General features: G+C 41.6%; 3 protein-coding genes and 1 long non-coding RNA gene across 4 annotated transcripts; 2 read left to right on the top strand and 2 right to left on the bottom strand.

Annotated features, from left to right (window-relative positions):
* Positions 1-2,183: 2,183 nt before the first annotated feature.
* LOC111232366 (protein NLRC3-like) lies at positions 2,184-13,077 on the bottom strand. Its single transcript, XM_022759856.1, has 9 exons — positions 13,071-13,077; positions 12,874-12,963; positions 12,161-12,237; positions 11,774-12,002; positions 9,821-11,621; positions 9,533-9,706; positions 3,354-3,527; positions 2,888-2,934; positions 2,184-2,722 (listed from the first exon to the last, which is right to left on the bottom strand). Exons 1-9 carry the CDS (start codon positions 13,075-13,077, stop codon positions 2,184-2,186), a joined length of 3,138 nt encoding a protein of 1,045 aa, XP_022615577.1.
* Positions 13,078-24,260: 11,183 nt separating this feature from the next.
* LOC111233134 (NLR family CARD domain-containing protein 3-like) lies at positions 24,261-31,114 on the top strand. Its single transcript, XM_022760896.1, has 7 exons — positions 24,261-24,338; positions 24,501-24,729; positions 26,899-28,699; positions 28,814-28,987; positions 29,304-29,477; positions 30,388-30,434; positions 30,591-31,114. Exons 1-7 carry the CDS (start codon positions 24,336-24,338, stop codon positions 31,112-31,114), a joined length of 2,952 nt encoding a protein of 983 aa, XP_022616617.1. The 5' UTR covers positions 24,261-24,335.
* A 5,289-nt stretch (positions 31,115-36,403) lies between these two features.
* Positions 36,404-45,391, top strand: LOC111233125 (NLR family CARD domain-containing protein 3-like). The gene is made up of 9 exons (XM_022760885.1): positions 36,404-36,409; positions 37,250-37,328; positions 37,487-37,694; positions 37,850-39,653; positions 41,882-42,055; positions 42,661-42,834; positions 43,433-43,606; positions 44,286-44,332; positions 44,467-45,391. The coding sequence occupies exons 2-9, from the start codon at positions 37,326-37,328 to the stop codon at positions 45,015-45,017; spliced, it is 3,135 nt and encodes a 1,044-aa protein (XP_022616606.1). The 5' UTR covers positions 36,404-36,409; positions 37,250-37,325; the 3' UTR covers positions 45,018-45,391.
* An 89-nt stretch (positions 45,392-45,480) lies between these two features.
* On the bottom strand, positions 45,481-46,751 carry LOC111233145. Its single transcript, XR_002665585.1, has 3 exons — positions 46,519-46,751; positions 46,198-46,234; positions 45,481-45,709 (listed from the first exon to the last, which is right to left on the bottom strand). It is a non-coding gene; the product is annotated as an uncharacterized LOC111233145 (long non-coding RNA).
* Between the last annotated feature and the right edge of the window lie 4,809 nt (positions 46,752-51,560).

Raw genomic sequence — 51,560 nt, 5'->3', positions numbered from 1 at the left:
ATGTGATTGTAGTTTCTACAACGAAATTCAGTTTGGCACTCTCATAAAAGCAGCATGCCCAAGATTGAAAATACAGACTGACACAAGACAAAAACTAGATCATCAAAATTCATCATCATCATCTGCCTCCTTATCACTTCCTGCCTCTGTCCTTCTTTCTGAATCTTCATCCCTCACATTCATTTCTTCTTTTTCCTCTTCTCTTTCACTTATTTCTTCATCTCTTCATTCTGTGGCCTTCTCCTGCTCTGACTCTCCTGCTCTCTCCAGCATACTGTCTTCTCCTTTTTCATTTCTCTCCTTCTCTTCCTCCTGTTCAGTCCTCAGCATTTTCTTGCTAAAAAACTGGCAATATCCCCACTTTTACATTTCCTTTTGATTTTTAATCACTCCAGCTACTCTGGACTGCAAGAGTCAAGATGTGAAAAGCTCTGGTTAAAATTCTTGTATGCAATTACACTGTAGGGCCATGTAGCTAATAAGTATAATAAATATAAAATCAGAAAAGATTTATCATGTGCACACAAGCAGCTATGTTTAGACTACTTAATCCCATTGTATTTGTTATTTCCCCAGTTTGACAGTGAAGGATGGTTCACTTTGTGCAGCCTCATTGCTGTAATATGTGAGAGTAAGTGGATTCTATAGTACTGCTTAGCTATTCAAATAAAAATTATTGATCTCCTAGAACTGTCACTGTCAGTTGTAATTTATCGCCCCCGAAACGGCGACCCTCTGTTAAACACTGTGGATTCAAACATGCCAGTTTTTATTATTTTGTATCAAGCTCTTCTTGTTTTTACTAAAATCGAAACTAATCAGAGGGCAAAAATTGTTGCTACGAGTTGCATGTTGGGCAGTTTGTGTAAGTATCATAATTAGGTAATTATCAGATAAAATAAAGATGGAATCATATGCTATGGCCTTTGCCGTCCCTTGATCTCATCCAGATATTCGAAAGGTTGGAGAGAGGCAAGACACAAGGACGACTCTGGGGACACATAAAATACTACATACTGTATATATCTTTTCTACAATAATAAACAATAACAAGGAAAGTGAACGACCCACAAAAGTTAATTTAGCAGTTTAATGTTGCTAACATAAGCTTGGGCAATGTTAAGTTCCTGCAGTAGCCTACACAAGGCTGCAGTTTCAGGACCGTTGTGTATTATACATGGTGATATATAATTTTACTATTATAAATATGGTAGACAGCTAAAATAGTAAAGTAACTAATTTACTACTCTTAATATATTTTTTAGAGCTGTCATACTCACACTACGATTGTTGTCCACTCCCTTAGGTGGTAGTGTGGCGAAAAACTACGGTCCTGAAACTGTGGTTTGAACATTGAATAATATTCCGTATATCATTATTTCCATCTTTTCTGTAATTGGTTAAACATGTCAAACTACGGATACACTGTAATAAATGACAACCAAAGGATGTACTGTAAAATAAAATATGAAATGTGAAGATATTCAGGTGACAACCAAAGCATACACAGTTAAAGAAAATCCTTCCTGTCTCTCTCTCACTGCTACTTTAATAAAGGCACAAAAAAGTGGCAGGAAGGAGATGTACCATAAAAAAATAACAATGATTACATACATACATGAACAACAGCAACATACATGAAGTCGCATCCATTAAAAGGTCAGACAGCAGAATGTGTAGAATCTTATAAATACCTTATACCAAATATTGACACAAAACTGAACTTTGAGGCAACACCGTGCTTTTGTTGAATTGATTTCATCTATCCATCCTAGTAAAGAGATACACTGTAGATAATTAATTAAGGGTATGTATTTTACAAAATGACAACAAAGCTGACAGAAAATATATAATAAAAAATGATAATCATAGAGACACTCTTAACTAATTAATGATTAGCAGAGGCAGTGTATGTATACTATGACGATAGTGTAACGTACTTGTAAAAATAAAAGAAGATAGGAAGGGTAATGACCAGGGTATATAGGAGGCCAAAACTCTTCAGGGTAACTCAATGGACCATTGAAAGACAGTTTTACAAGTTTCTTTCCTCTGGGTGTTGGACTTTCTGAGATGCTCAGGATTAAACAAACAAACTGAAATCATGTATGTGAGTGAAAGAGACAGACATGTACAGACTGTTCAACAGTGAGAAAGTTTGTCTAACAGGAGGAGACTCTCTGCTACACTAAACACAGAGACACTGAGGAACCAGGCCAGGACCAGAACTCAAACCCAGGATACAGAGGTTCAGTGAATGTGGTGTTGAAGGTGTGGAAGTGGATCAGTGAGTCAGAGGAGACTCTGTAGAAGGACAGAGTGCCAGCAGGACAGTCCACATACACTGCTACTCTGTTAGAGTCAGAGGGGGAGGAGGAGGAGATGGATGTTCCTCTCTTATCGTGCCAGACATAGTAACCACCATCAGAGCAGAACAGACTCCAGGACTGATCGTTCCTTCCAAACCTGCAGTCGTCTGTGTTTCCTCTCCTTCTAATTCCTTTGTAACTCACTGATATGTAAACCCCTCCTCTACATTCGACCTCCCAGTAACAGCGACCAGTCAGACCAGTTCTACACAACAGCTGAGTAGACTGGTCAAATCTGTCTGGATGTTCAGGATATGACTGATCCTCCTCCACATGTGTCATCGTCCTGTTGTTGTCAGACAGTTTGATCTTTGTGTTCACTGTGTTGGTGTCAAGTGTGAGTTCACATGAATCTGATGGAGAGAACAAGACACAGCTGCAGTTATTGATCAACTGATCATATATTGACAGTTTGATGATGATTCATGACATCACTGATCTGAATGAGTGAAGTGACAGTTTGAAGATGGTTGAATGTGCTGCTTTGTTTTCATGACTCAAATGAAAAACACACTTACACTTCTTCAGACCTGGTGTTAACCATCGGACTCCATCAGGCTCCACCCTGAAAAGAGGAGGGTCAGACCAGCACAATATCTTTCAGCATGCAGACATGGACATTACATGGCTCTGATACACAGACTTTTATTATTCAGTTTTATTATTCTATTCAAATGTAGGCTTGTATGTATGGATGTACATTCAAGAGGATCTGGAGTCCTCATCAAAGTCACTGTGTTCATTCAGAAGCAGCTGAAATGTTCCAGCCAGAAATAAAGTATAAAATTTTTTTTAAAAAACATCTGTAGGGACAATGACGCTGAAATTTCTGCTTAGCTAACAGAATACAGCTGACAACAGCTGATTTCATAACTGTGAGATCTTTTCTCCTAAATATGACAGCAATAATGTGACACTGAAAATATTTCCAGCTCTTCCTCCTCTATCAAACATTATCTGTGGCTGGAGCAGGCCTCTACATACCTCAGAGTCTTCAGTCTCCAGTGTGGATCCTCCAGTCCAGGAGACAGCAGCTTCACTCCAGATTCTCCTGGATGATTGAAGCTCAGGTCCAGCTCTCTCAGATGGGAAGGGTTGGAAGTCAGAGCTGAGGCCAGAGAAGCACAGCCTTGCTCTGTGACCAGACAGCCTGACAGACTGAAGACACACAAAACAACACACATACACTCTGATGATACTGCTGTGTCCTGTCAAATACAGGAAGAAAATGTCTCCAGAAAAATAAATAAAAAATAAAAAAACCCCAAAAAACATACAATGACAAAATCAGGTAGTTAACAGTAACTTCTGTGGGGCTTTACTTAGAGTGGTGCTTTGAATTAAATAGTAAGGCGAGGAAGAATATACACAATCTTCAGTGTATTCAGTGTAGACTTGCTGACACCTATGAACAACTCTATAACCCTACTGAGTTGGCCCCTTGATCCTTTCATTAAGGAGAACACCACTTCTTCCTTCTTACATTACCAACGCTTCATTGTCTTAACAACATCCTACCTGTGCATATGTTGATTCAGTCTAGGGGCCCCGCCTGCCCTATCCATGCATATGCTGATTCAGTCTAAGGGCCCTTCCTGCCCTACCTGCGGATATGCCAATCCAGCCTAAGAGCCCCTCCTACCCCCTGATAACTTGAACCTAGGTGCTACACTACAAGACCTCTTGATAAACATTACCTTTTGTTTCTAACCTCCTTTCCTGTCTGACCAAATGTCTGTAACCCCAGGTCTATGTAAATACAGTTGTCCATCCCTTTGTCTGCATCTGTATAACTGTCCCCCTGCCCTACACTCTGGGTCAGTCTACTGCCTCAGACCCGCTCTGTGTCAGTTGGCTCACCGTATCCTGGGATACCAATAAACTTGAATCTAAGGACTTGAGTGAATTTTCTTCAACAAAGGCTAACATGCATGCACAAAGTCCCACCAATGAAAATTAGTCACTACTGCTAGGTAGTTGCACTTGTAGTTGAAAGCAGTTGAAACCCCTCTGAACATTTTGTAGTTTTTTTTTCTAATTTTTTGTACTGGTCCTTTAGCAGAAGCATCACCACAACTACCTGTTCTCTCTACTGCAGAGCAGCTGAGACTTCAGGAACTGATTCATTAAAATCCTGTTCACTCTCAGGGTTTATCTCATGAGGAGAAGTTAAAACGTGGGATAACGTAGTGATATTTCATTAGTGAACGTAAAAATCAAAGTTTCATGACATAAATTTGTCAAATGACACGGTGACATGCCAAATCGAAGATCTGGCCACCAATCTCAAAGAGCAATCGGGCCAACATGTGGCGGGACTGTGCAAGGGGGCTTTTCTGTAGACTTGGATTAAAGTACAGACATTTCAGATACTGTGCAACTGCTGAATTTCATTTGAACGGTAACGGATGACTTTGAAATAGGCGAGGAGCTGCTAAGCATGGAGAGTATCAATGACAGGACAAGGGGAATCGTCATTTGTGATGCTGTGTGTTATAGTCCTGATGCATACAATGTGAAGCTGTCATTCATGGTCGGTGTTTCAACAGATGGCGGACATGTGATGATCAGGAGGAAGGCAGGTGCTGTCTTGTTGCTCTGTGAAAAAGTGGCCAACAACCGAGGAGAGAACCTAATCTAATCAAATATCACTGCATTATTCAGAAAGAGGCCCTTGCAGCTCATATGCTTGAAATGAAACATGTCATGGACATTGTTATCAAGGCAGTGAATTTCCTCAAGTCAAGAGGTCTGAATCACCGCCAATTCAAATCTTTTCTGGAGCAATCAGAGGCTGAATTTGGTGATGTCATATACTTCACTGCTGTCCAGTGGCTGAGCAAAGGTGCCACGCTCAAGTGCTTTTTTCATTTGAGAAAAGAAATCACTGACTTCATGCAGTTGAAAGGACAAGATCTACCACAGTTAAGTGACACTATGTGGCTGTGTGACCTGGCACTGCTTGTTCACCTGAATACTGTTCTCAACAATCTCAATGTGAAGCTGCAGGGCTATGGGAAGCTCATTACCACGATGTTTGACAGTGTTACATAAGTAGTAACAAATTCATAATCAATGTGACTCAATGAATAGCCTATTGATAACACGCAATAATAGGCTCATAATAATAATTACAACTACAGTAATAATGTTTCGGTATTTGGCAAGCTTTCTGTCTCTCTCTCTGTCTGTGTGTCTGTCTTTTTTAGGTTTTCCTGTGGTGCTTGGACAGCTGGAATTTGTTCTCAATTAAGGCTCATGGCTTTCTCTGTGTGTGCCTTTGCAAGGCACTTTTGAGACAACAGAATGAACTGACATGAATCAAAAGACATGGAGTAATATATTGCAATGACTGCACACAGGATTGTGACATTTCCCACTTGTGATTGTAGAGGGCAGAAAGGTTCAAGGTTTCTCATACTGGTGGTTTTGCATGATTTAGCCTCAGTAACTACAAATTGTTTATTTTACATTACTGGCTGCAAACCATTTCCAAAGCATAAATTGTAGACTTGCAGCTTTGTCATTCAAGCTAGTGTGTGTCAGCGTGCTGCCTGCATGTTGTCGTAGTTTCTCTTAGCTGTTTTGCTGCTGCTTCTTGTCTAATTTGTAAGTTTGACTATTTCTACATAGCCAGTGTTAGCATTGACAGAGGTTTTTTTTTTTTACCAGTCTTACTGATAGCTTCAGCCATCATTGTGTTTACAGCACAATAGGCTATAGTATGTCCTCTGAACAGCTAAATCTTCAGGGCAGACTGGAGGATACATTGACTCAGTATTGTAAAGTATTTGGTCAGTAGAGGAAAAGAAGTGATCGAAATAGAAGCAAGACAAGGGGGCTGCTTTCCACCTATGGACAGCTCCTGGTGAGTAGTTTCTTGTAGACTTGTAGTAAAGATTCCTATTTTCTTTTATTCTGACACTTCTTTTCTCCTTTATCTCACTTCCTTTACCTCACTTCCTTTTTTCTCCTTTCCTCAGCACTGTTTGGCTCTTTTCAACCTTTGTTCACTCCTCATTTACTTGATTGAGTTCACCTGTTCACTCCCTATTTAAACCCTGCACACCCTTTCACTCACCGTTTTCCTGATCATCACATGGGGCAGCAGTGCTGGTAAGCTGATTTTTTTTCTCTCTTTAGTTTTTATCCTATGTGCATGAGTAGTTGAGTATTATTTATCCTTATTTCCTCAAGATGGATTTGATTAGTTTTGACTTAACTTCTAATTTTTATGTTTGTTTCTTTCAGTTTCACAACCCATGTGTGTTTGCCCCCCCCCCCCTCCGAAGCAAAGTTTCAAGGCCGATGCAGTCTGACCGATGCCCATGACTGTACACCTCTCCTTCTGAATGTCCTCCTTAACAAGACAACTATTAATGCTAAGCCTATTGTCATGGATTCTCAACCACCAGATGGGACTCTTCGACGTTCTGGTAGTGAGATTAGACGCCATGCTCATCTATAAGATTATGAGGTCCAATATCCTGGAGCTAAAGGTGCTGCATGTCAAACAGAATGTGAATGCACAAAACATCCAACACACACACACACACACACACATGGGTTGCAAGATGATACTCAAGAGGAACAAAGACATGAGCCTGACAACAGAAGAGAAGAGGGTGATGATGATGATGATGATGATGATCCTGTGCCTACTGATCAAGCTGAAATCATGAGAGAACTTTCAGTGACACTGAGAGTCATTCAGCATTTCATGGATAGATCATCTACCTCTCATTCTGGGTCATCTACTGGAAGCAGACGCCCTGTGCACAGCTTACCAGTAGTTTCCAAAGTAGAAGATCAAGCTGTTCAATTTACAAGCATTAAAGTTAAACAACACCAGTCGTTCTCCTGTCCACCAGAGGTCAGCCATCATCCTGTTGCTGTCTCCTCTGCTATACCCCATTTTCCCAACTTATCAAGCCTTGATGCTACAGTTCCTTCAGCTGGTCTATCTAAACCAATCCTGTCTTCACCTACTAGTCTTACTGCAGCACCACCAGAGGGCCACCTACAAAGTTCATGTGTCTGGCCTTTGAATCCTCCAGTTGTAAACCCTGCCCAGCCTCTAGTTTCCTTTTCCTCCCAACAGAGGCAATGTTCCCCTTTAATGTCCCAGTCCTCTACATCTCATGGCCACCACGAACAGAGGCCCTTGGCACACCCTACTGGCAGAACACATGTTTACAAGCTTGAGGGCCCTTCTTTCCCAGACCTTACACGTGAAGATGAAATGCAGTGCAGAATGCTTCATATGGCACTCAATAATCTACTTGATCCCAATGAGTCATAGCATTTTAAATATCATGTGCTCCTTGATCATCTAAAAGTGGACCAAGCTAAGCGACAGACTCTTGCTTTCTCCTATGCTTCTGACCCTTACACCCAAGCCATCAAAGCCCTTAATGAATGTTATGGGCAACCCAGACAGCTAGCCTTGAAGGAGCTCAGGAACATCATGGATCTCCCTCCTACCAGAGCAGGTGATGGTCATGCTCTTGATAACTTTGCCCTTTGTGTACAAGTGCTTGTTGGCTTGTTTGGCACCATGGAAGATCAAGGAGAGGCCGAATTTCTGTGTGACTCTCATGGATCGTCTCCTTGAAAAGTTGCCTGCAGAACACTCTCTTGAAGCAACATGTCTACAGGAAAGAAGGTGAAATGAAGTAGGACTTGCTTGTGTTTTCATCTTGGTTGCAAACCAAAGCTCTGTGTCAAGCAAGAAATCAGATTTCCATCTCATCTTCCAATCCTTATGGGTCACCTGCAGCTGTCAAAACCCATCTAAGATGGACTTCCAATCTAAGAATTCTCCGGTGCCAGTTCAGTGCCTCTTCACATCCTTCAGTTCCCCTGCTGATGAACTGCGCTACCATGTTGAAAAACTTTGGAAACTTGACACTCTACCTGCACGCAGTGAGAAAGCATTCATCAGATCAAGGCAAGAACAACAAGCAATGGAGCTTCTTGAACAAGCCACAAAGAGAGTTCAAGTCAATGGTGTTAATCGCTATGCCACTCCCTTTCTTAGGCTAGCAAACTCCTCTCCTGAACATTCCTCAGTCTTCAGTGATGCCACAACTTTGCAACACTGAATCTCGATTATCTAAGGATCCCGACAAAGCCATCTCATACAGCGATCAGATTGCAAAACTGGAGCAGGATGGTTACGTGGCCAAGTTGACCCCTGAAGAGGTTCACAGTACGACAGAAGCCTGGAACATTCCTCATCATATGGTAACTCATAACAACAAAGCTTGCATAGTGTCTTCTGAGGACAATGCCTCAACAAGTACCTCTTACCAGGACCAATCCTTGGGCCGTCACTCTTTGGCATGCTTCAGGTGCTTCAGGTGCTTTGTGCTTCACTTCAGGCAACATGCTGTGCCAATAAGTGATGACAGTAAAGGCATGTTTCACCAAATCTGTCACCTGCCTCAAGATCTGCCCCTTCTTCAATTCCTATGGTGTGACATGAACCAAGCTATTCCCCCTTCAGTGTACCAATGGCAGGTCCTTCCTTTCGGTACTACTTGTAGTCCTTGCTGTGCGATTTATGCCCTTCAAACGCATGTGAAGGACAACCAACCTGATGAAGATGTACAGTACTCCGTAACCCAATGCTTCTAGACAACTGCTTGCAAAGCTTCCCCTCACCAGCAGCAGCTGAAACACTCCTTGACAAACTGAGAGCTACACTTTCAGAAGGGGGCTTTGACCTCCGTCAATGGGCAAGCAACGACCCCTTTGTTATCAACCACCTACCCGCTGACACAAGGTCTGAGAGCAGTGAACTTTGGCTCTCTGGAGACCGGGCTGATCCTCAAAGAGCACACACCGTGGGACTGCTGTGGAGCTGCAAACCTAACCTTCTTGTTAAAAGATATGTAACAAGATGGTAAGTAAACAACTATTAATGCTAACATTACCTATGTAGCAATACCAAAAGAAATAGCTCCTTTAAAAACTGACATGGAACCATCTAAACCACATTATAACAGAGCATTAATGACTTTCTATATCTGAGCTAGAGTTCAAAAGCTACAGAATGTGAACCTGGAAAAAAAATTGAAGATTTAATATTTTGTGAAAACTCATTAAAGAGGCTGTTTAAACTGTTCTTAAACTCATTTAAAACAGGAACTTGATCTGACCTGAGAGTTTCCAGTGTACAGTTTGGACTCTCCAGCCCAGCTGACAACAACTTCACTCCTGAATCCTGCAGGTTGTTGTTACTCAGGTCCAGGTCTCTCAGACTAGAGGACTGGGAGCTGAGAACTGATGACAGAGCTTCACAGCTTCTCTCTGAGAGGTTACAGCCACTCAGTCTGAAGAGATGACAATAAGGAATTAAAGAAGAAAGGGATTTATTTCCTCTCTTGTTTAAAAGAGGAAAGTGTCTTTATATAATGATGAATAAATCCAACTATCTATACACTTACAGAGCTTTCTTGGAGGCTTTGACCACTGGCAACAGCCTCAGAAGAGCCTCCTCTGAAGCAGAGTATTTCTTCAAGTCAAACACATCCAACTCTTTTTCTGATGACAGTAAGATGAAGACCAGAGCTGACCATTGAGCAGGAGACAGTTTATTTGTGGAGAGATGTCCTGATCTCAGGGACTGTTGGATCTGCTTCACTAGAGAACGATCATTCAGTTCACTCAGACAATGGAACAGGTTGATGCTTTTCTCTACAGAGGGAGTCTCTTCAATCTTCTTCCTGATGTACTGAACTGTTAACTGATTGGTCTGTGAACTATTTCCTGTCTGTGTCAGGAGACCTTTTAGGAGAGTCTGATTGGTCTGTAGTGAAAGACCCAGGAGGAAACGCAGGAACAAGTCCAGTTGTCCATTTGGACTCTTTAAGGCCTTGTCCACAGCACTCTGGTAGAAACATCTCTCTGCAGATTTGTGCTTTCTTGATTCAGACTCAGAGGTTGATTTATTTTCTGACAGCAGATTGACTCCAGAGTTGATGAAGGTCAGATGGGCATGAAGAGCAGCCAGAAACTCCTGAACACTCAGATGGACAAAGCAGAACACCTTGTCCTGGTACAGCCCACTCTCCTCTTTAAAGATCTGTGTGAACACTCCTGAGTACACTGAGGCTGCTCTGATATCGATGCCACACTCTGTCAGGTCTGATTCATAGAAGATCAGGTTTCCTTTCTGCAGCTGCTCAAAAGCCAGTTTTCCCAGAGACTCAATCATCTTCCTGGTCTCTGGACTCCAGTGTGGATCTGTCTCAGCTCCTCCATCATACTTGACGTTCTTCAGTTTGGACTGAACCACCAGGAAGTGGATGTACATCTCAGTCAGGGTCTTGGGCAGCTCTCCTCTCCTTCTGGTTTTCAACACCTCCTCCAGAACTGTAGCAGTGATCCAGCAGAAGACTGGGATGTGGCACATGATGTGGAGGCTTCGTGATGTCTTGATATGGGAGATGATCCTGCTGGTCTGCTTCTTCTCACTGAACCTCTTCCTGAAGTATTCCTTTTTCTGTGGGTCAGTGAACCCTCTTACCTCTGTCACCATGTCAATACACTCAGGAGGGATCTGATTGGCTGCTGCAGGTCGTGTGGTTATCCAGAGGCAAGCAGAAGGAAGCAGGTTTCCCCTGATGAGGTTTGTCAGCAGTACGTCCACTGAGGTGGACTCTGTAACATCAGTCAGGATCTCAGTGTTGTGGAAGTCCAGAGGAAGTCGACACTCATCCAGACCGTCAAAGATGAACACAACCTGGAACTGTTCAAACCTGCAGATTCCTGCTTCTTTGGTTTCAGTAAAGAAGTGATGAACAAGTTCCACCAAGCTGAACTTTTTCTCTTTCAGTATATTCAGCTCTCTGAAGGTGAATGGAAATGTGAACTGTATGTCCTGGTTGGCTTTGTCTTCAGCCCAGTCCAGAGTGAACTTCTGTGTTAAGACTGTTTTCCCAATGCCAGCCACTCCCTTTGTCATCACTGTTCTGACTGATTCATCTCTTCCAGGTGAGGCTTTAAAGATGTCTTCTTGTCTAATGGTTGTTTCTGGTCTGACTGGTTTCCTGGATGCTGTTTCAATCTGTCTAACCTCATGTTCATAATTCACCTCTCCAGTCCCTCCCTCTGTTATGTCGAGCTCTGTGTAGATCTGATTCAGAAGGGTTGGGTTTCCTGCTTTAGCGATCCCCTCAAACACACGCTGGAACTTCTTCTTCAGGTTAGATTTGAGTTTATGTCTGCAAACTGCTGCAGTATGTCCTGAATGAACACAAGAAATAAGATCTATGACTGATAGGGATAATGACGTTTTAATTCCCCTAAAGAATGCTTATATGAACATATTTCCCTACATGTGTTCAAATGTTAGTGTATCATTTCTCCATATTGAATCTTTAGAGAAATCCTCTTACTGCTCTGCAGACAGTCAGCCAGCTCCTCCTGCTTCATTCTCCTCAGAACGTTCACTGTGATCTTCATAAATGCCTCTCTGCTGCTCCTCTTCTGCTCTTCATCCTCACCAGCCAACTTCTCCCCATCCGCTATCTGACTTTCTGAGCATTCTGGGAAATCTGGACTCAGAAACTTCTGGATCTTCTTCAGCTCGTTCTTTACATAAGTGACCATGTTCTCCTCCAGCAGCTGGAACAGAAAACTATATGAATGACACCATCAAACTAAAACCATGGACCCAAACATCAGATCCATGTTGGACAGACTGATAATCCACTGATCTAAAAGTGCAGCATGGAGGTTATTGTGAACAGCACAGATGTAACAGTAGTTGTACATGTACAGACCATAAATATGGAGTCCAGGCGTGTTTTATGCTGCTGGGCAGACTGACCACTGGGAACCTCTGAGCTCTCCTGGTCCACTCTGTGGAGGAATCATGAACAATGAGCTCACATTATGTCTGTCCATGCAGAGACAGACATGAGCTAAAGGTCCATGAAATCATGTTTGGATGTGAACAGTGAATCAGACAACTCCCTGTAGTGGTAAAGGTTTACTAGTCCTGCTGATCCCACTGAGAGTCACCAGCTCAGTCTGCAGCTCTTTGTAGCTTTCAGCTCAGTGTTTCACCAACCCTCCATATAGCTCTCCCTCCCTCACTGAACACTGCTGAAGTGCCCTGGAGCAAGGCACCTAGAACCTCCAGCTACTCCAGTGGAGCTGCTCTGTGTCTGCTTAAATCAGACTGGTTGTACTGGGCAGCCCCCATTATGAATACAGATAATTAACCAGTTAAGTTTCACTGAGTAAATGACAGTTCAAACTTGAATCGGGAACATTTTAAGGATCATTTTACTCCATCAGAGGTGTTTGTCAGATGGTCAAACAGCATCTGAAACACCCACCTCCCTCAGTCATTGGTCAGCTGTGTGCAGGTGAGAAAGTAGGTAGGATCTGAACTGCTTTCTCAGCTCTTTCACAACACATCGTACAAACTAGTTATTTTCTAAAATAACCTTACTGTTAATTACAGCTTACATCTAATCAGACGATGGACATTGTCCTTTAAAATCAATAGACCAGCCCTTCGACTTGTCGCTCTTTAAAGACAGACAGCTGGGTTCTGAGTTTGGTCTGCTGCTGAATACTGAAAAAAAGAAACCTACATGTTGGATAAACCATGATGAAAAATATGTTCAATCTTTTAATAAACACAACAACCAACTTGCCTTTCTGACAGTTTGAAATTCTCACCTTTCATCAAGAGATTGTCTGAAAGTAAGAGGAGGAGACATTGATCGGTTGCTCTTCTTGGACACATAGCTGGTTTTGGATCCAGGTGCAGGTCCAGGTCCAGGTCCAACAGAGTTTAGTGTGTGCTGCTGCTCTGGGCTTCAATACAACACAAATTTTGAGTGAATAAAGATGGTGCACTGATCTGTGTGCTGAGCTCTGACAGGGAGAAGAGCCATGGATAGTAGAGATCCACATCAAAGAATTTTAGCAGGACAACCATTGGGCCTAATTCAGCGAGTGTTTTAGAAGCTCCTATAAAGCCTTTTCACTTTAAAAATCAGTAATTCTGGGTGCCGGGGTGGCTCACCTAGTAGAGCGCGTAGCACAAACTTAGTCCTACCCGCAGCGGCCCAGGTTCCAGCCCAACCCACAGCCTGCATGTCATCCCCTCTCTCTCTCTCCCTGACTTTGTTGTCTCTCTTATGTAGCTATCTGAATGAAGGCAGAAAACTAAGTGAAATGAGTGTTTCACCAATGCTTTTAGGCAAACACATGATGTCTGGAAACGGACTGTTTACCTTTGTTTCTTTAATAACTTATGGACCAGACGTTCAGGAGGTTTTTATCGGCGGCTGAATTATCGACAGAGGTGTCCTCCTCTCCATGACGAACAAACCGGGGGATTAAAAACAAGAGATTGGAAGAGACCTAGGTCCGAAGTCTAGTAAGCCTCTGCTGGTACAGTCTGCCTGTTTATTATTGTAACCATGACAACCAAGGCTGGGTACACCTGCCGCTGTAGGGGTGCTATTTCAGGAGACACTCTTATGTATGGGTTGTACCAGAGGGTTGACAAAAACAACCCATATGGTTGTTCAGGTTGGAGGATTGGTTAGACTGGAGGCACTAACTAATAGTATTCAGTTTTAACACATCATAGATCAGTAAAGTATAAAGTATGAAGGTCTTCATACTGAAGGACAAGTTGTAAACATGCCAGTAAACTGAGATGCAACACAGCTATAAACATATGTGGCCACTAGGGGGAGCCCACCTACTGTTTTCTGAAATCATCAGAACAAACTCACATGCAACAATATTAAAATGAAGGACGTCATGTGATCAAATTCCTCACAACCTTATTCTGCTTTATCATTTCATTACAAATAATCAAGGAGGAGGAAGACTCTGTCGGCTGTGTGTTAAACAAACCTTTCCATGATGGAAGAAATCAGGAAGAAATCAGTGGCACACTGATACCAGGAAACCAACTGTAGAGAGAGACATTTTAAAGCAGTGTTAAAACAAATCGTTGACAATAGACATGCATTTCTTTACACCAATAAACATCCACATACTTAGTGTTGTTTTCCTCTGTTACAGAACACATCATACAACTCAAGTTATTACAACAATCTGCCTCATCACACGTCATTCAAATCAACTCATCTGGACTTCAGCATTTCCACAAACACTAGAGCTTTTCTTTCCCTGCTCACACAGAGACTCATGTTCTCCTGTCAGGTTAAGAATTTTACAAGCTGAGAGTTAAAGTAACAGATTCCAACATGAAATGAATAAACCAAATCATCAAAATCAGTTTGCAAACTCTTCAAAACAATAGAAAACCATTTTCTCTGGTGAAGTTCATTCAAAGCAAAGCAAAAGTTCTACTTTACCAAAGTCTTCCTCAAGAGTGTGCATCAGCTCACTTCAGCACTGAACAGGTCTGTACAGAAAAGGAGTTTCATGCTGGGATAGCAGCTGCTGACACACCCCAGAATCCAGTCTGGTCGGTTGGACTGAAAACAGTTCAGATGGTGAAGTGTCAAACTACATTGCAACATCAGAAAGAAGAGGTAAAACAGATTCAGTCAGAATCCAACACTCATTCATTTCATTTTGAACATCTCTCAGGTCAAGGCCTGTAGGACCTTTCAGCATTGGGTTAGACACATTTCTAAACTGTACAGACTGAGAGGCCAAAGTCAGCTTCTACTTTCCTTTCATCACTTTGTAGATTTAATTTTTAAAAGAATAAAATTTCCATTTTTGCACATAAATCTAGACTGAATAAACCATAATGACAAGGTGAAAATGTGTTTTTGGAATATTTTGAAAACTTATTAAAAATAAGTGCTGTGGCTAACTCTATATATGCACTCACAGTGAATAAAGGCCGGAGTAATCCTACATTCAAATTTTGAAGGAGTTTGAATATGTTTTGAAAGCTGAGTCAGGCTGTCTGCTGCTCTTAAAGGAATTAAAAGTTTTCAGTTTTATTTACAAAAGTGTTAAATATGTTCTTTTCCCCACCACATGCAGTGTTGAGTAAATCGTTATTCATTCATCCATTTTCTGCTGCTTATTGGGGTCCAATTTCTATTAATTTAAAGAATTATATCATTAGATTATTGTTGTACACTGCTGGAAAGTATACAGTATGAAAATATGAGCTATAATAATAAATAATGTGGGGTAATATCATCTTGACTGGTTTTACATCACACAGGTTTTAAGTTACATTCTCTGTGGTATTCAAAAGTCAGAGCCTGATGAACACTGTAGAAGCCCTGCGACATTACATTACAATCACAATAAACAGGTGACCATCATAAATTATGTTTTCCATTAGATAGACTTGTCTGAGGTGGGTGGTTGGTTTTGTAACCAGCAAAAATAATATTTTGTTCACAATTAAACTCTTAAACTCTGCTGGACCAATAGATAGTTTAAACAGAACCAAAACCAAAGTGTCGCCTTGGTTGGACATCTTCTGTATTCACGATCACTTCATACCTAGCACACTTCCTCTTTCCTTCACAGAATATGGATATATGCCAAAATTCCTGGCAATTGAATCACCTCATTGGTCTTGGTATAATTTCTCTGCTCTCTAAAAGAGCTTCGCTTTCACTTTTTTGCTCTAATTGTACGCATACAATATGAAATAACAGTGACTTAATTAATAAATATATTCAAATAAAACTGTAAACTCAGTAAAACTGAAAAGTGGTAAGACGATAAAACCAAATCATCATGGACAATATCTCAGTGTAAAAAATGACCAAAATCAACACATTTTATTTGATATGCTCCACTATAAATAAGTAGTAGGCCTATAAGAATAGATAGAAGACGTGCTATATGAATATGCCTTATTACAAAAAGGTAAGAAAGTAAAGCCCTCCTGATAACTTTATCTAACAAGTTGTAATATCTGTCATATGCAGCATCAATTTCTTATTAAAAATGCTCCAAAAACAGGTCAAACTAAATATTTTTGTCCGATTATGATTTATTGTGTTGAATCCAAAGTGATTTTAAGCTCTAAAGCTAAAGCAAACTGAATGACTTGTTTTCCCTTTAACATCACAACTAACTGTCAACATGAATTTTCTGTGAAATCAACGTTTGTAGGTATAAAACAATTTTACTTTTCAGAACATTATCTTCATTGTTTGTTGCTGTTGTCATTTGTATAAATTGATGATTTCAAGCCCCGAGCAAGTCCTGTAGTAGTCTTATTACTCCTCCATTAAGTGTACTAGCATAGCCCAGAGGCATGATGGGAGTGACACTACTTCACATATTCAATGGGCGGCTTAATATGAAAGTAACCCGGAAGCCACTTCCCTCTGCTCGCCTCTGAATAATCACACAATCTGCAGCAGCCAATCAGATCCCTCCTGATTGTTTTGGCATGGTGACAGAGGTCAGAGGGTTCACTGGCCCACAGAAGGAGGAGTACTAAGTCCAAGACCAGAAGAAGTTTTGTTTTAAGTCAACCACCAGGGGAAAACACTGAAGAGGTCTAACAAATTAAGGTTCCAGTGTCTCTGCCCTGATGAATCTCGGTGTTTCAACACCAACGGGAAGCTGAACTTTCCCAAAAAGGGAATGGTTTTGCATGTGGTGGTCGCAGACAGTTGCTCTCTCCTGATCCTTCCTGGCTGATTCATCTCTAGTTTTGAGTTTTGCTAGTGTCCTTGTCACTACTGGTAGCATGAGGTGGTACCTGCAGCCCAATCAGGTTGCACAGGTAGTCCAGCTCCTCCAGGATGGCACATCCATACATGCGGTCGCAAGAAGGTTTGCTGTGTCTTTGCAAGCTGGTGCCTGCTCCAGTTTGCGAGGAGGAACAGGAGGAGCACTAACCAAGCCCTACAAAGTAACCTCCAGCAGGCTACTGGTGTGCATGTTTGTGCCCAAACTATCACAAACTCAATGAGGGTGGCATGAGGGCCCGACGTCCTCTAGTGCCACCAAGTGGCAACCCACCATGACATCACCCATTGGTTTGTGAACAAGCTTCTTGAAGCCAGGAGTTTGCATTTTTTAGCCATCTTGGTTTTTTGAAACCAAAAGAAACCATATTTGCTTGAGAGGGTGGAGCTGAGGAGTGCAGGTTGGATCCGACCTGAGAACCGAGGACACTATGCATGCTCACAGTTAGCATTCCACAACAGGCAAGTTGATGCTAACAGTTAGCATTCATAAGTCGAAGTAAACTTTATAGCTTAGTATTGAAATAACTTAGTAGCTAATTGCATACATGTCCACATTTGGTAAATATCACATATATGAGGAGAAACCTTGTAATGTTATTGTAGCTGATGTTACTGTGTGTAAGCTAACTGTGTGGTGTAACCACTTGTATTAAAACCATAGACCAAGGGAAAAAAGTGTTATAACGTGTTTTAAAATTAGTTGTGCAAAGCTAAGGTTACGTTACGGATCTTAGTGTTAACAGTGACAGCGTTGAAGAGCAGATTAATGGAAGTGTGTATTGTGTGTATGTTAATATGAAGTTTAGCTCAGTGTTTGTCGGCTAGTTTTGCAGCTCCAGTTCATTTCATTGTTAATGACAGGAGTCAAAACATCTGTTGGAATGATTCTGTCTCTGTTTCAGAATAAACAACATCACTGAGAGCAACTTGCAGCAATGATGGAAGACCTGCACCACCTCCGCCTGCAGTGTCCACACATGAAGATCTTCTCTTCCAAAATATAGACACAATGTCTTATATGATAATATGGTATTTTTTTATGTAACACTTGTGGCCATGACATTGTTCAGTCTTATCAGCTATGCTTTCTTGTTTGCTTCAGTCTCACTGTTCCTTTACCACACCATGGTCTTTGACAATCTCTGCCCCATGTCAGACATACAGTTGATGACTCCTTTCGTATTTCATAGTCCTCAGCCATTAGAGTTAATATTAGAGTGCTGTTCCAACAGGATCACTTATTAAGAGGGAGATTGTTACTGGAGCAAATATATATTAACTGTCTCACACATCAGGACTCATGATGAATAATGATTGTTGCTAAAGATTCTGTTTCACTGGAGATTCAACTACCTCTTTTTTTTATTATTCAAACTTAACTTATTACAGTGAAGTTCAGCTTTAACTTCATACTCAACTGTATTTTTTTTTTTAATTAGCTACAGTTGACTGTAAATTGCACACTCAGTATATAATTCATCCACTCTTACATTATTTTGTACATTTCCAGTGTTGTCAATTGTTGAAATTAATGTAGTTTTCAATGTGCAATAAAGTTATTTGTGAACCTTTTGCTTTAACTTCATGTTCATGGTTTTTATAGAATATATCTGGTATGAATTTTCACAATAATAACACGTACAGCATTGTGTTTCTATTTCTATGTTAGCTTCAATCAACAACATACATACTAGAGATGTTTAAATGTTGCTGTCCAACAACACTGACAATGAAGGATCAAATAACATGCTGATGTTAATTGGTAAATACTTTCATCTGTGGAAGTGGTGACAGTGCTAGAGTTGATCCATCACTTAATCACAGTTTAATATTTATAAATTCTATTCTTAAAAGTGTTGCTACCATTGCCTGTCAGCAACAGCAGAAATGAAGTTGCAGGTAAGAAACTGAACCTGTGAATACTAAAGACAGAGAATAATAAACAAACCAATCAACAGTTAGTCTGTCATTTCATCAGAGGAAGCTGAACTGGGAGTGGTTTTCTAGCATCATCATCACAACATTTGAAAACTAAGGATGTCCATGCAGTCTCCTTTCTCCATAACCAGATGAATGGAAACATATGGGCTGCTTCATAAACGATGTCCTCCTTCTGTTGGCACCGGTCACTCAGTTTTCACAGTGTGGAAACCTTTCAAATGACAGTAAAAGACAAACACTTTACACAACAATTTAAGATGTGGTGGACCATACTTAATCACAAACATCTATCAGCTGTCATAATAGGTGGATGGATGTCTACTTCAGTTGAGGACTGTTTTGAGTATTAAATGAACAATCTGCTATGTTACAAATATTTTTCTACACATTTTGTATATGTAATGTTATCTTAACTTGAACTATCACAAGGTCTTGACGGACAATGTATTAACTAACATTAACTCTGTGCATTACACTAACGCAAATCACTTAGACATTGGTCACATGTGCAAGGAACAAAAATCAAATGTTGTTAGATTAAAGTTGATTAAATTCACCTTTTTATTGGGCTTTGACTGAACACCTCCAGGGCCTAACCCAAGTTGACATAGGTTACCAGCCCACCGGGACCAGGTACTGTTAGCATAGCAATCGGTTAGCAAGGTGCATCTGCAATTCACCTGAACTGTGATATTAACAGGGATGCTAATTTTAGCTAGCAAAAAACGAAATGTACTTACCAGAAAAAATTGAATCGCCGACCCCTCTGAGTGTCTTTTAGAACAACTGAATGCTGAACAAGAAATTTTCAGGCAAAAAAAAAGTTAAATGTCCAAGCCATCGCTCTGGCCTCTATTCAGAATAATAGGCAGGTCACTCTGTGCGTCAATCATGTGGTAGCCACGCCCTAGAACCACTCTGCTTCATGGCTATTTTCTTTTAAATGGGACATTATTTGGAAAATGAACATCATGTTGTACTGAAGTTTCAAACTAGCAATTCAGACTACAAACATATAATGAAAACATTTGCCCATAGACTCCAATACAATCTGACTTTTTGCAGCCAGTGGAGTCGCCCCCTGATGGTCATTCCATAGAATGCAGGTTTAAGGAACTTCCACATTGGCTTCATTTTCCAGAGTCAACGTCCATTTTTATATACAGTCTGTAAGAACCACAGAGTTTGAACCAACATGATCCCACACATATCACCCTCTGAGCTTCCATCAAAGGATTATACTTTTTTATTTCTTTACAGTGTATCTTGTTTTAAATTTGTAGTTTTTTTCATGTCTATTTTTACAGTGTATACCCTAGTTCACATTTTTTAACAATGTATCCATTGGTTTTCATTTTACAGTGCAGCCTGTAGTTTAATTATTTGCTATCATTTTTTTTTTTTTTTACAGTGCATTAACTCTCGATATTATATCATAAATAATAAGTACGCTACACATTGATCCTAATAATAAATGTGAATCCTATAGGATACATCAGTGTAAGATGTTGTAGTGACTCAGAGTCAGTTTACAATGAACAGCATCACTACCACTTGATGTCATCTGTCTTCATCCAACTGATATCATGCAGTTTGTCTTTTCACCACCAGAGGGAGCCACGTCATCATCGCTGAAGAGTCACAGTCCTTTACAGTTAATGTAGATATTAGTTCCTTTAGAGTTCAGCTAATCAATAATAACTGATGTTGCAGCTGGAACAAATAGTGAGAGTGATAAACATCACTTTGTCTTTATGATCTGGTTTCCACAAACTCTCCAACAAACACTGACTTTTCACTAAACCTGCTTCTGAGACAGACTCCAGGAGTTTGGTTGTTTCAAAACGTTTGTGTCTCTAAACGAAGTCAAACTACAACTTAACATGTTTTTAAACTTCTTGTTCAGTGATACATTTACTGATCTTTAACTTACATCGTTTTTTTTTTCTCCCTCTTCCACTTCCCCTCACTCACAGACTTCTCTGGGCGTTTCCTTGTTGAAGTTAAGTTTTACTATGACGCAGAACATTTTCTCCTCTTAAGGTAAAGTGAGCAGTTTTTAATCTTTTACTCGCTAACACCTGTCGTTACCTGAGTTACTGTAGAAACTGCAGTAGAAGTTGTGCTGTTATTGTAACTCAGCGCTGTAGTCTGGGTGGACTTTTAATATTTAAAGTCTGCCATGTTGTATCGATGTTTACAGTCGACGCGGTGAAATGAGATTAGAAGCAATTAGTTGATGGTCAGTAGTTGAACACAGAGTCGTTATTTCTGTGTTGCTCAACTAACTGATGAGTGAAGGCAGCTTTTCTTGCCCGAGTCAGGCTGTGGAGGAGGCGGAGATGAGCCGCAGCTCTCCCGCTGTCTGAGCTCAAGGCGGCCTGAGCTCGGCCGAACAGCCGCTGTGAATCATTTGAGTGAAGAGGACCAGCTGGACACCTCTTTGTTTTCTTCTACGTCTTTGTTTCTCTGATAATTAATGTGCGTAATTAAAGTCATTTACAGGAAACTGCAGTTATTAGGAATTTACACACCCATTAACGCTCAATAATTATTAATAAATATTATATAAAATAATAGATATTGTTAATATTATAATATTTTAGAGCTACAACAGTTGTTCTATCAACAAAAAAAAAAATCTAGATATTTTGATAGTCATTCAGAAAATTATTTTTCAACCAAAAATTTAAAAAAAAAACAAACAAGTGTAATTTGATTGTAAAGTTAATATTATGGGTCTTTGGTTGTTGGTCTGACAAAACAAAACTTTTGAAGACATCACCTCGGACTCTGAGACACTTGAATGGATCATTTGTCCCTATTTTCTGAGGTTTAATTTCTTTATAGCATTTCAGCATGTGAACTTGAGTCTGACTGACTCAGTCCAACCAGTCAGATAGCATAAACCAAGTGTAATACAGTCCCCAAGGGACATGGAATTCTGTAGTTTGTGGAAAATGTTGACAGTGACCTCACTAGTTATTTTCGCTGGAGAAACTACTTTATTGTGAATGTTTTATAGATGTAGGGAGTTTCTTTAAATTGAGAAGAGGTTTTAAACAGTCGTCGTCTCAAAAGCAAATATCAGCTTGGAAACCATAGACGGGTAAAGATGGCTGACTGCTCACTTCATTTGTATTTCACATGGTTAGTGTGTTTGGTATGGGAGAGTTGTTGTGCTCCATCTAGTGGACTGATAGTAGAAGGACAGTAGCTGATGTCAGTTTCCTATATATCAAACAAAGAGGAGTCATTCGGTGGAGGAGCAGCTGATATTTTTATGTGCAGATGAATAATGTGTGTTTCTCTCCAGGTGGAGGTCGAAAGTGTGTATGAGCTGATGTGGATGTGAACTCAGCAGCATGGATCAGTGTGAGGACAGAGAGAAGGGAGCCCCTCCCTCTAAAACCACTGTGTGTGGGGAACATGAGAGCCAGACCAGAGCTCAGAGGTGAGATGAGGATCTCTAACTGTGTATAACTCAGATCACTGCTCCATCATTATTCACACTCAAAGCTCTGTGTGTGTTGTGTTCAAGCCCAGAGCAGCAGTACACACCAGACTCTGCTGGACCTGGACCCAGCTGTGTGTCCTTCAAGAGTGACAGGTCAAATGAACGCTACATTGATTTTAAAGGAGGACAACCCTCTGCTGGAAAGATGTAAGATGTTACTACATTATAATATTGATTCATGTTTAAATAGCTGTTTATACAGAGAAGTTATATTAAATGTTTGTTTTCTCTCCACACACTGTTTTTGAAGACTGCACAAATATAAAACGTGGTACATCTCAATTCCCTTAAATCCACATTTCCCTCACTTGCATCTTTTCCTTGTGTCTTCGTCCCTCACACTGAAGACGTGAAGAAAAATGCAAGGTAAACATGTGAGGAGAGAGGAGTTTGTCCCCAACACACAGGGATTTTCAGTCCCACTGAATGAGAATCAGAGTCTCTCTGCTGACTATATTATTCATGATAATGTCTCATGAAGATGGCTTTGGATGTGTGGGATATTTGTTGTTCGTGTAATGTGTTGTAACTTGTGGACATGTTTAATTTAACTGTATTTTAAAACTGAAAGATAAGAAAAGAACACGTTTGTACGACCTCTTGTTCCTTGACCACATCTGACCACAAACACCTCTGATGGAATAAACTGATCCCTTAAAATGTTTGAACTGTCTCAGTGAAACTTTATGGCTCATTGTCAGTGTTCATACTGGGCTTAGCTTCCCAGTACAACCAGTCTGATTCAAGCAGATGCTGAGCAGCTCCACTGGAGCAGCAGATTGTAGGTGCCTTGCTCCAGGGCAACAAAAAAGTTATTGTGTTTATTCAAAGATTGAACATTTTTTCATCAGATTTTATCCAACATGCACATTTATCAGTTCTGTTTTTGTTTCAGGATCCAGCAGCAGAGACCAGACTCTCCTGAACCAAGCTGTCTGTCTTTAAAGAGTGATTGGTCGAAGAGCAAGCTCATTGATTTTAAAGGACAACATCCATCAGCTGATCAGATGTAAGCTGTAATGACAGTAAGACTCAGGTTATTGTAGAAAAGAACTTGTTTGCACCACTTCTTGTTCTTCAACCACGACTAAAATCAAGTGTTTCCCCTCTGTTGTGAACATCCACACTGGAAGGTGGAGGTAAAACTCTGGCCGTCATAGAGAGGGGGGAGACATGATGTGGTTCCAAATATGGAGATAACTTCTTCCATGTTCAGACAGTCTCTCCTGGAAGACATTCATAGAGTTGACCTCAGTTGTTCACATGAAAAGTGACAGAAAAAAGGTTTGTGTGAATGAGAAGATGAAGAATGAAAATAAGAGCTGAGAGAGAAGGTCTCAAACCCTGCCTACTTTGTCACCTGCACACAGCTGACCAATAAGCAGGAAGGTTCATACTGAGCTGCCCAGTACAACCAGTCTGATTCAAGCAGACAGTGAGCATCTCCACTGGAGCAGCAGCAGTTGTAGGTGCCTTGCTCCAGGGCACTTCAGCAGTATTCAGTGAGGGAGGGAGAGCTATATGGAGGGTTCGTGAAACACTGAGCTGAAAGCAACAAAGAGCTGCAGACTGAGCTGTTGATTCTCAGTGGGATCAGCAGGACTAGTAACCCTTTACCACTACAGGGAGTCGTCTGATTCACTGTTCACATCCAAACATGACTTCATGGACCTTTAGCTTGTGTCTGTCTCTGTGTGGACAGACATAATGTGAGCTCATTGTTCATGATTCCTCCACAGAGTGGACCAGGAGAGCTCAGAGGTTCCCAGTGGTCAGTCTGCCCAGCAGCATCAAGCACACCTGAACTCCATATTTATGGTCTGTACATGTACAACTACTGTTATACATCGTTCTTTTTCAAAATAATCTCCATGCTGCACTTTTTAGAGCTGTGGATTGTCAGTCTGTCCAACATAGATCTTGATGTTTGGGTCCATGGTTTTAGTTTCATGGTGTCATTTATATAGTTTTCTGTTCCAGCTGCTGGAGGAGAACATGGTCACTTTTGTGAAGAACGAGCTGAAGAATATCCAGAGGCTTCTGAGTCCAGATTACCCAGAATGCTCAGAGAATCAGAGGGCGGATGAGGAGGTGCTGGATGGTGAGGGTGAAGAGCAGAGGAAGAGCAGCAGAGAGGCATTTCTGAAGATCACAGTGAACTTCCTGAAGAGAATGAAGCAGGAGGAGCTGGCTGACTGTCTGCAGAGCAGTAAGAGGATTTCTCTAAAGATTTAACATGATGGAGAAATGAGACTTTTACTAATATCTCAACATATGGAGGGAATAATGTTCATATCTGCAGGTGGTGTGCAGCAGCAGCAATGTGAAAATGTGGGGTTCTAAGGGTGGAATATCAGCAACAAAACCCTCCGCCTTCAGGCTCATTCCAGTCTCCACAACACGACAAAAGTCAGTGACTTTAGGGTCTCTGGCTTCATTATTGAGGCCACCTGTAGTCAGGAAAAAGCTGTTTTTATGGCGTGAAGATTTGGTCCTGATTTGAAAAGTTTGTGTCTGGGGTGGGAACAGTCGGCCACAATCTTTCCTGCTCGCCTAAGGGTCCTGGTGGTGTACAGGTGCTGGAGGAATGGCAGATTCCAGCCAATCACCTTCTCAGGAGAGCGCTGCAGTATCCTCTTGTCCTTGGCAGTGGCAGCAGCGTTTTGATGGAGGAGGTGAGGATGGACTCATGATGTGGTGTAGAAGTTCACCACCATTCAGGAATTCTCTGCTGAGCCTTCTTGATGACTACTTGAGGTCCTGTGTGAAGATGGTTGCCCAGGAAAGTGGAAGTACTTCAAAGTACAGGGAGTCACACAGGGTGATGGTGGTGGGTGGGACTGGGTTTTTCCTCAAGTCTACAATCATCTCAACGGTCTTTAGAGTGTTGAGCTCCAAATTGTTCTGCCTACACCAGGTCACCAGGTCAAACTCCTAACTTTGGGCAGACTAATCCCCACCAGAGATGAGTTCAATGAGGGTGGTGTTATCCACAAACGTCAGGAGCTTGAGACTGATAACTGAAGGTGCAGCTGTTGGTGTACAGGGAGAAGAGCAGAGGGGCAAGGAAACAGTCATGGGACTTCACTTGCTGCCTCCTGTCAGACAGGAAGTCAGTGATCAACCTGCAGGTGGAGTCAGGTATGCTCAGCTAACCCTGCAGCAGAGCCGGGATGATGGTATTCAATGCAGAATCCCTAAGGAGTACAGCTGCTAGAGAAGTAAGTAGACAAACAGACAAAGGCAAAATGGACAATTTAAAATGGTCGCTGTGACCTCATGACCTTGAAAGGGAAGACTACCACAGGATGGCAGTTAACAAAGAAAATACTCAAAACAGCCAATGAGACCACATGGTACATGAGGGAGGGAAGGTGTGAATTTCTTTGTTAGCCTAGTTCATGGAGTCTAAAGGAGCCAGATTAGAAGGAGAAGGCTAGCCCCTAGAACTGAGATATGCTACAGGTATGTGTGTTAACATACAAGTATCAAATTAACTGTGTGACTAACCACAACCTTGTAAACATTGTAACAACGAGCTAAGTGAATACAGTAAGCAACATGTACATGTACATTAACAAAGGTAAAGAGTTCTATTGTTTAGCTGTGGTGTGCTGTGCTGTGCTGGGTGAGGTTAAGCCCAGTCAGTTAATGTTACCCAGTCCTTGTAACAAAAGGAAGAGGTCCTTTCCAGTGTTATGTAAAGTCCAGTGGGTTTGTGTTTCTTCCTGATGGAGTGAAGTCCGGTCTGGCCATGTGGCTTCTGTGTTGCAGAAGAGGCCACTGGTTTCTTCTTTGTTCTTCTCACAGAGAACTAACTAACTTCAACAGCAGAGTTAGCTGTTGCTTGCTAACTCTGCTGTTGAAGAAGTGTTGCAGCCTGGAGTGGGCAGGAGAGCTGAGCAGCTGAGAGCAATGAGCTGTTGTCTCAGGTAGCAGGGCTGACCTGGGCTGGGAGCCTTGTTGCTCCACGAAGAGGTCCCAAGAGGAGAGGAGCTGCTGCTCCTGAGCAAGCCAAGGAGAGAAGAGAAGAGAGAGAGAGAACAAAGAAGGGGATGTGGTTTTGTTTGGTGACACCCTGGGGGTCATATCTCAGACACTAATCAACACTCACTGGTCCGTAAGGTCCCTGGGTGAGGGTCATCCCCTGGTGTGAACAGTAAGGAATTGTGGGGAAGTGAATTCTGTTGTCTGTGGTGGAACAAAAGAACACGTGGTTTCCACTATCTAGAATGTAGTGAGTCCCTACAGAATCCTGTTTCTGTGTTAGTGCAGTTCTTGTTAATGCACCTGCACATACGCATTCTTTAGGAGAGTTAAAATATCATATTTTCAGTATAAACGAGTTATACATCTTATTTCTTGTGTGTTCATTCAGGACATATTGCAGTTCATCAAGGTAATCTCAAATCTACTCTGAAGAAGAAGTTCCAGCGTGTGTTTGAGGGGATCGCTAAAGCAGGAAACCCAACCCTTCTGAACCAGATCTACACAGAGCTCTACATCACAGAGGGAGGGACTGGAGAGGTCAATGATGAACATGAGGTCAGACAGATTGAAACAGCATCCAGGAAACCAGTCAGACCAGAAACAACCATCAGACAAGAAGACATCTTTAAAGCCTCACCTGGAAGAGATGAATCAGTCAGAACAGTGATGACAAAGGGAGTGGCTGGCATTGGGAAAACAGTCTTAACACAGAAGTTCACTCTGGACTGGGCTGAAGGCAAAGCCAACCAAGACATACAGTTCACATTTCCATTCACCTTCAGAGAGCTGAATGTGCTGAAAAAGAAAAAGTTCAGCTTGGTGGAACTTGTTCATCACTTCTTTACTGAAACCAAAGAAGCAGGAATCTGCAGGTTTGATCAGTTCCAGGTTGTGTTCATCTTTGACGGTCTGGATGAGTGTAGACTTCCTCTGGACTTCCACAACACTGAGATCCTGACTGATGTTACAGAGTCCACCTCAGTGGACGTGCTGCTGACAAACCTCATCAGGGGGAAACTGCTTCCCTCTGCTCGCCTCTGGATAACCACACGACCTGCAGCAGCCAATCAGATCCCTCCTGAGTGTGTTGACATGGGGACAGAGGTCAGAGGGTTCAATGACCCACAGAAGGAGGTGTACTTCAGGAAGAGGTTCAAAGATGAGGAGCAGGCCAGCAGCATCATCTCCCACATCAAGACATCACGAAGCCTCCACATCATGTGCCACATCCCAGTCTTCTGCTGGATCACTGCTACAGTTCTGGAGGAGGTGTTGAAAACCAGAGAGGGAAGAGAGCTGCCCAAGACCCTGACTGAGCTGTACATCCACTTCCTGGTGGTTCAGTCCAAACTGAAGAACATCAAGTATGATGGACGACCTGAGACAGATCCACACTGGAGTCCAGAGACCAGGAAGATGGTTGAGTCTCTGGGAAAATTGGCTTTTGAGCAGCTGCAGAAAAGAAACCTGATCTTCTATGAATCAGACCTGACAGAGTGTGGCATCGATATCAGAGCAGCCTCAGTGTACTCAGGAGTGTTCACACAAATCTTTCAAGAGGAGAGAGGCCTGTACCAGGACAAGGTGTTCTGCTTCGTCCATCTGAGTGTTCAGGAGTTTCTGGCTGCTCTTCATGTCCATCTGACCTTCTTCAACTTTGGAGTCGATCTGCTGTCAGAAAAGAAATTGACCTCTCTGTGGTCTAAACTGTTTAGAGACAAAACTGAATCAACTCACTTCTACCAGAGAGCTGTGGACGAGGCGTTACAGAGTCCAAATGGACACCTGGACTTGTTCCTTCGCTTCCTCCTGGGTCTTTCACTGCAGACCAATCAGACTCTCCTACGAGGTCTGCTGATGGAGAGGGGAAGTGACTCAGAGACCAATCAGAAAGTAGTCCAGTACATCAAGAAGAAGATTGAAGAAACTCCCTCTGTAGAGAAAAGCATCAACTTGTTTCACTGTCTGAATGAACTGAATGATCGTTCTCTATTGGAGGAGATCCAACAGTCCCTGACATCAGGGAGTCTCTCCACAAATAAATTGTCTCCTGGTCAATGGTCAGCTCTGGTCTTCATCTTACTGTCCTCAGAAAAAGATCTGGACGTGTTTGACCTAAAGAAATACTCTGCTTCAGAGGAGGCTCTTTTTAGGCTGTTGCCAGTGGTCAAAGCCTCCAAAAAAGCTCTGTAAGTCTATAGATATTTGGATTTAGTCATCATTATATAAAAACATGTCTATCTTTTCAACAGTAGATAAAATACACTTCTTTCTTGTTTCATTCCTTATTATCATCTCTTCAGACTGAGTGGCTGTAACCTCTCAGAGAGAAGCTGTGGAGCTCTGGTTTCAGTTCTCAATTCCCAGTCCTCTAGTCTGAGAGAGCTGGACCTGAGTAACAACAACCTGCGGGACACAGGAGTGAAGGTGCTGTCTACTGGACTGGAGAGTCCACACTGCACACTAGAAAGTCTCAGGTTAGTTCAAGTTCTTTTTCTATGATATCAGAAGTTCAACAGTAAGTATTTCAGCCAGGCTTAAGACAAGAATACATATCACCAAAGCTAGTAACTCCTCACTGGTTACCATTTAGATATAGAGGTGATTTTGCCCAATGGACTAAGTCTTTTTTACTTTTTTCCAAGGGTTAAAATACAGGTCTGTTATTTCTGTGTGAACTGTATCGCAAACTGGGACCTTTGTATTCCTGGAATGGTCTGTGGTCCAGTATCACCAGTGATTACAATTTAACATAAAACGTATTTGTCTTCTTGTTCATTATTTCCTCTCTAGACTGAGTGGCTGTAATATCTCAGAGACAAGCTGTGAAACTCTGTCCTCAGTTCTCAGCTCCCAGTTCTCTCGTCTGAGAGAACTGGACCTGAGTAACAATGACCTGCAGGACACAGGAGTGAAGGTGCTGTCTACTGGACTGGAGAGTCCACACTGCACACTGGAAAGTCTCAGGTCAGATCAAGTTCTTTTTCTATGATATCAGAAGTTCAACAAAAAATGAACTTATTAATACACAAAAACTCCATGTTTTGATACACTGTGATTAAGATAATTGCAGGCACACTGGAAACTCTGAGGTCAGGATCATTAACCTTTTTAACTAATTAACAGTTCCATAGACTTAATGATACCTGTTCAATTTTAGATTAGTGGATAAACAGCAAACCCATGTAGGATTGTGTAAAGTACATTTTACCAAACTACTCAAACTAGCAGTACTTTCTAGGATTATGAGCTGTAAACGTTTTTCTCTGTCACAGCTGATGGCAGATCTTTATAGAAGTGCTTTGCATTCAACAACAAAAGAGCAATTTTCACTTAATAATGACTTCAGTGTCTCATTATGACTCACTGCGTCATATTTAGGAAGAGAGATCTCATGGTCATGAAATCAGGTGTTGTCAGCTGTATTCTGTGACCTGAGCAGGAACTTAAGCTTTATTGCCTCTGTAAATGTTTTTTTCTATCAGACTTTATTTCATGCTGTATCAGCACTGTGGTGGCAATCTCTGTTAAATAAAGCGTAAAGTCAACTCCTGTCTTTCTGTAAGTTTATGGCCCTACAACTTATTTGCTATTAGATTTGTTTCTGCAGCCAAAGAGGAAGAAAGTGTATCTCACACCAAAACTGACATCAAATGGAGAACACCGATGATGAAACATTTTCTCCACCTCACCTCCCTACTCTGTATAATTACTAGATAAAGACTCCAGTTTATTGTTCTCTTTGTTGGATCTACATCTATACATACAAGCCTACATTTGAACAGGAATATAAAACCATCTGTGTATGAGAGCCATGTAATGTTCATGCTAGTATGCTGAAAAAGATGTGCTGGTCTGACCCCCCTCCTCCTTTCAGGGTTGAGCCTGGTGGAGTCCGATGGTTGAGACCAGGTCTGAGGAAGTGTAAGTGTGTTTTTAAATTTATTCATGAAAACAAAGCAGCACATTCAACCATCTTTGCACTGTCACATCACTGATGTCATGAGTCATCATAAAACTGTAAATAAATGATCAGATGATAGATCAATAACTGCAGCTGTGTCTTGTTCTCTCCATCAGATTCCTGTGAACTCACACTTGACACAAACACAGTGAACAAATACCTCAAACTGTCGGACAACAACAGAAAGGTGACACGTGTGGAGGAGGATCAGTCATATCCTGATCATCCAGACAGATTTGACCGGCCTCAGATTCTGTGTGGAACTGGTCTGACTGGTCGCTGTTACTGGGAGGTCGAATGGAGAGGAGAGGTTTATATATCAGTGAGTTACAGAGGAATCAGCAGGAAAGGAGACAGAGATGACTGTGTGTTTGGATGGAATGATCAGTCCTGGAGTCTGATCTGCTCTGATGGTGGTTACAATGTCTGTCACAATAGGAGAGAAACATCTGTCCCCTCCTCCTCAGTCTCTAAGAGAGTAGCAGTGTACGTGGACTGTCCTGCTGGCACTCTGTCCTTCTACAGAGTCTCCTCTGACTCACTGATCCACCTCCACACCTTCAACACTACATTCACTGAACCTCTGTATCCTGGATTTAGGTTCTGGCCTGATTCCTCATTGTTTCTGTGTTCAGTGTAGCAGAGAGAGTGTCCTCCTGTTAGAGAAACATTTTCACTGTTGAAAAGTAAAAAACTAGAAAATGTGTTAAGTAGAACCCAGAGCTCCATCAAGGCCAATGTCATACACCAGGAAGGAGTGTGAACAAAAATCATTGCAGGACTTTTGGCTTGGACTGGGCCACAAAAACCATCTGGAGGCACCATCACATATGGCCTGTGTCACACTGTACAAGAATTGTATAGTAAACAGTATGAATTAATTATGATGATCTGTAGCAAGATAAATGACATGGAACAACCGGCATTTTAAACTGCAGTTCATTTTTTAAGTTTTCACTTGGAAGCTATAGAGAAAGTTTGATTTTAGTTCAGAGTGGACAGTGCACCAGAAAATACAACACCAGATATAATTCATTTTTAATTTTCTCTTAGGGTTTTGCACAAAACAAGATGTTTAAAGGCTTCACATTAAACTCTAGGAAACTGGGACTGATGTTCTTCAACCTTCTCTGACTTTTTATCGACGAACAAACTCAGCCTGAAACCGACCAATCTGGCAATCAGTTATTTTCTCCATTAATTAAAATCCCACCTCCTGTTTCCCTCAACTCAAGGTGACGTCTAGCAGCTTGAAGCAGTACATTTGGTATTTATTTTAGTTGACTAATCAATTAATTGACTAATTGTTGCAGTTTTAACTTCCCACCACTAGGTGCACCAACTTTCTTTAAAGACAAACTGAGTCAGTGTTATGTCTCACTATAATATGAGAAGCTTTACAAACTATTTTACAAAATAAAAACATGAGGAGTAAAATGTTATTAAAAGACCAGTTTGGACTGATGTTTGACCAACAGTCCACACCTCAGAATGATTCACTTTACTGCCATTTAAGACAGTAAAAGCACCAAATCATCACATTTAAGGAGCTGGAGGAGCTGTGTAAGAAATGTTAAAACGTTATGTTACATTGCTAAGAGACTGTTGTTTTTATATTATGATGATTAATGTTGCTATGCGTTAGGGGGCGCTAGGGTGAAACTCAAGGCAGTCACGCACACATAGGGAGACACCAGAAGAACAGGATGTCATGTGACCGCCTTAGTTGCTTAAAGCAAACAACAACTCCTAGCATGGCGAAGTGGCGGTTACATGAAAAGGGAGAGTAGATTTTTCTCCAGGTGCAGTCAGGGAGAGCTGAGTCTAAACCACGGCCTCTCCCCAGCTTGTTCACCAATCAGATAGTTACAAAAATATACACAAAACTCTGTGTAACTGCTAAGATAGACACTCTTCTCTGGGATGTTGGCCACAGCTAACTGCTTGCAGACTGTGGTTTTCAGATCGGAGGAGATCCATGTACATGCTGATTTTGATTCTTTAATAGCAAATAAATATTGGTTTCAACGGATAACTTCGACTGGAGTACTCATATTGCAAATAAACGAATGCGCTGACAGCTGGAGGAGCTTTCCTTTCTTTTATGTCTGACCTCAATTTTCATTTTTTGATGTATTTTGGAGACAAATATTAATCCTAACATTTAAATGGTTATGGAACTTTTTTTTGTCCCCCAAAGGAAGTGACTGGAGACAGACACATGCCGTCTTACCAACCTCCCTATTTGCTGTTTAAAGTAGTTTCAGTTCCTATGATCCTTGTGGCACAGCTTCATTTCTCCATTTAAAGGCAATGTGAGCGACATAATTCACTCTTTTCTTCTTGAACAATTCTACTCAGTGAAACTTGACTGGTTTATTGTCATTGTTCATACTGGGTTGCCCAGTACAATCAGTCTGATATAAGCAGACACTGAGGAGCTCCATTGGAGTACCTGGAGGTTGTAGGTGCCTTGCATCAGGGCACTTCAGCAGTGAGAGCTATATGGAGGGTTGGTAACAGCTGTTGGAACTAAACCAAACACTGAGCTGAAAGCTACAAAGAGCTGCAGACTGAGCTATTGATTTGTAGGATCAGTAGGATCAGCAGGACTAGTAACCCTTTACCACTACATGGAGTCGTCTGACTCACTGTTCACATCCAAACATGACTTCATGGACCTTTAGCTTGTGTCTGTCTCTGTGTGGACAGACATAATGTGAGCTCATCGTTCATGATTCCTCCACAGCGTGGACCAGGAGAGCTCAGAGGTTCCCAGTGGTCAGTCTGCCCAGCAGCATCAAACACACCTGGACTCCATATTTATGGTCTGTACCTGTACAACCGCTCTGGTCTTCGGTCAGCCTAAAAGGTTAGATGTCACTCCGCTACTCATTGACCTACACTGGCTACCCATGACAACTAATACAGCCTTCAAAGTGACTTCTGGGTCTGCTCCGTCGACTTGAACTCAATCATTCAGCCTTTTGCTTCTTCTCAGCCACTGTGTTCCTCCAAGGAATGGGATCTTGCATTATATCCCTGCACACAAGAGAATCCCAGTCCAGACTGTTGTGGTCTTTGGATAAAAGCATCTGCCAAATGAGTAAATGTGATGTAAATATGAACAATAACATATGTAGGAAGCCTTTTGTCTTCGCTAACAACATAAATATTGGTTGAACATAAAAAGGAGACATTTATGTTGATGGTTTCCAATGAGAATATCTACAGGAAGAAAAGTGATAATTGCTTGTTGTTCATATGTGGTTTTGAAAGTGCATTGAAAAGTAACTGTTTTGAGAAGTCATACCTGGGATCAGCTCTGAAAAGAGAGAGCTTGGGGAGATGTTTTGCCAAGCTTAGCACAAAGACCTACCTGACAACCATAGAAAGGACTTTTGGGATGCTACATTTATCAAAATATTGGATTTTTCCAACATGAGTCTATAACAATGTATAACCCCTGATCTGCTCTGATGGTGGTTACTTTGTTTGTCATAATAAAATGAAAACATCTGTATTTCTACCCTCCTCCTCCTCCTCCTCAGTCTCTAAGAAAGTAGGAGTATATGTGGACTGTCCTGCTGGCACTCTGTCTTTCTACAGAGTCTCCTCTGACTCACTGATCCACATTTACACCTTCAACACCACATTCACTGAACCTCTATGTCTTGGGTTAAGAGTCTGCTCTGGTACCTCAGTGTCTCTGTGTTGAGTGTAGCAAAGAGAAACTTTCTCACTGTTGAACAGATAGTTCAGTCTGTACATGTCTGTCTCTTTCACTTACACGTTTTCAGATTTTTATTAAATCCGTTTATTTTTTAAACTCTTCTAAATGATTCCTTGTAAACTTCTTCCACTTCTAGTCTTTTAAAGATGGAAGCTACGATTATTACACAATAAAAATGTTGTTCACTTTGACTTTTTTAAGATGTGACTAGGGATGTCACGATACCAGAAATTTAGTAGTTGATACCAATACCAGTGAAATTCCACAATTCTCGAGACCAATTTCGATACCACCAATACCAATAAATTCCATGTATTTTCTCTTTCACTCCTTTATTGAAAAATATGAATAGAAAATAAAAAACCAAGAACAGTGGCATGCAACCTTCAAGAATATAAAATAAACAATACTGTGCTAAAATATAAACAATCAACTTTTTATTGCACAGCTTTTCAGCTATAGTGCCCTGAGACAAAGAAATGTGGAAATAATAGATATAATAAAATGAAACAACTATTGACAGAGCAAAAAAGAACAGTGGCATGTAGACTTCAAGTATTTAAAGTAAACAATACCTTGCTAAAATATAAGCAGTAAACTTTTTATCGCACAGCATTTCAACTGTGGTTTGGAAAGTGCAAAGGAGCCGTTTACAAAGAGGCTTTTGCGGGTCTATAATCAACCCTTCATCATCCGCCTCGACTCCTTCCACTTCCCCTCACTCACAGGCTTCTCTGACCGTTTCCTTGTTGAAGTTAAGTTTCACTTTGGACGAACACTGACTGCAGATCATTTTGTCCCCCGAAGTTAATGTGAGCAGTTGTTAATCTTTTTACTTTTATTCTTAGTTACTGTAGAAACTGTAGTAGGAGTTATTGTGCTGTTATCGTAACTCAGAGCTATAACTGTAAAGTCTGGGCGGACTTCCAATATTTAGACTCCGCCATGTTGTATCGTGGTGAACAGCAGAAGTGATAGAAGAGTAGAAGCAGTTAGTTGATGGTCGTTGAACACGTAGTCGATATTTCGCGGTGATTCATTTGAATTGATGAATTAGAAGAGGACCAGCTGCACCACTGTTTCTGTTTGATAATTAATGTCGGTAATTAGAGTCCTTCACAGGAAACTAGATATTTTGATAATCATTCAGAAAATCATGTTTCAAGCAGAAATCTAATAAAAAAAAAGTTTCATTTAATTGTAAACTTAATATTTTGGGTCTTTGGTTGTTGGTTTGACAAAACAAAACTTTTGAAGACGTCACCTCAGAATGTTAGAATCTTGACTCTATTTTCTTACATTTTATCGGCCAAATGATGAATCTGATAAAGGAGAAAATACCTGTCAGTCGCAGCTCTAGAATCTTTTCATTTTCAGTGTCAGTAAAATGACTGATTCAAACAAATTTTCATTTCTGTTTCACATTCAGAGTAATGAGGAGGTTTAATGTGTTTGTAACATTTCAGCATGTGAACTTGAGTCTGAAAGGATGTAAATTTCAGCTGATGTGCCGATGAATGATGTGTTTTTCTCTCCACATGAAAGTAGGAAGTGTTTGTGAGCTGATGTGGATGTGAACTCAGCAGCATGGATCAGTGTGAGGACAGAGAGAAGGGAGCCCCTCCCTCTAAAACCACTGTGTGTGGGGAACATGAGAGCCAGACCAGAGCTCAGAGGTGAGATGAGGGTCTCTAACTGTCCATGACTCTTCTCCATGTCAGAGCTCAGCCCTCAGATCACTGCTTCATCATTATTCACACTCAAAGCTCTGTGTGTGTTGTGTTCAAGTCCAGTGCAGCAGCACAGACCAGACTCTGCTGGACCTGGACCTGGGCCTGGAGCTGAACCTGGACCTGGACCTGGACCTGGACCTGGACCTGAACCTGGGGCTGAACCTGGGGCTGAACCTGGGCCAAGCTGTGTGTCCATAAAGAGCAACCGATCTATTACTCCTCCTCTGAATTTCAGACAGTCTGTTGATGGAAGGTCAGAGTTAAAAAAAAGTTATTGTGTTTATTCAAAGATTGAACATATTTTTCATCAGATTTTATCCAACATGCACATTTATCAGTTCTGTTTTTGTTTCAGGATCCAGCAGCAGAGACCAGACTCTCCTGAACCCAGCTGTCTGTCTTTAAAGAGTGATTGGTCGAAGGGCAAGCTCATTGATTTTAAAGGACGACATCCATCAGCTGATCAGATGTAAGCTGTAATGACAGTAAGACTCAAGTTATTGTAGAAAAGAAGTTGTTTGCACCACTTCTTGTTCTTCAACCACGACTAAAATCAAGTGTTTCCCCTCTGTTGTGAACATCCACACTGGAAGGTGGAGGTAAAACTCTGGCCGTCATAGAGAGGGGGGAGACATGATGTGGTTCCAAATATGGAGATAACTTCTTCCATGTTCAGACAGTCTCTCCTGGAAGACATTCATAGAGTTGACCTCAGTTGTTCACATGAAAAGTGACAGAAAAAAGGTTTGTGTGAGAAGATGAAGGATGAAAATAAGAGCTGAGAGAGAAGGTTTCAAACCCTGCCTACTTTGTCACCTGCACACAGCTGACCAATCAGCAGGAAGGTGTGTGTTTCAGATGCTGTTCAACCATCTGACAAACACCTCTGATGGAGTAAACTGATCCCTTAAAATGTTTTAATGTCATTTACTCAGTGACACTTTACTGGTTCATTGTCATTGTTCATACTGAGCTGCCCAGTACAACCAGTCTGATTCAAGCAGACAGTGAGCAGCTCCACTGGAGCAGCAGGTTGTAGGTGCCTTGCTCCAGGGCACTTCATCAGTGTTCAGTGAGGGAGGGAGAGCTATATGGAGGGTTGGTGAAACACTGAGCTGAAAGCTACAAAGAGCTGCAGACTGAGCTGTTGATTGTCAGTGGGATCAGCAGGACTAGTAAACCTTTACCACTACACAGAGTCGTCTGACTCACTGTTCACATCCAAACATGACTTCATGGACCTTTAGCTTGTGTCTGTCTCTGTGTGGACAGACATAATGTGAGCTCATTCTTCATGATTCCTCCACAGAGTGGACCAGGAGAGCTCAGAGGTTCCCAGTGGTCAGTCTGCCCAGCAGCATCAAACACAGCTGGACTCCTTATTTATGGTCTGTACATGTACAACTACTGTTCCATCTGTTGTGTTCACAATAATCTCCATGTTGCATTTTTTAGAGCAGTGGATTATCAGTCTGTCCAACATGGATTTGATGTTTGGATCCAGGTTTTAGTTTGATGGTGTCATTTATATAGTTTTCTGTTCCAGCTGCTGGAGGAGAACATGGTCACTTTTGTGAAGAACAAGCTGAAGAATATCCAGAGGCTTCTGAGTCCAGATTACCCAGAATGCTCAGAGAGTCAGAGGGAGGATGAGGAGGTGCTGGATGGTGAGGATGAAGAGGCATTCCTGAAGATTACAGTGAACATCCTGAGGAGAATGAAGCAGGATGAGCTGGCTGACTGTCTGCAGAGCAGTAAGAGGATTTCTCTAAAGATTTAGCATGGTGGAGAAATTTGATATTCACTAATGTCTCAACACAGAGGGAGCGACATGCATTCTTTAGGAAATCAAAAGGTCATATTTTCTTCATGAATCACTAACACTAACATTCTTTGTTTTTCTATTTAGGAACATCTGCTGGAGTTTGTCACCATAAACTCAAACGTGACCTGAAGGAGAAGTTTCAATGTGTGTTTGAGGGGATCGCTAAAGCAGGAAACCCAACCCTTCTGAATCAGATCTACACAGAGCTCTACATCACAGAGGGAGGGACTGGAGAGGTCAATGATGAACATGAGGTCAGAGAGATTGAAACAGCATCCAGGAAACCTGTCAGACCAGAAACAACCATTAGATGTCAAGACATCTTTAAAACATCCCTTGGAAGAGATGAACCAATCAGAACAGTGATGACAAAGGGAGTGGCTGGCATTGGGAAAACAGTCTTAACACAGAAGTTCACTCTGGACTGGGCTGAAGACAAAGCCAACCAGGACATACAGTTCACATTTCCATTCACCTTCAGAGAGCTGAATGTGCTGAAAGAGAAAAAGTTCAGCTTGGTGGAACTTGTTCATCACTTCTTTACTGAAACCAAAGAAGCAGGAATCTGCAGGTTTGATCAGTTCCAGGTTGTGTTCATCTTTGACGGTCTGGATGAGTGTAGACTTCCTCTGGACTTCCACAACACTGAGATCCTGACTGATGTTACACAGTCCACCTCAGTGGACGTGCTGCTGACAAACCTCATCAGGGGGAAACTGCTTCCCTCTGCTCGCCTCTGGATAACCACACGACCTGCAGCAGCCAATCAGATTCCTCCTGAGTGTGTTGACATGGTGACAGAGGTCAGAGGGTTCACTGACCCACAGAAGGAGGTGTACTTCAGGAAGCGGTTCAGAGATGAGGATCAGGCCAGCAGGATCATCTCCCACATCAAGACATCACGAAGCCTCCACATCATGTGCCACATCCCAGTCTTCTGTTGGATCACTGCTACAGTTCTGGAGGAGGTGTTGAAAACCAGAGAGGGAGGAGAGTTGCCCAAGACCCTGACTCAGATGTACATTCATTTCCTGGTGGTTCAACTAAAACTGAAGAACGTCAAGTATGATGGAGGAGCTGAGACAGATCAACACTGGAGTCCAGAGACCAGGAAGATGATTGTTTCTCTGGGAAAACTGGCTTTTGAGCAGCTGCAGAAAAGAAACCTGATATTCTATGAATCAGACCTGACAGAGTGTGGCATCGATATCAGAGCAGCCTCAGTGTACTCAGGAGTGTTCACACAGATCTTTATAGAGGAGAGAGGCCTGTACCAGGACAAGGTGTTCTGCTTCGTCCATCTGAGTGTTCAGGAGTTTCTGGCTGCTCTTCATGTTCATCTGACCTTCATCAACTCTGGAGTTAATCTGCTGTCGGAAGAACAATCAACGTCCCAGAAGTCCAAAAGAGAAAAAGTTGAATCTGCAGAGACACACTTCTACCAGAGTGCTGTGGACAAGGCCTTACTGAGTCCAGATGGACACTTGGACCTCTTTCTTCGCTTCCTCCTGGGCCTTTCACAGCAGACGTGTCAGAGTCTCCTGCAAGGCCTGGTGAGACAAACAGGAAGTAGCTCTCTCACCAATCAAGAAACAATCTGGTACATTAAGAAGAAGATCAATGGGGATTTGTCTGTAGAGAGAAGTATCAACCTGTTCCACTGTCTCAATGAACTGAATGATCGTTCTCTAGTGGAGGAGATCCAACAGTCCCTGAGATCAGGAAGTCTCTCCCCAGATAAACTGTCTCCTGCTCAGTGGTCAGCTCTGGTCTTCATCTTACTGTCATCAGAAAAAGATCTGGACGTGTTTGACTTGACCCAGTACTCTGCTTCAGAGGAGGCTTTTCTGAGGCTGCTGCCAGTGGTGAAAGTCTCCAAGAAGGCTCTGTAAGACATTTACTCATTTGGCAGTCACTTTTAGCAACTTACTTACTTAAGTACTAAGCACCACATCTATTAATAAGTGCAAGGAGATAAACTAAAGAAGTTTACCAAAAGTGCTTAGTAAGAGCTAGTTAGACATGTTAGGTTGTTAAAGGTTGTTAGGAGAGGAGAGAAGAGTGCTCTTGGAGGACACAAGTCTTCAAGAGATTCTTGAAGATAGAGAGGGATGCCCCTGCTCTGATAGCATTCGGTAGCTTGGTCATCATTAGGGAACCACAGACGAGAAAAGTCTGGAGTGAGATTTCCTTGTGTGCAAGGAAGTCAGTGCCAGACAACAGTCTTTGGAGAAACACAGTGGTCGAGAAGGAGCATAAGGCTGAATGATTGAGTTCATGTAGATGTAGCAGACCCAGAAGTCACTCTGAAGGCAGCATTAGTGACTTTATTTCAGGCAGCCATGGGTTGCCAGTGGAGGTCAAATAGTAGCAGAGTGACATGTGCCCTTTTGGGCTAATTGAAGACCAGACAGGTAGGCGCATTCTGGACCATCTGCAAGGGTTTCACTGTGCACAGATGGAGGCCTACCAGAGGAGCATTGCATTTGTCGAGTCGAGAGATAGCCATGGCCTGGACCAAGAGCTGGGTGGCGTAAGTCAAGTAAAGGCCTGATTTATCTGATGTATAGAGCAAAATTGTCAGAGAAGGATAGCTGGTCAACAAACATGACAACCAGGTTTCTTGTGACCTTGGTTAGGGTAAGGGATGAAGAGGTAATTTTGATATTGATATCGTGATGGAGAGACTGATTGGCTGGGATGACTAGAATTCAGTCTTAGAGAGGTTTAGTTGAAGGTGGCGTTCCTATATCCATGCGGATGTGTCATTGGACCCAAGGAGGTGATGTATATTGTAAAGAGGAGGTTTCCTAGTACCAGTCCTTCAGGCAGTGAGATAGGATTCAAACCAAGAAAGGGCTTTGTCCAAGATGCCCATGTCGGAGAGTACAGACATTAGGATGTAGTGGTTCACTCTATCAAAGGCTGCTGATAAGTTCAGCAAGGTATGAACTGAGGACTGTCCTTCAGCTCTAGCTGCCCTTAGGGCTTCTGTCACAGACAACAGAGCTGTATCAGTGGCCACTCTTAAAACCTGACTGATTTGGATCAAGAAGATTGCTCTGTCATAGGAATTTTGAGACCTGCTTCAAAACCTTAAAAGTGTTCTCTATACACTTAGAAAAGAATGGAAGCGGTAAGACTGGCCAATAGTTCTCCACTTGAGCAAGGTCAAGTGAGGGTTTTTTGAGCAGAGGAGTTACCTGAGCCAGTTATAATGCAGTTGGAATGTTCCCGAAGCCAGTGAATTATTTATCACATTTGACTGCTGGCACGATGGTGGGAGATGCAGCTTGGGGGTGGTTTGTGGAGAGGGGGCTGGACCCCATCTCCACAAACCACCCCCAAGCTCCAGCACATGTGTACTAGGAACACGTGTCACAAGTTTTGACACATTGTTCTCAGTGAAAGGGGTGAACAAGAAAAAAGGCCTGTGGAGACCAGAATAGACAGGTGGTAGGACTATTACGTGTTACTTTTGGAGCCTTGTACTCACCTAGAGGGCTGAGTGAGGGAGATGGTGAGGTACTGATGGAGGAGGCAGAGAAGGCATGAGAGCGATGTGGGAAGGGGTGTCCCCATAACCAGCGGAGACTGGTTGTCTCTTTGAGGTTCAGAGAATTGGCAGCTGATGGCCACGACCTTTTCAGTGAAGAAGGAGGCAAAGATATCGGCTGAGAGGTTTGTGTCTGGTGGGGGGGGGGGAGGATTGAGTAAGGTAGAAAATAGTTTACGAGTGTTTGTGGTGCTGCTGATCTCATTGTAAAAAGCAGTTTTGGCATTACTGGTGTTGGATGAGAAGAAGACTAGGAGTGCCTCAGAGCCCTTGAGGTCAGCGGAGTCACTAATCATGCACCATTTTTTCTCAGCAGCTCTGAGATAAGTATGCATCTTTCAAATGGTGTCAGTCAATCATGGGTGGGGCAGGTTAGAGCTGGCAGGTTTGGTGGATAGAGGACACAGAGTATCCAGTCATGAGGTCAGAGCAGAGAATATATCTACAGAGTCTCTCTCTCTGGATATATTCACCATTATATTGAGATACTGGTATCTTTTCAACAGAAGACAAAAAATGTTTAATTTGTTTTTCTTTTTCCTTTTTTATCGCCTCTTCAGACTGAGTTTGTGTAACCTCTCAGAAAGAAGCTGTGAAGCTCTGTCCTCAGTTCTCAGCTCAAAGTCCTCTAGTCTGAGAGAGCTGGACCTGAGTAACAATGACTTGCGGGATTTAGGAGTGAGGCTACTGTCTGCTGGACTGAAAAGTCCACATTGTACACTGGAAACTCTCAGGTCAGATCACTTTACAGTTTTTCTGAATTATTTAGGAAATTGAACAACTGAAGGAATTTAAAGTGTTCTTATATTTGGCCCTGAATTAAAATACAGATCTCTTAATTCTAACTTACTAACTAAATTCCTGTTAGCTGTTGTGAAAGCTAGTTGCCCTAGTAGAACGAGTTGTTAAGATCTTTGCTCGTTCTGTCTTTCTATAAATCCAGACTTAACATTAAGGGTAATGACTGTTTAACATAAATGGCATATGTAGTTATTAGGGATGTAATAATGCATGGCGAGACAGTTAAAAATCGATACAAATTGGCTGAGATGAAAAATGAATCGCGATGCCCTTTTTAAACAGCAGAGGGCGTAATCTAATTTTGATTTCACGTGTTGGACGTCATACGTCACTAGGTGTTAGACGTCGTACATCACTGTCAGGTATTGGTTCAGATGAAACGAGAGACATGGCGGCGGTGGCAAGTTGGCACCGCCCTCTGCTGTTTAAAAAGGGCATCATGATTCATTTTTCATCTCAGCCGATTTGTATCAATTTTTAACTGTCTTGCGATGCATCGTTACATCCCTAGTAGTTATGTTCAGTATTTCCTCCTCAGACTGAGTGGCTGTAACCTCTCAGAGAGAAGCTGTGAAGCTCTGTCCTCAGTTCTCAGCTCCCAGTCCTCTAGTCTGAGAGAGTTGGACCTAAGTAACAACAACCTGCAGGACCCAGGAGTGAAGCTGCTGTCTTCTGGACTGGAGAGTCCACACTGTACGATGGAAACGCTCAGGTCAGGATTTACTGATGTGTGCAACTGATGACTATTTACACTTTGATTTACAGTAATGGATAAACAGTTCACCTGTGCTTAGTATGTGGTTTTCATTCCTTATTGTGTTGTCTCTGTCTATTTATGTGATATTCATACTGATACTGATCACTTTAATTTCATACTGTTGTATAACATAACAGAGGGCAGGGGGATCACTTTTGTACTGACTGAAAGCAACAATTTGACTATCATTTATTTACAGGGCAGTGTAACTTCCAACTCAGTGGTCAGGACCTCTTGGTATCACTTTTTAATGCAATTGGTACACCTTTGTATCATTTTTTAATGAGCAAGGCGGTCTGATAGACTTCAGATGTTCTCTGACACTAGAGGGTGACACAGGAGTGGATTTTCACTCATGTCCCATCCTACTCCCACAAAGACACTCCTGTCCCGTCCTGTCCCACAAGAATCCCGTGACCCACAGGAATCCCTGAAAAAATATTTGTAAAACCAGTTTAAAAGCAGCAGTTTCTCAGTCAAAAGCTTACACCATTAAAAACATATGACCAAGTGTTGACAGAGGGTTCCTGTGTGTTGTTTTGTGTGTCTGCAGTCTGTCAGGCTGTATGATCACAGAAGAAGGCTGTGCTTCACTGGCCTCGGCTCTGAGTTCCAACCCCTCCCATCTGATAGAGCTGGACCTGAGCTACAATAATCCAGGAGACTTGGGAGTGAAGCTGCTGTCGGCTGGACTGGAGGATCCAGACTGGAGACTGGACATTCTCAGGTGTGGCATAAGGATGGATACCGAAACCTGGTGTTAAACGGGTCCTGCGGCTAAAGTTTTAAAGACCGTAGTATTGATAAGCTCTAATGTATCGGCTCTGCTCTCTGCTCTGGAGAAATTATGAAAATAGATTTCCATTTTATCATTGCAACATAAAAAATCTTTGCACATTTTATTTATATCTTCTGGTGAAACTACTGCACAGTAAAAAATACTGTAGAAGAAAAAGTCCTGTAGTAAATCATTGTGTATTACATTTGTGTTACTTTTCCATCATTACAAAATATTCTAAACTATACTAAACTAAATAGTACCTGGTAATAATTTATGCAGTTTGGACAAATCTCTGCATGTTAAAAGAAGTGCCTGTCATTTTGAGGAATATTCTTTTTTGTCTTCTTACCCCGGACATGGTTAGCCTAGCTTAGCACAAATAATGGAAGCAGGGGGAAACTGTTAGCTTAGCTCTATCAAAAGAGAAACAAAAAAACATGATTAAGCAGTTAAAACTGTGCTTGAAACTGGCAACCACATAAAATTACTTTTGAGATGCTACTTTCAAGTGTATTTCTTAAAATGTTTGACTGTTCCTTTATCAGGTTATAACAGTGTATGAGAGCCATGTAATGTCCATGTGTGCATGCTGAAAGAGAATGTCTGACGCCCCTCCTCCTTTCAGGGTGGAGCCTGGTGGAGTCCGATGGTTGAGACCAGGTCTGAGGAAGTGTAAGTGTGTTTGATTTGATTCATGAAAGCAAAGCAGCACATTCAACCATCTTCAAACTGTCACATCACTGATGTCATGCATAAATGATCAGATGATAGATCAATGACTGCAGTTGTGTCTTGTTCTCTATCAGATTCCTGTGAACTCACTCTCGACACAAACACAGTAAAAAGAAAGATCAAACTGTCTGACAACAACAGGACGATGACACACGTGGAGGAGGATCAGTCATATGCTGAACATCCAGACAGATTTGACCTTCCTCAGCTGCTGTGTAGAGATGGTCTGATGGGACGCTGTTACTGGGAAGTTGACTGGAGAGGAAAGGTTCATGTATCACTTAGTTACAGAGGAATCAGCAGGAAAGGAGATGGTGATGACTGTGCTTTTGGAATGAATGAGCAGTCCTGGAGTTTGTTCTGCTGTGATGGTGTTTACTCTGTCTATCACAATAACAGAGGTACATCCATTCCTCTCCCCTCCTCTTCCTTCTTTTCCTCCTCTTCCTCTGACTCAAACAGAGTAGCAGTATATGTGGACTGTCCTGCTGGCACTCTGTCTTTCTACAGAATCTCCTCTGACTCACTGATCCACATCTACACCTTCAACACCACATTCACTGAACCACCTTATCCTGCTTTTAGAGTCTGGCCTGGTGCCTCAATGTCTCTGTGTTCAGTGTAGTAGTCTCCTTCTGTTAGAGAAACATTCTCACTGTTGAACAGATATTTCAGTCTGTTCGTGTGAGTCTTTTTCGCTCGTACGTTTTCAGATTCATGTGGGCAGATGACGTGACGCCTGTTTTTTCTGTAATTCAGTATAAATTTTTACTCAACTGCATTTCTCAACTAAAACAACACACGTCATTGGGGCAGAGAACATCATTTTATTTCAATATAATGATTTTGGGACGTAAAATGTATTTGGTGTTGTTCATATTTCAATGTGAATAGCAAAATGTCCTGCGGTGTGACTGTAACATTGATGACTCATCAAATGTAAACATTAGTAAAATGAAGCAGATATGTTTGGAGCAGCCAATAAATGCATTGGCATTATTTTGTATGTATTTACTTCATTGACTTAAGGACTCAAAATGCTAAAAAGAACAAAAATAATATTTATAGTACATTTAGTTTTGTAACACAAATGCTGTCCTGCAGTGTGAGATAGGATATTAGATTTTTGTACTGGTGGTTACATGGACAGCCATAGGGGTCCTTTAGTCAAGCCCCCTACCAAGAAGACCCCCAGATGTTTGCATGTGCCAAGAAGGTTGAAAGGTGAGTGTTAATCTCATATTAATTTTATAAATTTCATTGTTCCTGACGGACCATGAGCGTGTTCATTTTTGATAGTCCTGTGGTGTAACTGATCTAGTTGGAGAAAAAAGACAAATATTTTCAAAAAAGAATCATATTTATGTTTAAAACAATGAACTTATTCAGTAACTGTAATGCCCAAGGTCAGTCTTGTATAGCAATGACTCAAAATGGCTACCAAGGTGAAAGAGTCCTGTGGTGTGACATAATTAAGTCAGATGTCTAGCTAAATTATCATCTGTTCTGTTTGCAATATTAAACATAAATATAAAGATATCTCTGTCTCTATATGTATATTAAACAAATATTATAAATATTATACACAATATACCTATATTATACATATATTACACATTTATATTTCTGTCTTCATTATACATAATATACCAATATATATATATTACCAGTGTATATATTATACATATATTAAATATCAGTCTTCATTTGTTTGCTGTATGTGTATGTTAACAGTTACTGATCATTGTTTTTAAAGTGATTTTTGTCAGTTTTTAGGCATGAGCAAAGAAAGGACAAGGAGATACCGGGTTAGCGCAGGATGAAGCCAGGCATGAGGAGATCCTTAGGGAGAGAAGGAGAAAGTAAATAAGTTCATAATAGGGACATTGAGTTCGTGAAACATTCTCTAAGATGTACACTTGTACAGAAAACATGTAACAGCTGTCTCTGTTCCATCAACAGATATCAAGAAAAGAAAGCCAAAGGAGAAATCAAGCCACGAAGTATAACCAGCCTTCCAAAACACAAGAAAGCAAAGCTTCGTGAGGAATGGAGGAAGACAAAGGCAAGGAACAGGAAGAAGAAGAAGGATCTGACAGCCATTTTGGACATTACTCCCCCATCACCCGAAGAACTTGATGTGTCCTTAAGTCCAGTTCATCTTTCTCCTGCTCATGGTTCTCTTTCCTCAAATCCATGTCCCCCTCAAAAGGTTCGTCAACCCAAGTTGACAGCAAAAATTAAGAGGCTGGAAAAAGAAAACAGGGAGCTAAAAGCAATAATCGATGGCATGAAAAAAGCCAATACTAAAATTAGGGTTCAAAAGCATCGCTGGAATAAAGGTAGGAAATCACGTCAACCTCCCTCCAAATCTTCGATGAAAAGAGCCGTGGGAGCGGGTGAAGGTGACTGTAGGGGAAAAGGTGTTGAGGGAACCTTCCAGCGTGACCTTGAGTCAATTCAACTGGATGCACCAATCAGCCAAAATGAGGGAGTTATAGACAAACTCTACTGATGTCCTCTGTCACAGTCTGATTAGTCCTGCCATTTCATAATGAACCGAAAATATTTTACTATTTCAAATGTATAAAACCTTATTTCATTGTAAGAGCTGTGCACAGTGACTTGACTTGCTCGCTCTCTCCCCTCACTCATACACACACATACACACAAGCACATTGACAACGGACCTGTCGGTCTGTCGATTGGCTAAAAACAACAACTAATCCATGTTTATTTGCATATATAGGGCCTATATTACACAGTTAAAGTGATCTGGTTTCTAGACTTTTCACAAAACTTGCTTCTAAAACAGACTCCAGGAGTTTGGTTGTTTGTTGAAATGTTTGTGTCTCAAAGTTGTGTGACACAACGTTAAACTGCAATTTAAGATTAAACTTTTAGTTTAATGTGATCAGTTTGCTGATCTTTATCTCTGAGGGCTGTGGTGGGGTGGAGGGGTTCTTAACCTTTTATTTCTGTGTGATAAATTTGCCATCTTTTAGCTATATTTCTTAATCTTTGAGGGCCGCAGGGGGGCTGGAGTAAATCCCAGCTGACACTGTGCGAGGGTGGGGTATATTGCGGACAAGCTATCACAGGTCTGACATATAGAGGCAAAAAACCATTCATCTCACATTCACCCACACAGAACATGCAAAACTTCACACAGAAATGCCCAGAACCTTTCTTGCGTGAGGTGACAGTGCTAACCACTGCACCACCGTGCCGCCATTCTTATCTTTATCTTACACCTTTGATTCTTGGCAGTTATTCACCCTGCTCCACCCACACATACGCACAGGGATCTCTTGGCGTTAGTTTAGTGAAGTTAAGTTTCACTTTGAACCAACATTGTGGCGCAGGTTATTTTCTCCTCTGAAGGTAATGTTAGCAATTTTTATGATTTACTTGTTAACACCTGTCATTACCTGAGTTATAGAAAAACAGAAGAAATCTGATGCTCAAATTATTGAGTTGTTACTGGAATTATTATGGTGTTATTGTGTCACTGTAGTGTTGGTGAAGTGTTATTGTGGTGTCACTGTAGTTTTATTGAGGTGTTATTGTGGTGTTACTATAGTGTTATTGTGATTGTGGTGTTTGTCGTGGTATTACTGTAGCATTGTGGTGCTATTGCAACTGAATGTGAATATCTGTAAACTGAACAGTCGAGATTAAGGGGCAGGACTGACATTGAATATATTTGACCTGTGTGACGTTTAGTTTTTAATGCTGTAAATGATATTCAGAAAGTTAACGGAACTAAAAACACAAAACAAACTCCTCTTTTATACAGATGGTTTACATTAACATAGGAATTATTTCATGTATATGAACAAAAATAAATACATTTAAAAGATTCACATTTTTTGGATCTATAACCACAGATCTACTTAGTGTGTTATTTCTGATTGTCCTGCTTTGTTGAATTGACTGTTTTCCTGGCAGATAAATTTCACATTTTTGCATTGTCAGGTTATATTACCCTAGTAATTAATTGAGGTGTAAGACATTAATCTAAGGTGAAATGATTCAGTGCATCTCAGTCCTTCTGCGTGTCAGTGGATGTTAATGTTCATCCACGCAGCGTGTGTTTGCCGGGCTGCTCTTCACTTTACCACAGCTCCATGATGCCATCTAGTGGACTGATAGGAGAAGTACTGCAGCTGATGGCAGCTTTCCTCTTCATCACTGCTGTCTGTCTGCATTCAAACTGAAACACTATGATATAAAACAGAGAGAAAGAGCCAGTCTGTGGAGGAGCAGCTGGTATTTTTACAGGAGGAAATTATTGTAAATTTCAGCTGATGTGCAGATGAATGATGTGTGGTTTCTTTCCACATGGAAGGTAGAAAGTGTGTTGTGAGCTGATGTGGATGTGAACTCAGCAGCATGATCAGTGTGAGGACAGAAAAGAAGGGAGCCCCTCCCTCTAAAAACCACTGTGTGTGGGAACATGAGAGCCAGGACCAGAGCTCAGAGGTGAGATGAGGATCTTTAACTATCCATGAATCTTCTCCATGTCAGAGCTCAGCACTCAGATCCCTTGCTTCATCATTATTCGCAATCAAAGCTCTGTGTGTGTTGTTGTGTTGTGTTCAAGTCCAGAGCAGCAGCACACACCAGACTCTGCTGGACCTGGACCAGGACCCAGCTGTGTGTCCATGAAGAGCAACATCAATGTCTCCTCCTCTTAAATTCAGCCAATCTGTTGATGGAAGGTCAGAATTTAAAACTGTCAGAAAGACATTTCACACTAAAAATTAGTTCAGTGTTTATTCAAAGATTGAACATATTTTTTCATCAGATTTTATCCAACATGCACATTTATCAGTTCTGTTTTTTGTTTCAGGATCCAGCAGCAGAGACCAGACTCTCCTGAACCTAGCTGTCTGTCTTTAAAGAGCGACCGCGTCGAAGGGCAAGCTCATTGGTTTTAAAAGACAACGTCCATCAGCTGACAGATGTAAGCTGTAACTGACAGTAAGACTCAGGTTGTAGAAAAGAAAAAGTCAACAAGGACTAATATCAAAGTGTTTCTATCTGTTGTGTCCACACTGGAAGGTGGAGGTAAAACTCTGGCCGTCATAGAGAGGGGGGAGACATGATGTGGTTCCAAATATGGAGATAACTTCTCCCATGTTCAGTCAGTCTCTCCTGGAAGACATTCATAGAGTTGACCTCAGTTGTTCACATGAAAAGTGGCAGAAATGAATGAGAAGATCAAGAATGAAAATAAGAGCTGAAAGAGAAGTTCAGACCCCACCCAATTTGTCACGTACACACAGCTGACCAATCACAGGGGAGGTGTGTGTTTCAGATGCTGTTGACCATCTGACAAACACCTCTGATGGAGTAAACTGATCCCCTAAAATGTTTTAATGTCATTTACTCAGTGACACCTTTACTGGTCCATTGTCATTGTTCATACTGAGCTGCCCAGTACAACCAGGCTGATTTCAAGCAGACACTGAGCAGCTCCACTGGAGCAGCAGGTTGTAGGTGCCTTGCTCCAGGGCACTTCAGCAGTATTCAGTAGAGGGAGGAGAGCTATATGGGAGGGTTGGTGAAACACTGAGCTGAAAGCAACAAAGAGCTGCAGACTGAGCTGTTGATTCTCAGTGGGATCAGCAGGACTAGTAAACCTTTACACCACTACAGGGAGTCGTCTGATCACTGTTCACATCCAAACGTGACTTCATGGACCTTTAGCTTGTGTCTGTCTCTGTGTGGACAGACATAATGTGGCTCATTCTTCATGATTCCTCCACAGAGTGGACCAGGAGAGCTCAGAGGTTCCAGTGGTCAGTCTGCCCAGCAGCATAAACACAGCTGGACTCCATATTTATGGTCTGTATATGTACAAACTACTGTTCCATCTGTTGTGTTCACAATAACCCTCCATGGCTGCACTTTTAGGCCAGTGGATTATCAGTCTGTCCAACATGGATCTGATGTTTGGGTCCAGGTTTTAGTTTCATTGGTGTCATTCATATAGTGTTCTGTTCCAGATGCTGGAGGAGAACATGGTCACTTTTGTGAAGAACGAGCTGAAGAAGATCCAGAAGGTTCTGAGTCCAAGATTTCCCACAAGGCTTAGAGTGTCAGGGGGAGGATGAGGAGGTGCTTGGATGTGAGGATGAAGAGCAGAGGAGGAGCAGCAGAGAGGGCATTTCTGAAGATTACCATGAACTTTCTGAGGAGAATGAAGCAGGAGGAGCTGGCTGACTTGTCTGCAGAAGCAGTAAGAGGATTTCGCTAAAGATATAAAGTACATTATCAAACAGATAATAAATCACAGATGTTTGTTTCTGGCTGCTAGTGGTAGCCATGTTGGAGAAAACTACCACAGCAGCCCAGAAACAAACATCTGACTAATGCCCACAGCAAAACCTTGTTGGCCACCAAATCCGTGGACCAGAAAAAAATCTTTAAGAAATCTTATATAAAAATATATATACAAATATATAAAAAAATATTTTACCAGCCTTTGACTGGTCTTACTTAACTCATATTGCCTTATCAACTTTACTCATGATGATAAATTGATACAAAAAAGTTGTCTTGTTGCCAGATTAACATCATGGATAAATGGGGACATTTAAGTCAATGCGGGAAAACTGTGTTTATGAACATATTCTTCAAGGGGAATAAAAATGTTAGATTTTCTCTTAACATCACTTATTGATGGTTGCTGTCTTACAGGATGTATTATTCAGGAACACCTGCTGCATTTAGTCAACGTAAACTCAAAATCTACTCTGAAGAAGAAGTTCCAGCTTGTGTTTTGAGGGGGATGCGCTAAAGCAGGAAACCAAACCTTCTGAATCAGATCTACACAGAGCTCTACATCACAGAGGGAAGGGACTGGAGAGGTCAATAATGAACATGAGGTCAGACAGATTGAAACAGCATTCCAGGAAACCAGTCAGACCAGAAACAACCATCAGACAAGAAGACATCTTTAAAGTCTCACCTGGAAAGATGAACCAGTCAGAACAGTGATGACAAAGGGAGTGGCTGGCATTGGGAAAACTGTTTTTACACAAGAAGTTCACTCATGGAACTGGGCTGAAACAAAGCCAACCAGGACATACAGTTCAATTTCCATTCACCTTCAGAGAGCTGAATATACTGAAAGAGAGAAGTTCAGCTTGGTGGAAAC

Source organism: Seriola dumerili, unplaced genomic scaffold, assembly GCF_002260705.1.
Source record: "Seriola dumerili isolate Sdu_G_001 unplaced genomic scaffold, Sdu_1.0 BDQW01000018.1, whole genome shotgun sequence".
NCBI lineage: Eukaryota > Metazoa > Chordata > Actinopteri > Carangiformes > Carangidae > Seriola > Seriola dumerili.
The sequence above is the reverse complement of the archived record's forward strand: the minus strand, read 5'-3'. Positions and strand labels throughout refer to the sequence as shown.

What these genes read in the sequence shown, in the direction of transcription:
- LOC111233134 (XM_022760896.1), top strand. An exon ending in AAAGCCTCCAAAAAAGCTCT is followed by an intron (nt 28,700 to 28,813) that starts GTAAGTCTATAG and finishes TCATCTCTTCAG; the next exon opens with ACTGAGTGGCTGTAACCTCT. An exon ending in TGCACACTAGAAAGTCTCAG is followed by an intron (nt 28,988 to 29,303) that starts GTTAGTTCAAGT and finishes TTTCCTCTCTAG; the next exon opens with ACTGAGTGGCTGTAATATCT.
- LOC111232366 (XM_022759856.1), bottom strand. An exon ending in TGTACACTGGAAACTCTCAG is followed by an intron (nt 3,528 to 9,532) that starts GTCAGATCAAGT and finishes GTGTGTCTTCAG; the next exon opens with TCTGTCAGGCTGTCTGGTCA. An exon ending in TGGAGACTGAAGACTCTGAG is followed by an intron (nt 2,935 to 3,353) that starts GTATGTAGAGGC and finishes TCCTCTTTTCAG; the next exon opens with GGTGGAGCCTGATGGAGTCC.
- LOC111233125 (XM_022760885.1), top strand. An exon ending in GGCTGACTGTCTGCAGAGCA is followed by an intron (nt 37,695 to 37,849) that starts GTAAGAGGATTT and finishes TTTTCTATTTAG; the next exon opens with GAACATCTGCTGGAGTTTGT. An exon ending in TGTACGATGGAAACGCTCAG is followed by an intron (nt 42,835 to 43,432) that starts GTCAGGATTTAC and finishes GTGTGTCTGCAG; the next exon opens with TCTGTCAGGCTGTATGATCA.